General features: G+C 30.8%; 4 protein-coding genes across 5 annotated transcripts; 2 read left to right on the top strand and 2 right to left on the bottom strand.

Annotated features, from left to right (window-relative positions):
* The first annotated feature begins 12,156 nt into the window (after positions 1-12,156).
* Positions 12,157-14,299, top strand: LOC112275577 (E3 ubiquitin-protein ligase RGLG2). The gene is made up of 3 exons (XM_024506052.3): positions 12,157-12,980; positions 13,346-13,852; positions 13,993-14,299. The coding sequence occupies exons 1-3, from the start codon at positions 12,404-12,406 to the stop codon at positions 14,001-14,003; spliced, it is 1,095 nt and encodes a 364-aa protein (XP_024361820.1). The 5' UTR covers positions 12,157-12,403; the 3' UTR covers positions 14,004-14,299.
* A 1,282-nt stretch (positions 14,300-15,581) lies between these two features.
* LOC112275743 (uncharacterized) lies at positions 15,582-17,104 on the top strand. 2 transcript variants are annotated; one of them, XM_024506358.3, is made up of 2 exons: positions 15,582-15,686; positions 16,005-17,104. In XM_024506358.3, exon 2 carries the CDS (start codon positions 16,342-16,344, stop codon positions 16,831-16,833), a length of 492 nt encoding a protein of 163 aa, XP_024362126.1. In that variant the 5' UTR covers positions 15,582-15,686; positions 16,005-16,341; the 3' UTR covers positions 16,834-17,104. The 2 variants fall into 2 exon arrangements, with proteins under 2 accessions (XP_024362126.1, XP_024362127.1); XM_024506359.3 differs by having other exon boundaries at positions 15,616-15,749.
* Positions 17,105-21,331: 4,227 nt separating this feature from the next.
* Positions 21,332-23,228, bottom strand: LOC112275494 (uncharacterized). The gene is made up of 4 exons (XM_024505879.3): positions 23,033-23,228; positions 22,550-22,626; positions 22,290-22,401; positions 21,332-21,843 (listed from the first exon to the last, which is right to left on the bottom strand). The coding sequence occupies exons 1-4, from the start codon at positions 23,119-23,121 to the stop codon at positions 21,714-21,716; spliced, it is 408 nt and encodes a 135-aa protein (XP_024361647.1). The 5' UTR covers positions 23,122-23,228; the 3' UTR covers positions 21,332-21,713.
* Positions 23,229-24,513: 1,285 nt separating this feature from the next.
* LOC112275493 (uncharacterized) lies at positions 24,514-26,708 on the bottom strand. Its single transcript, XM_090246595.1, has 5 exons — positions 26,542-26,708; positions 25,891-25,927; positions 25,579-25,735; positions 25,263-25,409; positions 24,514-25,178 (listed from the first exon to the last, which is right to left on the bottom strand). Exons 3-5 carry the CDS (start codon positions 25,609-25,611, stop codon positions 24,999-25,001), a joined length of 360 nt encoding a protein of 119 aa, XP_090102721.1. The 5' UTR covers positions 25,612-25,735; positions 25,891-25,927; positions 26,542-26,708; the 3' UTR covers positions 24,514-24,998.
* Between the last annotated feature and the right edge of the window lie 34,240 nt (positions 26,709-60,948).

Raw genomic sequence — 60,948 nt, 5'->3', positions numbered from 1 at the left:
TTTATATAGATGTAGTAATAAATGGCTATAATAACTTAGTAATATTTAATATTATTAGATTTCTTTTTAATCTAATTATTTTATTTTTATCATGGCTAAAAAAGTATAATCTTTGAATAGACTAGGTTTCTTATAATCTCAATTTCTTCCAAAGCATAATCTAAGTTTTTATAAAATTTCATAAGTCTAATATAATCAAACTCTTATTGGTAGGTGCTAAAGTTTTTAAACATGTTGTAAAAAAAAATTACCATTTTTTGTTTATATTACATCCATTTTTAAATGTAAAAAGATTCCAAGTGATATTCTAAGTACTATATGGATTATTAAGATATTTGAAAAAAAATTACATATTATCTTCTAAAGCATTATTTTTATGATTACTCAATTAACCTTTAAGAAGAAACTTAGTAATTATTTGGATCAATTTATAGCTTATCTCAAAATAAGTTGGATATATTTAATAAATAAATTGATAGAAAATTGACTATAAAACTTCATATGCCATTCAATATTTCTAATATAAGATTTTATCTTATTTTTTAAAAACAAAATAGTAGATCATTACAAATGTATGTAGATTATTAGTAACTCAATATAATCACCATTAAGAATAAATGTCTTCTATCTTTGATATTAGGACTTCTTGATATATTCAATTATATAAATATCTATAATATAATAAATCCACAAGAAACAAACAAATTCGTATGCATTAAAAAACAAGATAAATAAAAGATTACATTTCAAACTAGATGTGGATATTTCAAATATTAGCCATGTCTTTTAGATTCACAAATATGGCTGCTTATTTATAACATCTAATGATGTTTTTTTGAAAATTTTAGATTATTTTATTATATATTGCTTAGATGACTTGTTAATCTATTCTAAAAATACAAAAAAGTATGAATTTTATATTTTTTGCATGTTACAAAAATTTAAGTATGTAGAACTATATGCCAAGCTAAAAAAGTGTGTAATTTACACAACTCAAGTTGACTTCTTAAGATACATTATTACAAATGATGGCCTGTCAGGGACAAGAACTCGATGAAAGCTAAAGAGTAAGTGAGACTTTTCTCAAAAAGAAATAGGACAAAATAGAAATATGTATATTAAGAAAGAAACTGGAATGGCTATTGCCAAAATACAAGAAAACTAGAGACCCTTGAAACTAGACTAGAAGCAAGAAAGGAGTTGACAAGAGTGAAGAGGGCTTCACTCTTGCCTCTATATATACTATCTAACTAGAAGCCACGTGGCGATGTTCTATAAGACCTCCAATATATGTTGACTTTCTAGGCCACATGCCTTTGCTTGCAAGGCAAGTTTTCTATGGATGGACCACGTAGTTAGCTTGTTCTTTAAGCTTCCAACATGCGTGGCACATGGCTAACTTGTTGACCAAGTTTCTAACCTAAAAGTCAACTATAGACTCCTATAAAGTCAAAGCAGCGTCTATGAAGCTTCTAAGAAGCTTCTCTAGAAGATATTACACAATTAACCTACTTTTACATACTTTTATCTATTCATATAGGTAATTATATGTATGTCCGTGACATTACCCCCCCTTCTAGGGACGAGTTCCACGAGGAGCGGTGATTATATATTGAGAAAATCTAATATGCGGCGAATTGTATTTGCTACATACTCTGATCTTTGTTCTCTTCGAAGATAGTTGATGGGTCCTCATAGCCATCAATAGTGTCCCATTCCAGGGCGAGAAGACCACCCTGTTATTTGATCACTATTGAGGCCTTCATAACTTCCTCAATCTTGTGTCTTTTATAAGAGAGGTTTTCATCTTGGTTTTGATGGATGTCGTTGATGAAAAACTTTGACTTTAGCTGATGCATTTGCTAGATTCCTGGATGGCTCCCATGTGCGCTCACTAATATCATATCCGCGCCAATGAACAAGATATTCCAGCTTATTTCGGCGCCGCCTTGAGTCTAATATCTCTTCCACCTCAAATTCTTCATTATTATCTACTTCTATAGGAGGCGGTGGCATTTGTCTTCTTCCTTGTATATCCACTGTCTTATATGGTTCAAGAAGAGACACGTGGAATACAGGATGGATCTTCATTGACTCCGGTAGATGTAACCGATATGCAACTGGGTTGATCTGTTCAGAAACAGAAAAGGGGCCAAGCCTACGATAGTCCAATTTGTCACAAGGTCGAGTGGTCTTGATATTGCGACGAAGTAGCCATACCTTATCACCCACGTTGAGTTGTGGTTGCTCTTTACGATATACATCTGCATTTATCTTTTGTCGTTCTTGAGCTTTCTTCAACTGCGCCTTCATTATTGCATGTAACTCTGACAACCGATTTGCCATATCTTCTGCTGCAGGATTATCAACTTTTGAAAAATCAAAAGTATCAAGTCGTGGATGATAGCCATAATTGGCAAAGAAAGGTGTTTGTTGCGTGGAGAAATGTACCGTATTATTATAAGCAAACTCTGCCAATGGCAGAAGGTTTGTCCAATCATCTTGTTGGTAGTTGATGGTACACCTTAAATATTGTTCCAAGACTTGGTTTACGCGCTCTGTTTGTCCATCAGTTTGAGGATGGAAAGCTGAAGATAGCTTTATGTCCACTTTTAAAATCTTGAAAAGAGTCCTCCAGAATCTCGACACAAATTGAGTTCCCCTATCCGATATGATATCTTTAGGTAATCCATGATAGCGATAGATATTATCAATGAAAAGCTTAGCTGTTTCTTCACCTGTGATAGATTTTGTACATGGCATAAAATGTGCCATCTTGGTGAAACGATCTACTATCACAAATATAGAATCATAAGATCTTGAGCTTGGAAGATCTATGATGAAATCCATAGAAACAGAAGACCATGGTTGTTCTGATATAGGTAATGGCTGAAGAAGTCCGTAAGGTCGATGTCGAGGAATTTTTGATCTTGAACAAATATCACATGATTGTACAAAGTCTTTGACTGACTTCCACATTTGTGGCCACCAAAAATCTCTTGATATGAGTTCCAGAGTCTTATTATATCCAAAGTGACCTGCTGCTGGAAAGTCATGACGTGCTTGAAGAACACGCAAACGTGCTTTTCCTTCTGGAACATATAGGCGTCCTTCAAAATATAATAGATTATTCTTGAACTCGAACTTAGAAGAATCATGAGACTTGGAAGAATTATTCTCGATATCATGAACAAGAGGGTCTAAGGACATACTGGACTGGATTTGCTTGAGAAAAGTTGAATCAACAGTCAGTGTTGATTTCACTGCTCGGAGATGAAATTGCTCCGGTTTCAAGAGGACCGTTCTTTGTTGCTCAAAAGCTGCATCTCCTTCTTTTGGTGCAAAATAAGAACGTCTAGACAGGGCATCGGACAAACCTTGTTGTTTTCCTAGCCGATAAGTGATAATGAAGTCGAATCTTGACAAAGACATACTCCAACGAGCTTGACGACGATTCAACACGCATGCTGACATGAAATACTCGAGGTTCTTGTGATCTGTATACACAGTGACTGGACTAGAAGCACCTTCTAGATAATGACGCCATTCTTGAAAGGAATCCACGATTGCAAGAAGTTCTTTATCGTGGATCTCATAATTGATCTCGGCTGCTGAGAATTTTCTTGAATGAAAAGCTATCGGATGAAGTTTGTCATCTGTTCCCATTTGTGATAAAACTGCACCCAAGGCAAAATCCGATGCGTCTGTTTCCATAAAAAATGCCTTGGAAAAATCAACACGATATAAGACTGGTGCAGAGACAAACGATGTCTTCAAGGCTTCAAATGCTGCTTCCGCTTCTTGATTCCATTGGAATTTATCTTTACTAGTCAAGCGTGTTAGTGGAGCTGCAACTCGTGAAAAGTCTTTGATGAAGATCCGATAGTAATTGGCAAATCCCAAGAAACATTGGACATCTCTCACAATCTTTGGAATCTTCCAATCCATGATTGTTTGGACTTTCTTAGAATCCATCATAAGACCATCATTTGAAATGATGTATTCTAAAAAGTCAACTTGAGTAGTGTGAAATACACACTTTTCCATCTTGGCGTACAATCCTGCATCTCTGAGTTTTTGTAATACTTGACGAACATGTATTTCATGTTCTTCAACATTCTTAGAATAAATCAGGATATCGTCTAGGTAGCAGATGACAAAATTGTTTAAGAATTCACGAAATACATCATTCATGAGATGTTGAAAAGCAGCTGGTGCATTCGTGAGTCCAAAAGGCATGACATTATATTCAAAATGCTCGTACCTGGTTCGAAACGCAGTCTTCCATTCATCTCCTTCTTTGATCCGTACTAGATTATATGCTCCTCTTAGATCTATTTTTGTATAGATCTTAGCTTGATTTAACTGGTCAAGGAGTCCTGATATCAAAGGTAATGGATACCTGTTCTTGATGGTGATCTTGTTGAGTCCTCGATAGTCAATACACATTCGTAAAGATCCATCTTTTTTCTTTACGAATAAAATTGGAGCTCCTGCTGGAGATTTTGAATGGCGTATGAAATTCTTCGCTAAATTCTCGTCAATATATGTCTTGAGTTCAGCCAACTCATCTTGTGATAAACTGTAAATTGGTCCAAATGGTGGCTGAGTTCCTTCCTTGAGATCGATTGAACAATCGTATGGGCGATGCTCAGGAAGAATATCTGCATTCTTTTTCTCAAAAACGTCTTGATAATCTTGATATTGACTTGGAATGCCACTTGAAGTCTTTACGCTTTCAGAAATAGGTGCAGCATAAATAGCAAAAGTTGATCCTTCTTTTGCTGCATGTATAAATGCTTTTGCACCTATAGGTGTGAGTTTTACTATACTAGACTCATGGTTTTTTACTTGGTTAATAGAACTGTTACTAATGCTCTGAGGAAAATCAAGTTTACGAGAAATCCAATCTATTCGAGGATTATACTTTTCTAACCATGATAAGCCTAAAATTACTGGATTAGAGGGAGATCTAATTATATTAAAAATTACGCAACTACTATGACCATTTATTACTACATCTACAGGAAGTGTTTCGTGAGTTACATCTCCAGAAGACAACGGACGACCATCTATGACTTCTACGTGTACAGGTTTAGTTTTTTGTATTAATGATATTCTATGACATCTAGCAAATTCTTCATCTAAAAAACAAGATGAGGCTCCTGAATCTACCAAGGCAGAGGCTTTGTAATTATTAGGTCCTAAACGCACATCTATTATAAAACAAGGAGATGGTTTTGAGGAGAGGATAGGACCTTTATTAGAAGTTGTACAAGATTCCAGCCGCACGGTCCCTATTGTAGCTGGACGTACTCGTTTTCCGACATACTGTCTTCTTTGACAGCCGTACTCCTCATTTTGTAGTTACGTCGCTTCTTTGGACAATGTTGAGCAGTGTGCTTAGGTTCTCCACAATATAAGCACAATCCTTCTTGTCGACGACGAGACTTTTCTTGCTCAGTAAGAGGTTTGAAACGTACCGCATCAATTTGCATATCCTCTACTTTCGAAGGTATGTGTTGAGGAGACGTCGGTGTCGCCATTGAATTGTAGTAACGTTGAGGCCCACTTGTGCGACTCTCGGATCGAAATTCAAAAAGTCGATTGTCGCACTTCACAACAAAGTCAATTGCTTGACTCAATGTTTGAGGATCAGGTAAATTAAGCATCAATTTCTTTACCTCATATTGTAATCCGTAGAGAAATTGACTCACAAGTGCGGCATCATCCCACTTGATATCAGTTGCAAGTTGTCGAAATTGCGAAGCATATAATGTTACTGATCGATTGCCTTGTCGCAAAATACGGATCTTGTTGGTTGCAACACGAATTGCATCATGTTCTCCAAACATGGATCGAAACTCCGCCAAAAAAGCCTCCAGATTATCCAATATTGGATCTCGTCGTTCAAAAAAAGATGAAAACCATGACAATGCTGAACCTGAAAGAAGTGTACCAATGAATCTTACTTGTGACCCTGGAGTTGGATAGCTTTGGGGTTGAAGTTCAATCACTAGTTGGACCTGATTGATGAATCCTCGAAACTTGGATCTGGTACCATCAAACTTCTCGGGTAAGGCAACTCTCGGTTCTCTAACACTCGAAGGGTGTTCCATTCTGGGAGAAGGGACATGGTTTGGTGCAGATGTTGAAGCAGCCCCAATCATCTCTATATCTTCACTTCCTACCATTCTTGTTGCTCCTTGTGGTGGTAAATTGAGTTGATGCATCGCAAGCATTAACTCCCTCAATTGTTCTTGCATCTGTGCCATTGCACTCTTCATTTCAACAAGCTCTGCCATAGTAGCACTTAGAAAAGAGAAGATGTCTAACAACGCTCAAAACAAATAGAAGAGAGGAATTGATAACAAAGAAAATACTAAGAACAATATCAGTTTAAAAGAGGGTAATCCGCAACTTCTAATGCGCTTATGTCTTATCAAGAAAAAAGGGTAATCCACTCTTAATCAAGAAAAGACAAAGCTCTGATATTGTAAGTGTACTCTTGTCAATCTGTCAGGGACAAGAACTCGATGAAAGCTAAAGAGTAAGTGAGACTTTTCTCAAAAAGAAATAGGACAAAATAGAAATATGTATATTAAGAAAGAAACTGGAATGGCTATTGCCAAAATACAAGAAAACTAGAGACCCTTGAAACTAGACTAGAAGCAAGAAAGGAGTTGACAAGAGTGAAGAGGACTTCACTCTTGCCTCTATATATACTATCTAACTAGAAGCCACGTGGCGATGTTCTATAAGACCTCCAATATATGTTGACTTTCTAGGCCACATGCCTTTGCTTGCAAGGCAAGTTTTCTATGGATGGACCACGTAGTTAGCTTGTTCTTTAAGCTTCCAACATGCGTGGCACATGGCTAACTTGTTGACCAAGTTTCTAACCTAAAAGTCAACTATAGACTCCTATAAAGTCAAAGCAGCGTCTATGAAGCTTCTAAGAAGCTTCTCTAGAAGATATTACACAATTAACCTACTTTTACATACTTTTATCTATTCATATAGGTAATTATATGTATGTCCGTGACATGGCCTTGTGATAGATCCTAAAAAATTTTAAACTATTGTAGATTTGAAGATTTTAAAAATAATAAAAGATGTATAGTATTTTTTAAAATTTGATAATTATTATTAAATATTTATTTAAAAAAATTATTAAGTTACAAATCAACTTATATATTTGATCTGTAAAAAAAAAAAAAAAAAAAAAAAAAAAAAAACTTAAGTGGAATAAAGAAATTGAAGCAATAATTAAAGCTTTGAAGATAGCTTTTACTTGTGCATTAATTTTGTATTTTCTTGATTTTTTTGAAGAATTTCTTTTATGAAAATAGATGCATCAAACTTTAGTTTAAGTGTAGTATTGTCATAAATGAGAGAAAATGACAAAATCCATTGTGTAGCTCTTCATTTTAGAAAATTTGAAGAGCTAAGGTCAACTATGAAATCTACAATAAAAAAACTTTTTACAATTATAAATTCATTTCAAGAATAAAACTATTATCTAAAAGATACTTCTAACCGAGTGATGGTTTATATAGATCATAAGAACTTCAAGTATTTTATGTCAGCATTTATTTTATATTATTGCAAAGTTAGTTAGATCATGTCTTTGGCAAGATTTGTATTTAATATTACATATCATCCAAGAAAATAATGAGATTTATCAAATATCTTTTTAGATATTTTTGACTTACAAAAAAAAATCAAATAAAATTTTTAATCAACAACAAATAATTCATTTGAATCCAAAATAAATTAATATTTAAACAATGAAATAAACATTGACTATTAATTTAATTTTTTAATAAAATTGAATAAATTATATATTTAAATTTTCTTATTTATAATATAAAAAATGATAATTTTAAATTTTATTTTATTTCTAAGTTTAAATTTAAAAATAATCTTCTTAATTTTGAAAGATACTTATATATTCCAAAAAATAAAGTATTGTCAATTATTAATTGAATCAAGTTTTTCACAATTTTCCAACAACAAAAATTTTTGGATACAATAAGACTTTGAAATTAATATTTAAATATTTTTTGTGGCCCTAAATGTAAAAGATAATTTAAAAATTTATATACTCATGTGATGTAAGTTTAAGAACAAAAATTCCTTGTTATTGACATTATGGACATTTTTAGCCATTATCCATATCTAAACAACCATGGTCTTTTATTTCTATAGATTATATCAGAAATCTTTCAATCTTAAGTTTATATGAATTTATATTTGTGATAGTAGATTGCTTCATCAAGATGGATCATTTTATATTTTGTACAAAATTTATCATAAGTAAAAAAATAAATAAAAATAAAACTAAATTTTTTCTTTAAAATATTTATTGCTATTATGGATTTTTCAAGGATATTTTATCAAATATACAAATCTAATTTGTATTAAGGACTTGAAGTTTTTTTAAGATATTTAAAATAGATATAAATCATCTTTAATTTTTTATTTTCAAATTTATGGACAAAAAAAAACAAATAAATTAAGTTTTTAAGCAATATTTGAGATGTATCATCAATTACTATTAAAATGATTGGAAAATTCTTTTATCATCAATAAAAAAATTCTATATTAATATAATATATTTTTCTATTTAATAAACATATTTTATATTAATTATGATTATTATCTATAATTTGATATTTTTACTTTCAAAACTTAATAATCTTGCAGTAAAAGATTTGTCAAATAATTTATCAAAGTCACATGCAATAATAAAGAAAAAATTATAAAAAGCTCAAGAATAATTAAAGACCAATATAAATAGTAATTATAAGGAACAACCTCAATTCTACTTTGGAGATATAGTATGAATATTTTGTAGTAATATCAAGATTATTTGTCCTTGCGACATTTTGGATTATTGTAGATTGTGACCATTTTTTATTTGTAAATAAATCAATCTAGTTGCATATCAATCATACTTACCAAATTGTATAAAGATCTATCTTTTTTTTCGTGTATATCTTCTTGAGTCATATAAAATAATGGATATACAAATGTATATATATATATATATATATATATATATAATATTTTTTCTATAAAAGTAGATAATAATCAAGAATTTGAGGTAGAAGAAGTTTTAGACTTAAAGAAGTATCAAAATAAGTAAGAATATCTTGTACATTAGTATGGAGTTATATTATGTGAAGTCTTACTTGAAAATGCACCTTGCACTTAGTTATGGAAGGTAAATTAGAAATTATAATAACAAGGTCCTAGCAACTTTAATAGAAATTTAAATAAATCCAACTAATGCTTAAAAATCATAATAAAATCCAAAAGAAGTCTTAAAAAACTTATAAAAGAAACATAATAAAATCCTTTAAAATTTCTAAAAAGACCATAAAAAACCATAGAAAAATCTTCATAAAATATCAAAAATAAAAATCTTAAGTAAATTCTAATCAAATCCTAATGTAATGATAATAAAATTCTAATAAAATTCTAATGAAATCCTAAACAAATCATAATAAAATCTTATATGAATTTTAACGAAATCCTTTAAAAAATCTAATAATATCTTAAATCCTCAATCAAATCCTAATCAAATCTTAAATCTTAAATAAATCCTTAACTTCAACAACTTAATAATATTATTATATATTTTGATTCAAAATTTGTGGACTTTTCAATTACTTAATTGAAATCATATACGAAAAATTTGAAGAAGATCAAATTTACTAAATAGAAGATAAATTCCATAATCCACTTGGATGTTGGTCGGTATCCTTTTCTAATCTTACTACCAATTTTCTAGCATCAATATCTCTTAAAAATCCTATCTTATGGCTCTTAAATTTTTTATTATTTTTAAAAATTAAGTCTAATATTATTTTAAAAAAATAAATCAATCCAACTAAAAAATTGATATAAGACTTAAAAATCCTCACTCATCCTTTAAACTTCAATTTCTAAGATCCCAACTTTTTTAAAATTTTGTAACCTTAAAATGTAGCACTTGATTAAGCTTAAACTTACAATATACATTTAATACAATATTTTATATTTAATCACAAAATTTCACTTATAAAATATCTATCAATCTTATATAATTCTCTTAAGTATAAATTCTTTATATTTTTCAAAATCCAAAATCACCTCAAAACAACCCTCACTTTTCAAAGCCTTAATAAAGTCATTACAAATTTAAATCACTCAAATCTAATACTCAAAAAACCTCTCTTTATTTTGCTTCCAAATCTTATTTTTAATCAACCAATAAACATTTGAAATGCCATAGGTGTATAATTTTGTACTTTGGGATTTGATTTTCACTCTAGTGCACAACATGTCCTCTTTTAATATCAAATTTTGATTTTTTAAAGTAATTTATGCTCCAAATTATTCTCAACTCTTTCCTAGAGATGTTTATATTATTTATTTTTCTTATCTACTTTAATTTGTCTTATTTATGGCCTTGTAAAGTAAGTAGAAGTCAATTTTATAAACAAAAAATATTAACTACCTTCTTAAATACTATCTATACTTCTAAGTTAATTTGCTATAATATTTTTAATTGATCTATTTTATAATATTTTTTCACTGAATAGCCATGTCATAATACATTTGTAGATATGATATTAGTAAATGCATATAGAAGTTATTAAAGAATCTTACAAATGAAGCAAAATAAAGTTGATATTTTTTATTGAAAAAATCCATCAAAACAAAGATGAATAGTCAATCAATTTGTTGCATCTTGGATTTATTCAACACGTGAATATTGCTTATAGAATTTGTTTTTAATAGAGAGAATAATATCACAAATATAATCAATATTATTATTTATTTAGGAAAGAAGAATCATATAGATATGGATTTAAATATCATATGGATTTAAATATGGAGCAGCTTCTTAAAAGCTTAACAAATACAATTTTGACTTTATACATGTTTATATATGATTATTAGGTTGAAATTTTGGCTAACAAATTGGCCACATATCACACATGTTGGCCACTTGTGGTACAAATTGGTCATGTAGAGTATACATATGAGACTTGCCATATAAGTTAAACATGTGTTTGAAGTCCTATAGAATGTTGCCACATAGCTTCTAGTTAGATAGTATATATAGAAGTAAAAATGAAATCTTTTTTATTTTTGTAAACTCATTTATAGCTTTTATTTTAATTTCAAGGTTCTTTTTGTTTTTGGCAATAGTCATATCAATTTTTTACTTAAATATACATACTTTCCTATTCCCTGTTTATAATATTTTTTTGAAACATATTTAATTAATTTATTTTTATTTTTCTTGTTCTAATCCTTGAAAATACTTTATATAATAAAAATATTATTTTTTTATAAGTATTTATTTTAAATTTAATATTAAATATTTAAAATAATTATATTATTTATTTCTAATATCAAAATTCATAATTTTAGTATATCTCTATTTTTTAGTTAATTTAATTTTAAACCACAAAAGAATAAAAAAAGATCAAAGAATAATTATAAAACAAGATATATTAAGTTGTATGAATTCACAATTTTATGAGGTTCTTTGATACCATGATATTAAATATTAAGACTTCAAAAAAAAATTAAAACTATATGTATATATATATATATATGTATGTATGTATGTATATATAATCTATGCCATTTATTGAAGTTTTTTAAATGCTAGTATCTATTAAAAACTAAAAATAGTTTTAGTTAATTTTTATACAAAACTGATCAAAGCACTACAGTCGTAAAACACGTTCACATCCATTTTTCCACCCAAAAATTACATAATCTAGAACGTACAAAAAACTGAATATCAACAGCAAGAGTTTGCAAATAAAAATACACATCAAAAAAGCAAAGCCAAACCAACATCAACACTAGCACAAAATTTTAGAACGAGAATGGATGGAAAACTTTTCCGTTGGTAATGCGCTTTTTGGAGCACACGAACTTTTTGGGCGGCCTCCCTGGAAATCATGAAAAATATGACACGTGGACTCACTCTCCGACCAACCCCTCCGACCTGAAACAACGCCTCCATGGGCTTAGGGGTGGAATCCACGGTAAAAGACCGCGCTTACCGGTCCATCTCTCCGGGAGAGCCTATGCCCGTTCCCTCGTGTTTTTCGCTTGTTACCCAATGTGGCTCTGCTATCCACTGCGGTGCCCCTTCTTCCAATCCGCGAAGAATCCTTCGCTATTTTTTTTATAGCTTCGTAGCTTACCGCCTTTTGTCTGGTGAATTGATTCTTCTTCTTAAGTAGAGGAAGTGTTCATGAGCTGAGCGATTTCATTTCGAGGTGGTGGTACAAGATCTATGAATGTAGAGCTGATTGGATTGTAGAGAAAGGGCGTGTGTACAGCGTGGTCGTCGTTCTGTGTCGCATACGGTCGTGAGGAATTGTGAATGTGGCAGTTGTTGAAATCCGTTGCCATGGGCAGTAGCGAGACTACTCTGAGGCCGAAGGGGGACGCCAACCAGTCTGGTCATGGTGGCATCAGACAATCCACGCACTACAGAAAGATTAAGGATGATTATGAGTCTGTGGAGGAAGTGCAACAAGCTCTGCGTGATGCCGGGTTGGAATCGTCCAATCTTGTAGTTGGCATAGATTTTACGAAGAGTAATGAGTGGACAGGGAAGAATTCTTTTGGCGGAAGGAGCTTGCACGCCATCGGAGGAGATCTGAACCCTTACGAGAGAGCGCTCAGTATTGTCGGTAGAACGTTGTCTTCATTTGACGAGGATAATCTTATCCCCTGCTTTGGATTTGGTGATGCCACCACCCATGACACGGAAGCATTCAGCTTCTACGCCGATCATCGACCCTGCGATGGCTTTGAGGAGGCTCTGGCCCGGTACAGATCTATTGCGCCGCACATACGTCTCGCTGGACCGACTTCTTTTGCTCCTGTCATCAATGCCGCCGTTGACATCGTTGAAAAAACTGGGGGGCAGTACCACGTACTGGTCATTATTGCAGGTTAGTTTGTGATTGCGTCATCTCCGTTGCCTTTTTTTGTATCTTTTAGGGATTCTAGAGTGTTACTTGCGAAGGACATTTTTTATCATTTAAATTACGGAAATTCCGAGGCAGCTGCGGACGTGATATTCGTGTCATGCAAATGCCTTCCTCTGTTTCTTGAAGTAAAATCTTCAACTCCATTCCTCCATGAGTCCCGCAATCTAGGGATCGCCTTTGAATGATGATTACCTTCTGGTGTTTTATTTCGATCACTATTTACTGTATAATCTTGATGCATGATAGAAACTAGTGGTTGTTAAATTGATTTGTGCTAATCTGCTTGATTGTGTCCTCACATCGCCAAGCGTTGAGTAATGTCACAGATGGGCAGGTCACAAGAAGTGTTAATACTCAAGAAGGGCAGCTGAGTCCTCAAGAGCAGGCAACTGTAGACGCCATCGTCAATGCAAGCAAATACGCGCTGTCAATCGTGCTTGTAGGCGTGGGTGACGGACCCTGGGACACAATGCAAAGATTCGACGACGATTTACCACAACGAAATTTCGACAATTTCCAGTTCGTCAACTACACTGAGATCATGCTGCACAACTTACCTCCCATGGTAGCAGACGCCAAATTTGCTCTCCAGGCACTCATGGAGATTCCCCAGCAGTACAACGCGACCAAGGAGATTGAAATCCTGGGCACGCAAAGAGGGCATTCCCCTGGCATTGAACTCCTTCCCCCTCCACCCAAGGTCTTGCAGATGGATGAGCGTCCTAGTCCTATGCAAGACGCCTGTCCGACTCGGAGCCCTTCCGAGCGATTTTCTCGCGACAATGACGGCTCTCGACGTGGATCTGGATTCCGTTCACGTGTTACTGATGAAGGTGAGCACACTGACTGCGCTCTGTTTGTCTCAGCCTGAAAGAACATGGTCTTCAATTGTTGCCCCTCTGACCGTCTCTGCCGAAGCACATATTGCTGAAGCTAATGGTTTCGTGTAATTGATCCTTCGTTAATTGTACAGGTCCTTCGTAATGCAATGTACAATTGCTCACCTCTTCAACAAATGGGACAATCTCTGGCATTAGGTAAGGACGACTGTACTTGATAGTAAGTAATTGTAGGCTAGCACGAGCTTGATTCAATTCGAACTTAAGATTAATTTAAGGTCTGGATTTTTATGATCCTCATATGTATTTACGATTTTTTTTTACCACTTTCTTCAAAGCATTTAGTTTCAGGTTTTTTCTAAAAATGTGTGTTTGATGTAAGTTCAGACCGTCAATATGACAATGATAAACACGGAACCTGTAATGGTTTACATTCATGAATATTTATCCAAGTTTGATTGAGTTTGGAATCTTCAATATTAGAATAAATTATTCTTGATCCAAGTCGCAAATTTTTCATAACAATCTGTATTCTCAAATAAAATATTACGACGGTTTTAGTGAATGTATCTAAAAATAATTATGTGCATCTTTTTCGCTTAATTGAAAAAATGTGACTAAGTAGACCTTTACAATCATCCTACAACTTAGCTTAGTAGTTCGATTTAAGAACGAATAAGAATCGTTAATAATGTGTTGTGTTGAAACAAAGGAATCTATCTTCTGTAGTTGACCATGTCTTTTTTCATAAAAATATAAATGTAAAAAAGGTTATGAAAATTCTAAACTAACCTGGATCACTGTAGTCTATCAATGTCATTTATAAGATACTTAAATAAGCAGCAATGTTTAACAAGCAACTATGCTTAATCAGCAAGTGGAACAATGTTTTTCAACCCAGCAACGTATTCACCTGTCGATATCTGAGGATTAACCATGTTCTACCAGGAAGTAGAACTGAGATCGTGGTGCGCGAAATGCGAGGGCTAAAATCGCCCACCACATTCTCAACAATCTCCTGCGCAAGAATGACTTGCTCTGTTACCGTGAACATCGACATTTCAACGATGAGCAAGAAACTGCTGAGATGAAGAAAACAGAAAAGGGTGGATCCATTAACAGGGGCTATCACGGAATAGAGTTGTGTGTCGATGTGCATGTTAGAAGACGCTACGCAGATCTCGAAGCTTTCAGTGCCATGCTCACGTCAAACCACAACCTCAAGCACTATCAACCTACAATTAAGTACATGAGATAGACCACTATCATTCTCATTTGGCATTAAAGGTATGATAAAAGTACATGTTTTGGGACCACCATGTTTATCATCCATCCACCCATTTCATGTATAAATCAGTCCTGTTTCCTTCATCTACCCCTTGCCGGTGAGTGGCGTTAGTGACCTTTCCTTTGAGTGTGTCTTGCTGGTCACTCCAGAGGCTCACCCCAGACTACACACCCCATCGGTATATCACCCACCCACAAAATAATCTCATTTCATTCATCAATCCTTGGTGACTCGTGTCAGTCCAGAGACAATCCCTGGCTACCATCCATCCATTTGTAAACTTATCATTCTTCATTCATCTATCCTTGGCTGGTGAGTGAGTTGGTTTCGTCACCTAGTTCGATCGATTTCCTTGGGTATCACTCCAAAAAGCACCCCATGCAAAAAAATTCAGGCTCATCGTTCGCTCCGCCCGTTTTCTGCATAAAACCAACCATTCCATTCATTCTCCATCACCTTGGCTATTGGGAAGGAATTGCTGGCTGATGTCAAAGAATAGCCGTGTCTGATATTACACCGCTCTGCTTGCGATCTCAAGTGGTCTCTGTCTCTCATTTCGCTTGTCTTGTGCTATCTGCTCTTGCTGTGGTCCTGCAACTACAGGTTGATGACTAAACGGTAGATTTGTAGGGAGGACGCGAGGATGGAGTTGATCCTTTCGTGCCTCTCACGTAATGTGCTTGTTGATTTGTTTCAGCTTTGTTAGTGGGGGTCCGTGAATGGGAGAATGGTATACTCAGCCGCTAGTATATTATCTAGAATTTTGCGTTGTTCTGAGTTTTACAATTGAAACTTTTGAGCATTCCAGATCATACGAACCGAGCATCTGATCTTCTCAACATGCTTTTTGGAGTGCAGATTGCGACTGCTGCTGTCTAGGTGGGCGTCGCCCCAATTTCCGGACATGTTGTAGCAAGCATGGGAGACCCAACCTGCAAGAACGGCTTTAATTCTAACACGGCTGAGAAAACGGGTAAGGGGGAATCACGAATTCAGGGTGAGACTGCTGGGCAAGGTGGTAGTGCGGGGAGAGCAGCGAGGGTGAATGAACTGATTTCAGAGCGACGACGGTAAGCAGTGCCAAGAAATCAGTGAGCGGGTGAAGCAGCAGGGAGCCGAGGAAAGTCACAAGATTGAAATTTATAGATTGCATGAGTAGCAATATCTGGGTGCAGACTACATTGCGGAGGATTACATGCAGGGCAGCAACTCTGTCCCTAGCGAGGGACAGCTGGAGCCAGAGAGGAGTGCTGCTTACAACCATTATAACTCGGAAGCCGCGGAGGCACGGCACTCCTTCCTACAGAGTGCTCTCCCAACCTACACATACACGAAGACGGGTGCCTTTGACGTAGCCATAACCCAGGAGGTGTTCGTGGAGGTGGATTCGGGCCACTCCATCCGTTCGTATCTGCGCAGAGTGCAAGTGGAGCAGGATTTGGCATTCTACAAGCAAGCGTGCGAGAGCGACCCCGCGAATCGGTTTGCACCCTTCATGGACCAGCAGTGGTTCCTCGTCCACAAGACAAATTGGCAGCAGCGACTGCACGCTGACTTAACAGCTGGCCTGCCGAGAGAAAACCCTAAACTACCTGACTATGACCCTAAGATCACCGCGCATTGTATTATAATAATGATACAAGATGTGCATGCTGCTGCTCTGGATGCACTCCATGAAGCTGGCTAGGGATATTCTGTCGAATCATAACTACTGCTCAGATTCAAGCTTGGCCGCTGATCCAAAATTTGGGAACGGAAGGAGGGAACAGAGGGGAACCAGCGGGGCGGGGAGGAGTGATGTGTTTCCTCTGAGGGAAAAGGGGACTGGTCCAGATGCATAAAATTAACTGAGCAATTTCTACAAACATATTGTATATATGTATGTATATATATATATATATATATATATGATAAATTCTTCATGGATTTATCAATTCCACATTTAGTGGTATAATCAATGACTCACATTTGTGTGGAAAGGAATTTTGTTTGTCTACAAGGTTTAGAAATTGAATCTGGGTTTTTTGGAAATGATTTTGTGTTAAGGAATCCCAATTTTATATATTGTTTAGACTCGAATATTTATTCTTGGTGATATGGTCGATTATTAAAAATTTTGTAATTGTTACACTTTGCCATTATAAGAACTGCTTTACAATTGTAGTTACATTCCAATGAGAGTATCCAAAATAACAATGATCAAAATTCTTGTATTTTTATTGAAGACCCTTTTAATAATTTTAAAAATAAAATAAAAATTTTGTCTTTTATTTTTGATTTTTAAATTTAGTATTATTATAAATAAGAAAAATTATACAAATTACTAGATTTTCCTCTTTCTCATTCATGGTTATCTTTCAATAATCAAAACTACTTATAAGAATTTTTATGGCTATTTTCAACTTAAGTTTAAAATTTTGCAAATAAGTCTAGACACACATTCAAAGCATCTTAATAAAGTAGTTTTTGTACTAAATCAGTAAATTTTATAGAAATGCAAAATATATCAATTAATGATGATTTTTGGTATTTTACAATTACATAAATCACATAATATTTAGATTATAATATACTAAATATATTTTGAGAGTCATTCAAAATAAATTTGTAAACTAGGCATATTAGAGGATGATTTAAAAAAAAAAAAAAAAAAAAAAAAAAAGTGTTGATCCGAACAAAAAAATTGACAAAGGTTAAGCAATTTTTAAAAAAAAAATTTTAATTTTATTTCACTTTATTGTGTATGGATTTAGAGCTAAGAGTGTAGCCCACAAGCCAAATGAACATGAAAAGATTGTCTATTGTTCTACAAAGCATAGTCTAAAGATAGATTGAATTATTGAAATAGTAAGAGGCTTCAAACATGACACTTTTGCAAAACCAAATAACTAGGATTCAACACCTCATATTTCTAGGATCACTCAAAATATCAAATCCAAAATATCATCATTCAAACTTTATTACCTCCTGATTCAAACTTATTTACCTCCTTGATATGGAGTCAAAGACGGAAGGAAGCCGAGTCAAGCGAAGCAATTTTTGATATTTGACCCCCCCCCCTCTTTTGATATTTCAATTTCAAAATCACCCACCTTGCAAGGTGAAGTATCAATTGATATTTCAAAAATATCCCAAGTGAAATATCACCCAAAAAGACCATGTTTGAAACCCCCTAATGAAGCTATATGAATTTTAGAGAAGTGGGTTATTAAAGGGATGCTCATTTCATTCTCTTGCTGAATGATGCTAGCTTCATTGTTGTAGGAATAAAAGAGTGCATCCAGATGTCCTTGCAGATGTGATTTTTTTACCAAGTTAGACGCAACTGGTTAGTCCTTGAGAGTGGAGTGGAATCAATTCACCGCCTGTTGAGACAAGTTTTGATCACAGTTATTGCAATTTTTCTAACGAGCAACAAGGATGAGGAATTTAATGAGATACATGAACGCTTTAGTTGAGAGATATTTGCTTGCTGGAGACCAGTATCCAGCTTTCAGTGTAAACCTGCATTTTGCTTTCCGAGCTCCGGATGTTTCAACCTCTGCCTTCTGAAATAGTGGGTTTATACTATAGCCATTTTATGTTAATCTTGTAAAGGATTTTGTTAAATCCTTGTTGGAGTTGGTCAAAGCGTGTGTGTTCATCCTTCTGTTCAGGAAAACCGAGACTTTTGTAAAAATAAAAATAAAAAGCATGCAAGCTGGTGTCGAATTTGATGAGAGCCGCTCCGGACCATTAACTGTAACACTTCCAATTAGCGGACGGCTTTTTGAGTCGGCAACTTCTGAGCCGGCATCGAAGTTAAACAATAAACTGGACACGCCTCAGCTTATGGTGCATACTTTAGGGTTTTATAGAATAACAACAGGTGAAGCATTCTTCTGTGCCTGATATTACACCGCTGTGCTTGCGATCCTCAAGTCGTCTCTGTCTCTCATTTCCAATTATTATGTTATTAGTTTATTTAATTACTAAAAAATACTAGCATTAGATCCTTTTTTGGATTTCATCCACACAATCATGCTTCAAAACAAACCTTAGCAAACACTTATTTTGATAATCTGACTCTTAATTTCTTCCCCAATATTTAACTACATATAACTTGCACCCTGTTGGTACCTGGAAGGGCCTAGTCAACTTCTTTTTTTCTTTTTTTTTTCTTTTCTTTTTATTTTTGTCATTGTGATAAGTTGTGGTACCTGAATTCCCAAATCCAAATTTGTGTCTGTTCCTGTTGCATCAATGCTTTGAGCTTTTTGACATTATTATCCCTAAATTTAATGGCAAAAATAGCAAAAATACTTTCTCCGGCTGTGGCTGTGACCTTCATTGTGTTGGTTCCAACCAAACCGTAAACATCATTGATGTTTTAGTTGTTGACATCAAAAAATTGATTTTGCCGCACAGTGTGAGAGGACCAGCCTCAAGCCCACACTGAAATCAAGCAGCTATTCCGCAATTTGGCATAACTACATCGCAAATTGGATCCAAGTCACATTGAAGAAAGGGAGAACGGAATTCAATACTTGAAATTCTGGAAGGGATGCAAGCGAAGAACTGTAAAGAAACTTTTTGATTGAATTACAGCAGAAAGACAACCACACCAAGCTGTCAACGTTCAATTTGTTGTTGCACAAGGCTCCCAATTGCACACAGTCTCCCTTAATATATTATACATAATCCAGCATTCAGGAACCATGGCTAGATTGATCCCACAAGAAATTCCCTTCATCAGATGAGTTGTCACAGGAGCGTAGAAGGAAATTCAAACTTACGCAGTTAGGGTCAACAAAGGAAAAAAAGACACTCAAATTCTCACCCAACTGTTCAGTTTTGACCAACCAAAGTTTCTGTAGCAAGATGATTAGATTGTTTGTTTATTTGTTTGTTTGTAGTTTATTTTATTATATTTTCTTGTTCGTTTGTTTGTTTGTTTATTTTTTTTCACCCACACCCAAGCTCTCCAAGGTTAGAGAAGTTGCAGTCAAGCCAAGTTTTATGTAAAAAAAATACATTTAAAATCAACTAATAAAAAGATTAACTTTTACCGACACTGGGAAAACTTACTTTTCTGTTATGGTTGTCGGTTTGTTCACCTACTTTGGAAGTCGTGCAGGGTCGTTAGCGGTTGGGTTTCCCAGTCCAGCGGAGATGCTATCGTTGTCTGAGGCCTACTGTCAAGCCTGATACAGCGCACGATTTCTAGCTTCCTCTTCTAATAGTGTGTGAACACCGTCATTTTGGAGACTATTAATGGGTAACTGTGCCTTCATTTAGACCATTCCTCTTCACCCATTACTCCTCATCCTGTTTCAGACTCCGGTGCGGAACCCTCCATGTCATCCACGAATCCTTCGATCCTTCGATGACAATGCTAAAACTGCATGTGTACTAGTTCTTCATGTCGATTTCTACAAAACTCTACACATCTAAGAATTGCCCACTACCAGGCCCTTGTTTCAAATCTGGACAGCACTCAACCAGTAAGAGTTTTGCCCTTTGACTCGTGCAATGGGACCGACAGAGGTCGCTGATAAGTCTGTTGCGCGTTCAAGGATTCGGCTGTCTTCTCACCTCTGAAGTCGTACATTGACAAGTCGAAACTGGGCTTCATAGCAAAAGCCTTCAGCGGTACATGTGTGTACTTTTGTATCATGTCATGTACTAAGCGATGCGAAGGAATTTACTTGTCTAATTATAGATATCCAGTGAAGAAAATCACTCCCCATTTTTCGTCAACGACCCACTGCACAAGCTTTTCTTTGGCTTTGGTTGTAATCTCCGTGCTAATGATGAAAGAGGCGACTGAAAAGAAGTCACACGGCGCAGCTCGAAAGTGGCAACACCACATGGAGGGATGAACTTCACATGAAAGTGTAGTCCACGCTGTGATCAGCAGCCATCAAACTACAGGAATTAGAACTGCATTGTGAAACCATGATTAACTTGAACAGCAGATGATTAGTGAGTTGCGGAGCAAAGAATGATGTTTTAATAACATAACTAAACAAAGACAGACTGATGTTTTTCCAAGTACTATGGCAAACATTGGCCAATAAGTGACTTGCTTTAATCGTCCAATCTCTTGTTGGTCTAGAATACCGCACACAAAACTAATATTCTATCACTCTTTTTTTATGTGATACAATCTCATCCAAGTGTAACACTCAACAATAAATGACATGTGGTGGTAACGGAGTGGCGAAGGCCAGGTATTGAGGTGCGCCTGATATGTTCCATGATCATACAGAAAAGGTTGATACTTGTAACACAATGTGTCTCAAAACGACCTCTAAGTGGCACCCATAGAACAATGCCACAAAGATGTTTTTATCTACTTTCAATCAAACAATGAGCCTATAGGATCGTGAATTCAGAGGTTTTAAGCTGATGATTCACTAGTATGAAGGTCATCATTTCAAAACTAAAATACACTATGCACCGAAGTTAAAATCTTGAAAACATCAGGCTAGTGAAGACAACGATTATTAGAAGCCTTAAATAAAATGAACTATAGTATGGTGCATTCAGTAACGGTTTTCTCTAGCAGTTGTGACCACATCCACTTTAGTACCCAACGTACACAGCTGCGTTAACCAAATAACAATCGTCATTCTTGTCTCCCATAGCCTCCAAAGCTACACCACTTGAACAAATGAGCCCTCCGTCCACAACCTCCACTTCCAGGATCTCGCCGCTACAAAAGGATTCCAGATAGTGTTCAGCAATCTTCACATCATAAGCATGTTAATTCCAAAAAATGAAGTGCAGACTCTATGAACTTGCTCTGCAACGACAGAAATTTCGGGTTCCTTGTCTGATTAATAACAGCCCCAGAAATATGGCAAACTACCCAACTTGAAACATTCTTAAAGAGCTCCATAATATTTCTAGTGAAGAATGTGGAGAGCAAAGACAACACTAGCAATTAACAACCTAGATACACTTTAAGTGTCTGCGGCATGATGACGAGCACTGATGCCTTGTACAGCTGATTGCTGAACACGATGATTCGCATCAGAAGCTTATTGACTTGATATGCAACCCTTTTCATCACAGAATAAAGCAGATGCTATCAAACAACAGTAGCGGAACCAAAAGTGGCACAGAAAACCACGCGAATCAGAGATATATCTGACTTACTACGGGAAAACAGCCTTCACTTTTTCAACATCCAGCTCTTTCTGCACAGAGCGAGGAACTCCAAGCTTTACCCTCAATTTCATTTGCTGATAAGAAACTCCGGGTAATGCACCTGCCCCACAAATTAATGAACATATGATGCAACAGAGCAACTACAAATCTTAGAGACATAGCATGTATGAAGCTGGTCAGCAAAATGCTGGTATGCAATCTAGCCAAATTGAACTCCCAAAAATTTACATTCAAAGTTATGGAGGTACCAGTTCGAAACGCAGGGATGGAGTTCGAGCTAATCGCATCTTTGCAAGCTCTTACAGCAGCTGAAGTGACATCCTGTCTGCACATTCCTACCATTAGTCAACGACACTGATGTAATAATCTTCCCAAAGTAATAATCTTTTTATAAAATTCATAACTACCGCGATGCATCAGCTCAGTAAAGGTCCCTTGAGACAGCATAGCTATGGCAATAAAACGCGTCATTTCTTAGAAAACTAACAAACAACGAACATTTTCCAAGAGCATGCCCAAATGCCGAGACGACGATAAGAATTCAAACAGAATTGCGGTCTTCCGAGGGAAAAAATAACTAGGAGAGTCGTAAACTGAGCCGATGAGCAAACTACCGGCGAATGATGCTGGTCGGATACACCAACAGTGATTTGCGAAAGAACCCACAACTGTAACCATGATATGTGAACTACAAACACAGCGAGGAAAACTGCGAAAGCCAGAAAACATACCCATGTTGATCGTATCCCGTCCCCATCTCCACAAACAGCAAACGAAAATTGCTCAAACCAGACGCTGCAGTTGATGTCGAACTTTCCATAATCTCAACCTTCGATACCTCTTGGCAAACGGCTCAATTCAATTCCACAAACCTCCTTTGCCTGCGAAGGCGAAAAAGACTTCGGTGAGGGCTTTGGAAGAGTGGCCGAAATGAGAAACGAGGGCAACGGTGATTCTGGGACGCTATGAGGTGTATTTTCTTACTGTTGAAACTACAAAAGTAGAAGCCCTAATTTTTCTTAATTGAGTCGCTATAGAAATTTTTAATCTATATTTATTTATTATTATTTTTTTTCGGAAGATCATTTATACCCACTCTGTAATGAACTTATGAGAATGACCACTGTTCAAATGGACTGCAAACTTGAACTTTATGGGAAAAAAAATTTTGAATTTTTAACTTTTGAATTCATAAACTAAAACCCCTAAACCCATGTGTATGTTCCTATTTTTACTTTTTGCTTTTGCAATGACCAACTATCTCTATTGAAAAATTTCGGACTCATTCTTATTGTTATTCATTATAGTTGATGACATGGATTTTACACTCAATTTTTTGAATCGTTTGAAAAATTAAATGTAACTAAAACTTTTGAAACACTAAGAATCATATATTTTTAGAGCTCATTAATGTAACAGAGTTAAACAAGAGGTATATACAGATAGTTGGATTGATCTATAGCAAACTAGTGGGAACATACGAAACTGGAAAAGTATTAAAAATAATTTTTAAAATAGTGATTTTGTATTAGAGTAATGCAAGCATATATTCAAATTTTTAGAGTTTGAGATAATTAAGCTTGCAAACATTTTTTGCTGCAAATTGTCTTTTGAGCTGGTATGACAGCATTTACATATAATAGATATAAAGAAACTTACAACAATTTTCATGCATTCTTCATGTTACAAAACACAAAACATATCAATTTAAATCAAGGTTAAAAAAAATACCACAAAAAGAATTACAAAACAGACAGGTAGCTTGTTTCAGATTTCTGATATTCCAAGCTCCAAACATCAAGCCAAAAATCCTCGTATCAAATTGGATGTACCCCAGGAATGGAGCCAAATGCCATCACATTTCAATGCCAAAATTTCAATCGTCAAAATGGGAACTTCTGGATCAAAATTTTCAACATCTAGGAATGAAAGCTATCTTTTCAAAAGAAGGTTTACTTTCAGCAAAACTTGTAAAAATAGACTTGTGCACTACACCATTTCATGTTTTAAATACATGAGATAATATATTCTATGTCAGTCTTTGATATTTCATTTATTTATTTGCTACACAATGAGTTGATGTGGTGGAGGTATATGACATGTAAATAAAACTATATCAATCATCAGTAAGAAAACAGCTGTTGTCGATGCTATGACGTTTAAAGGGCGACACACCAATGTCCGTCTTACTCATCAATACAAATTATCGGTGTGACCTGATCAACCATGAATGGAATTTATTCAATACAAACACTTCATTTTTCTACCCTACTGCTTTTACAAAGCTTAGACTAAACCATGAAATGAATACCTCTGAATCCATCCTCTGCCAGATTCTTCACGGGCTTACATAGCTTCGCAGGATGTTACACTTGAATATTGCCACTACTGCACACTATACAACCAAATTTTCCAGCCTGCATGCAGATGCTTCAATTTAAAAGCTTGCCGAGAGTGCATTCAAGACATGCTGTGGTTCATCATTCTTACCTGCAGTATGCTGCTCACCTTGTCGATTGAACTAAGGAGCAATGATAGATATGACCGATCCGCTGCAACAACTGCTCTCGGTGTGGGCAGACTTCGACCATGACCATGTAATCGATCCTGACACAGCATCCATCATGTGGCTGAGAGGGTCAATTGTTTGTTCCATCGATCTCCACGACAAGCATGTCTTATCCAACACTGGAGTAATCAAACGCGACTGTGTGAGCGGTTGGTGATCTGCTGGAGCTTGATGAGGACTCCCATGTTATCCTTGGGTTGCAGGAACAATTCAGACTTGTATCTTGCTCCTATGTTTGGAGTGTCGATGGGAAGGCTTCCTTCGCCTGCTTCGCCTATGTAGCCTGCTGCTGAGTTTATGTTGTCGACCTGAGACACAGATTTGCGATAAATTAGACGTATGAATCACTGAGGGTGAGCAGTTGTACAAATAAGGATGGTTAAAAACCATACCGCAAATGAGACGTGATGGATTCCACCGTTGGGATTCTTCTTGAGAAATTCGGCAACTGGACCATCCTGTCCCATAGGATGCATAAGTTCAATGCACACGTTTGGTAACTGAACAAAAACTTTGGTCATCTTGAGATCGGCGTGATGCTGCACACATACCACGGATAAGTTCCTTAACTACAATTGTACCAATTTAGGTTCCCAATCGAAATTCAACCTGAAGATTGTCATACATCGGCTAAATTCGGCATTGTAGGCATAGCTACCGACAACATGAAGTCACGTGCAGGAAATGCCAAGAGTTAGATATACATACCACAGGGTCACTGACTTGGGCGCCGAATACCATGCGGTAATGCTCGGCAGCAACTGGAAGGTCCAGAACAACAATGGCAATGTGTTGCAACCCCTTCACAACAAATGGAATGTCCTGAGGTGGGCTTCGGACAGCCCAACCGCCAACACGACCTCCGCTGCCAGCCCCAACATGTGCATTCATTGCTTGAGTTGCGCGAAAAGCTACTGGATGCGAGATTTCGGATAAAATCAGTCTACCTGCAGGAGCAATCACTCGTCGGAGAGCTCCAGCCATGATTGAAGAACCGATAGTCGAAATGAGAGCAACTACCTTTGTTTTATTAAATCGTATGATGAATTCTTACAACCTGTCACATAGAAATCAAAGTTTCAATAGCGTTAGTAGAATGCACCATCTAAACATGTGATCCAGAACGAATCAGCCATATCCGCTAATAGTCGTCCACTAGGTCCTACCAATCCAACTTACAAAGTCTAGGCAGATTCTTTACAACTTGAAATATAGGAGAAGTAATTTGTAAACGAAGGTGAAGTAAAACTTGAAGTTGGAAGTTCAACCAATCTAATGCTCTACGAGGAGACCAGGCAGATATGGCAGAGCAGCATGTCGAGATCAACCGTGGGGGTAGTAAGACTGAGCCAGATGCTCTAAACTCCATGTCTAAGGTTGTTTACGCTCACATTGACAAATTAGACCTGACGAAGAGGTTACTCGAACGCAAAGATAGAAGATAAACTTGCTGAGATTCTCGATCGTAGAGGCGTTTCTCAACTTCTAACCCAAACGATGACACACACGACAGTTTAACTGGGAAGAAACAGAGTATCAGAGAGACGGGCAACAACAACAAGGCATAGGAATACTCACAGCACAAGCAAGTTCTAAAGTGTTTCCGAGAAACCCACAAGCCCAAAACACAACAGCCACTGCAAAAAAGCATGGGAAACCAATAAATCCAACCCGAAGCTGCCAAAACACAGCACCTTCGCCAACTGGAACAGATTCCGACGGTTCTGCACTCAAATTGGAGCACGAAAGAAGGCGGCGCTGCTGTGTCCGTTGCGAAATTCAAAGTAGCGATGGATTCTCGGGTGCTGACAGAAAAGATGATGATCAGATGCTCTACAAATCAGTTGTCGAAATCGAACGCAATTGCTCGCCGGCACTGACGCCTTGCGGGCTCTGGCCTCGATTCTTATAACAGAGAAACTCAAGCACACAGTCACCAAAAAGTAGTTGCAAGCTTTTCAGGGTCAAAGTAAGGGCCAAACAATTGCTGAGCTCGAACCCCCGAATGACAGATAACGTAAAAGTTTCTCTACGCTTTTTCGTGTCAGAGTTGGGGCCAAACACCCCTTGAACTCGTACCACGGATGATATGACAACCATATTAGCAATACTGTTATTATTGGTTTTGCTTTACTCTTTTAAATCTCGTTATTTAATGTAAATTTCAAGGAAACTTAAAATGTGAATTTTATTTTTAATCTTTTCCTTTTTAAAATATAAATAATTAAAGTAACTTTTTATTTTGTACCTACAAAAGTACTCTAATTCTGAAGATTTAAGTGATTTAAAATTAGTAACATGACACACCCAATTTTATGTGTTGTTGAAATTTAATTGACATTCTATACTTTTAAAATGATAATTTTCTAACAATGTTTTTGTTTTTGTGACTCATTTGATTTAATTCTAATAAGTTTATTTGAAGTTGTATTATCAATTTGATATTTAATATACTTGATGTTTGACAGAAATTTGCAAAAACGATTCAAGGGATAAATTTTTTTAACAATTTTTTTTTTTTTTTTTTTTTTTTTTTAAATTTGAAGTTACATATGTAAAATATTCTGTAAATATAAAACTAGAAAAAATTGTCATGCCAGAAGTTGTGGGTTCAAATAATAGTATAATAGTTGATTGACACAACACATCATGTTGAGATCATCCAAGAGTGTTGTTAGTGCAATGGGGCCAAATAAAAGTTATTAATTTAGATGGATTGGCCACAATATGTTACTGAGGTTGCACCATTCTATACAACATCAGAATCTTCTCTTTTTTCAAATCAAATTAGGCTTGATTTTAAGTCAAAATGCTTTTAGCAATGTTGATATTGAAACATGACATTAACCAATATGTGAGTGGCATTTGTATGTTATTGCAGGTTCTTTATAGGTTTTTTGAAGTGCTAGAGCAAGGATTGTGACATTCCCGAGTAGACATTACAATAATTGAGTAATATTCACAAAAAATTGACATTTTAGAATGTAGAAGATTTTGTATGTTGTGAATTATTATTATTATTATTATTATTTTATTCTATTAGAGGAAAAAATGTGCCAATAGGACACAGAGTCCCCAAATGCTCCACCAACAAAGCACTTCTTTGTAACCTTTGTAACACTCTCCAGTCAAATTAACTATACTTCACAACACAACAACAATTGCACCACATGTAATCACGAAATGGGACCTCACCCCACCTCACCCCACCTCACCCCACCTCCCAAGAATCTTCCGCTGCTCCTCGAATTGGGCTGGATTTGCGTCCTGGAATTCCATAATCGTGTCTGCGTGAAGATCTGAGACGCAAAAGCAAGCCCTCCTATTCGGAACCTGGCCCATATCTCACTGTAGCCCTATGGTGGCTGGATCACTAAGTGTCCTCTCAGCCTGAAACGCTCGCGGAAGTGGAGGAACTGGATATTTGGACATGGAGCTCTCCAAAGTATGGGTGTTCCATGTCCAGCACCTGCGACTTTGTGGTTCTCTCCACATTCAAATGACACGAAATACACCGTCATCGATGTCCGAAATTCTGGATCCCAGAGAAAGAGTGATCTCCCTTGTAGAACGGCGATGTGAAAGTTTCTACAGGAAACGATCGGACTCCTGGAAATCCTTCTGCTAGGTCTTCCTACACCAGATCGAGGCACTGATCTGAGTGCATAAGACTTTAAATGATAATAATATACATTGGCATTATATTGTATCTGATTAATACATGTTTCCCTTCCTTACTTGTGTGTGAAGGTATATCAAAGAGGGTTCGGTATGCTATTGACTATGTACTAGTAGGCAACTCATAGACACGTATGATGTGTATTTGACCCTCCCATTAGTGTGTTAGTTCATCTAATTGACGAAAGTCATCTAATATGTGATTTTTGTCTCCTCCAAGATTAACGTTGTAGTAGTTAAGGAATATATCTCATTTTGTACCTTCCATTTTTGAGCTTTCACACAACAACAAAGTCGTGCAATTGTTTGCTTATGACATTGATTGTATTTTGTTGTTTGTGGTGTTTGTAATATTGTCAACATGGCCAATTTATTAACATTTTTCGGATTAAGTAAACACATATTTTTAGCAATCTAAAAAAATATGATGTATTCCAATTTCTCTCTTCATTTCTTTGTAACTTTTATTAAAAATTTCTATTGAAGTTAGTTTATTATCCAAAATATTGGAAAAAATATATTTAGAAGATTATCTAAGATATATTTACATTACTTGTGATGTTTAATGTAGAACTTGTAAGTAGTTAATTTTTTAATATTAAAACTTTGTAAAATAATTGAAATGTAACACAAGTATTATAATTAAATTATAAACTTGGTTAATTTTTAAAGCTCTTTTAAAACCAAAACGACTTTTGGTTATTTTGGACATTCTATATAAAATATTATACTTTGATATTTTTATCTACTTTTTTTTTAGACTAAAAAATCTTTTGAAGTTTATATCCTACTAATGGTTTTTAGAAAAATATTTTTTTAAAATTAGTTATGGTGCTTTTTAGATTTGGACACTAATTGGAATAATTTTGACATAAAAATTATTGTATAATGTGAATTCTTGCTTGAGAATGCACTAGGCACCTAGTTGTAGAAGGTAAATAGTAAATGCAACCAGAAGATCCTACCAAGTCTAATAGAATCTAAAATAAACTCTAAATAATTCTTATCAATCTTAATCAAAATTTAGCCAATTCAAAAGAAATTTAAAAGAAATTACAAAAGAAACATAAAGAATTCATAAATTAACTTCAAAAATAATAATAAAGAAATCCTAAAGAAATATGAAAATAAAAACCTTAAAGATATAATAATAATCTTGAAGAAATATTGAAAATAGAAATCTTTAAAGAAATAATAAAAATTTCTAAATAAATATTAAAAATAGAAATTATAATTAAATCTTAATTAAATTCTAATCAAATTTTAATATAATTCCAAATAAATCCTAATGAAATTCTAACAATCCTAATCAAGTCTTAAAATAGTCTTAAATAAATTCTAATGAAATTCTAATTATCTTAAATAATCTTAATAAAATCTTAAACAAATTCTAAAAAAATCTCAACCAAATTCTAAATTGTGAACTAAACTCTTATAAAATCCTAACAAAATCCTAATTAAATCTTAATAAAATCCTATGAGGATTAATTTTCCCCTTACTCAAAATTATAAGATGGCTTCAATTAAGAGTTTCTTGTAATTTGTGGTGTGAAGTAGAAGTAGCAATAAAGAAGAACAAAAGAAGAACAACACAAGACAAGTGAAACAAATACAATCAAGCAATTGTACACTACAAAACTAGTCATAGTTTGTTCATTGGATTTTCACCCAAAAAAATATAAAAGTAAAAAGTAAAAAATATATTTTTAGATAGATAATCTTTTTACCTTTTCAATGGTATAAAATTCATATAATTTCAAATTACTATGAGTAATTTGAGATTAAAGATAGAATGTAAATAATAGAAAAGTTAAGTGAATAATTTTTACCTCAAGGATAACTTGCTTAAGAAATTAGGAGCTCGAGCCTCCCCAAGGCTAATAAGTAGTGTACATTGGTCGTCCAAAGAGGCCTTGAGGCCTTAGTCTTATCTTCCTACCTATACCCAAGGTGCTACAACCCATATGGGAATTGTGCACCTCTCTTCCTACAAGGACTACAATAGCTGCTTGTCCTCGTATTTTCTACTAGTAAAACTATTTTTTTTGCATTTTTGACTTCAACATGGTAATCATAAATACCCAATTAGCCTAGAAACCTTGTATAGTTTTCAAATCTTGTTTCATTTCTTCATAGTGGCTCTCAAGGTGATAAAACTCAATTTTACCAAGATCTTGAAATTTTCTCTAAAAATTCATAAAAAATCATAAATAAATTCTAAATAAATTTTAAAAAATATTATAATATTTCTATGATACTAATATCCATAAAAATCTGTATTTTTATATTTTAGTGATTTTTTTATAGTAATAAAATTAATTTAAATCTAATAAAAATCTTATTTTCTACATATATAACTTAAAAGACATGAAGTTCTTTTTCATGCTTCTTTTAACTATTAACTAATCATTAATAGGATTTTTTTAAGTAATACATGTAGATATGATGCCAATATAGAAATTGGTCTCAATTACTAATCATTAATACTCAATAATGAGTGAAAATAAAAAACCAACTAAGATAATTGCTTCTAAGACTTACTAAGACTCTATTTTTATAAATTTTCTTCTAATAAGACTTTTGTAACTTATAAATATTTCTAAATTATAATAAATACTTGAATAGTCAAAAAGATTTTCTATTCTTAATATTTGTATAATTGAATGACTTAAAACTATGTTTTTAACTGATCCACCAATTAAGATCAGATTGTGGGACTCACAAATTCTAAATTTTAACCAAATATTAATCAAATCTTAAATAATTCCAAAAAAATCTTAATTAATATTAATCAATTATAATATCTATTTCAAAACCTCAATAAATATTAATTAAACTATTGTTCTTGACTCAAATTTCACTCAAATTTCAATCCATATACAATTAACAAAGACAAAAAATTTGAGTAGAATTAAATCCATTGATTGAAAAAAAAAACTCACAAAGCCTTTTGGATGTTGGTCGTCCTCCTTTTTCAATTCGAATGTTGATCTTCCAACATCAATTTCTCTTTGTTGAACAATTTAATTTCTTTAAAATTTTATTTGTATATATATTTCTAAGTCTAAATTGATTTTACTATTTTTTGCTTCAATCAAATTGGAAAATATTATATAATCACAAAAACCCTCGATGATCCTAAATTTCAATTATTTTAGACCATAATCCACAAAAACTCTCACAACCTTCAATCTAAGTGCTTGAATAATATCAAACTTTTCAAATATATTTAAAATAAGTATTGTGACAAATTAAATAATATATATTTATAAATATGCTACAATTTTCAAAAAATCATCAAATTTCTAAACTTACTTTTACTTCTCAAAATCTAAACCCAATGAGTACATCTTTCACTTTGAAAAGCCCTCATAATCTCAATACACCTTCAAATCACATAAAATCATATCTCATAAATCCTCTCACAAGTATTTTTCCAAATCTCACTCTTTAATCAACCAAAGAATCCTAGAATCACCATAGGTATATGGTTTTGTGCCTTAGGATCTGATTTCAACCTTTATTCACAATTGGTCCTCTCCAAGTATCAATTCTTCATATTTTGAGGTGGTTTTGCTAAAACCTATTTTTAATCCCATCTTAAAAATATCCATATTAATTATTTATCTTATTTATTTTTGATTTGGCTCACTTAAGTTCCTACAAAGTAAATAGAAGTTTCTTCTTTAAAAAGGTTGTATTAACATTTATTAATTTTTGTTACCTTCTTATCTATTGTCTATATTTTAAAGATAATTTTCTAAATTATTTTTATTTAAGTTCTTTTATAATATAATCTTTCCTTTCTTCTTTTAGTATATAGTTGTATTATGACATAACAATGTGCACCAATCACTTAACAACTTTAATCGTGAATAATTTTGGAGGTTGCATGACAATCATATTATAAGAAAATATATCTATTATTAGATTTTTAGAATTTTTTCTATTTTTTTAGGATAAGTCAATATCATAGTTATGTTTTGATAATTTTTTTTTTATTAATTTTCATATAAAATAGGATGATTGGCAGTTAGGTCAATTATAAGGATTTGATTGCTCTATAGGCAAGATCCTAATTAAAGATTGATCTCAACTATTGTCAATTATAAGAAATAAGGATGTTTGTTTTGTTGACAAGAGACATCTTGTATCATAGAATTACATAATATATTTTAGAACTAATGGTCATGTAAAATCTTTTTAAATCTATATAGATTTAGTTTGTAATATTTTAATATTTATATAATTTTTTTCCTTCTAAAACATATAAAAGTACTTTTATCTATTATTTAGTTTTTGAGTAACTATTTTTTGAAAACAATAAGATTTTTTAAGTATTTTTTTGTTACTAATTTTTTAACCACCTACTAAAAAATAATTTAATTGAATATGTTATACTTGTCTCTTTGCTCTAAGATATTGTATATATATTCTTAACTTGAAAATATCTTTAATAGAAAATTATTCTAATATTTTTGGAGTCACAAGTTGAAATTGTGCTTAGTATAAGTGTCATTGTGTCTTTTAGACAATACCAAAAAAAAACTTTTTTTTTCAACTTTGAATATTATGATCTAAAGCAATATTAGATAAATTCTTTTTTATTTTTTTTTATCATTTTTGAGCTTATTAAAATAAAGAATGGAATGGCACAAATGTAAGAGAAAATAAGAAAATTAATGCTTAAAATGCATCAATTTAATTCACCACCACAAGGAGTAACAAGATTGGCTAGAATTGAAAATATAGAGATATTGAAGCTACTTCAATATGTACAATAAATCAGATTATTATTATTATTATTATTATTATTATTATTTTATTATGAAATATCATTTAAGCATTAGAGAACCAAAATTTACTTTAATTAAAAAATTTTATGGTATAAGATCAATATTTTGAGGATTTATCAATGAAGTGCAATTGATAATTGAATTTTAGCTTCAAAGTTATGAAGCTCTAGGATTATTAATCAAATTAATTGGAATACTACTTTCAGGTTATTTTTTATTATGTTTATTTATTTATTTTGAATAATATGATTTAATATTAGATAATTTAGAGGTTTTTTGATAGAATTTCAATTCATATATAGAAAAAATAATTTAATTTATTTTATAACCAATAAGATTTTATTTTTTAAAATATAATTAATTAATAATATTATAAATTTTATAATTTAAATAAATTACAATTAATATCAAGTGGAATGATGTTGCATTCATCAATGTATTTTTTTTAGATATTAATATGAGATAAAAAAAACTAATGGTGAATTTATTTAAACTTCAAATATTGAATCAAGTAATTGACTTTGTTATAAAGTATAACAATCAATTTTTTGAATTTTGATCTAAAAGCCACACAAGTCAACTTTAATATTTTTAGAATTTAATAATAATACTAACATCTATTCAATACATATATTAAAAAGTGAAAGATATGCAAATTGATGTGATGTATTTTATATCTCTTATTGAGTAAAAAAAGAATTATTGCTATTAAAAAGGATTGTATTTATATTGTTGATAATCTAAGTATACTACTCAACATTATCTAAAAAAATAATGTAACCACAAAATGAGGAGCATGGCTATTAAAGAAGGCAATTAGTTAGAAAAAAATTATCCACTTAAAATAGGAACCATGTAATTAGAATCTTGTACAATACCTAATGAAGGTTCTATTTCTTCTTAAAATCCTTTCTTTGTTTTACATTAGATGTTTATTTAGGACCTAAAAATCACAAAGCCTTAGCCTTATTAGATTCAAAAGCATCAACTTTTTTTTAAAATTAAGACTTTGTTAAAATACATAAAATATTTTTTATATTTTTTTTAGATATTTACATGTAGAAATCATTGATGATTTTTTGTTACCTTCTAAACCTATTATTCGTAAAACCATTCTTATAGATGTAGCAAAAAATAGTCATAATATCTTAGTGATATTTAATATTATTAGATCTAACTCTAATTGAATAATATTGGGTTTATTTTGACTAAAAAATAAATAAATCTTTGAATAGATTAGATTTCTTTTAGTCTTGATATTTTTCTATAATATAACTATGAATTTTATTAACCAATTAAAAAGTTATAAATCTAATACAATCAAGTCTTTATTTATAGATATAAGAGTTTTTATGCATACTGCAAAAAAATGCTCACTTTTTATTTATTTATGCTACACCTATTTTTAATAATGAAAAGACTTCAAATAATATTTTAAGTCATTTTTATGATTATCAAAAAAAAATTTGAAAGAAAAAATAAAAAATTCTTAGTATTGTCTTTATGATTGCTCAATTGATCTTCAAAACGGATTTCAATCTTTGTTTACATAATTATATAAATTATCACAAAATAATTAAGCTCAACTCAAAAATTACCTTTATTTTCATATTATTGTATTTTTGTATTATTAATTATTACTCAATATATATACTCAAAAATACTTCACATATATAACTATATCTCATGAAATCAAACTATGGAAATAGGTCATGCTAATTTTCTTTCTTTTTAAAATGATTATATTTATCATCTCAAATTAATTATTTAGCCCTTTTTTATTTTTTTTTTCTTTTTAAATAATACATCCATCTTCATTTCAATAATGTTTATATAACACATCTAATAAGTAATATGTTAGTGAGAATAATATAAGAATGAATACAAATTGTAACATTGAAATTTTCTAATAATTTTGGTAACAATATTCATGACAAGTGTTGAAATAAAATATATAAGGCTCTTATAGTTTTTGTTAATTGTGTGAAAATTAATATTATTTGGTAACTTATAGAACCACTTTTGAAATGAATCTATAATAAAAAGTTCTTTGTTGTAGATCTTATAATAAATATAGATTGTTTAAAAAAATTTGAATAAAAATGAATAAGATAAAACATATGTTTTATATAAATTTACAATGAAATCGTATATAATAGAAGTTTAAATGGGTAGTTTGACAAAGAAAAGATCTTATAAAATTTGAACAATAGAAACAATAACTTTTATAGAATTTATTTTCAAACATTAAAATAATGCTTTTTCAACTTTATTCTGTTGTAATTATCTTTGCAAGTTAATTTTATGAAGAAAAAAAATTAGAAGAAATTCTTAATAAATATTCTATAGTAGTTTGTTGGAGTTGGTAGATGATTATAACTTAATTAATTTTTTTATTATTTAATATTTTTAATTTTTATACATATTATATTATTTTAAAATATAAAATTCTAATTTTAAGCTAATTTTATTATTTTATAATAGTACATAAAATAATATAGTTTTATAATAAAAATTCAAATATTTAATTTTTATTAGTATTATTCTTATTTTTATTCTTTTTAGATAATTTTATTTTTATAAAATTGATTTAATTTAATTATGTATTGAGAAGTATATTTTTTAAATAGGTTAGAAATTATAACTTATAGATATTCATTATAACTTAGATTTTATTTTAGGACAATATATTAATTTTAATGCCATAAATTTTGTATAGAATAGAATTATTAATTATATCTAAAAATAAAAAATAAATGAAATATTTTTTTTGTAAAAATCTTCAAAACTTTGATCTTTTTTTATTTAAATTCTTTGACATATTAATTATCATAGATACATTATACAAAAGACCAAAAAAGAAGTTGAACATAAGAATTTCAACAAAAAAGCTAGTATGAATTTGATTAAATCAAATAAATACAAAATTAACATCAAGAGAAGTAAACTAGAGCTTTAAGAGATGTCTTGTCAAGGTTGAGGATTCCTTCAATCTCCACTTCAATATATACTAGGTATTAGGAAGTTTCTTGAGAAGTTTCTATATTGCTTGGAGATAAAGCAATTTTAGAATCTTTCTTAAATAACTTCTCTAATCTTCCTAGAATTTTCTAAAATCTATTAGAATATTTTAAGAATATTTTAGAATCTTTTAAAATATTATAGAAATATATTTTTAGAATCTTCTATTGAAATATTTAAAAAAAAAATTAAAATCTTTTATTGAAATATTTTGAAAATCTTTTAAAATATTTTAGAACTTAATAGAATATTTTAAGAATATTTCTAGAATCTTCTTATTGGATGTTTATAATACTAATCTTTATTTCCTTTATACTTGTAGTAGCACGTCTTTTTGAATTCAATTGTAAGATTGATCTGCTTGCTTCTTTTAATTGTATAATTTCTTAGAATAGACATTAAATCTCATTGTTGACTTCTTCCATAGGTATAGAAATAATACCTCTATAATTGACATTGATAATATATGAAAGTTTTGTTCTAAAAGTATTGTCAAGCTTATATAGATTTGCAATAGTTGTTAATTTATTCTCATTTTTGCCAAGTATGTCATTCATAATTTTTCCTTCTATCTCTAGAATAAAAAACTTTAATAAATCTACAAGTCAAATTGAAAGAAGATAATTTTTAATCTATAATATTAAATTAAAATTTTTATAAAAAATAATAGTCTGCCATCTTTAAAAAAAGAATCAATGTTAGAAAATAAAAATTATTAGTTTAAAGGTGAGTACTCAACAATCTTTAAAGCATCTCAAGAAAAGTGAGATAATTAACTTATTTCTAATACAAAACAAAAAATTATAATGAATTAATACTCTTATCAAACTATGAAGGACATGAATCATAAATAATAAAAATATCAATATATTCTTGTGCCACTCAAAGAGAATAGACATTTATTCAAAGATAGTATAATATTAAAACTAAAATGGCTATTTTTGAAGATCAAAGGATTAAAGACTCTTAAAACTAGATTAAGAACAAAAAAAGGCATTGACAAGTATAAAAGAGGTTTCATTCTTATTTCAATATATACTATCTAATTGAAAGCTACATAACAACATTGTATAGGACATCCAACATATACTTAATTTGCAAGACATATTTCTAACTTGCAAGATAAGTTTCACATGTATGCCACATGACAAACTTCTACCACAAATGGTAAATTACTTCACCATATTTTTAACTTACAAATCACACATAAAGCCAAATTACTTCACCATGTTTTTAACTTACAAATCACATATAAAGCCAAATTAGAATCTATAAAGTTTCTCCATAAGATATCATAAAATTTACTTCTATTTATTTTTACATAGATACTCTAAATATAGATAAATAAATATGTCTATGATAGATAGTAGATTATTTTATTTAAATTTTATATTTTATATTATATATAAAATCTAATATATGTAAAAAAATAACTAATGTTTTTTTTTGAAAATATCTCTTGCTATAATAGATTATCAAAGAATATTATATGAAATATAAGAACTCAATTTGTAATAAAATTTTGGAGAATTCTATTTAAAAAATTGAAAGTGGATATAATAAAAATAACTTGAGAATAAGTTTTTATATTATTAGATTAATATTTAAGAAATCTAAATTTTAAAAGAATAGCATCTAACTTTATAGAATAATATTTTTTTTATATTTTAATTTATCTTTGTAAAATAATAAATATAAGAAATAATAGCATAGAATTGATTTTTTTTGTATGAATATTTCAAAATAGATAATGATTTTTTAAAATTTCTAAATATTATGTATAATTATTAAAATTATCAAATCAATAATATTTTTTATTTTCTTCTAAATATTTTTTTTACCTTCATAAAAAATTATATATCTCAAAAAATCTACTTAATTTTTTTAATTTTTAATTTTAATAGTAATTTTTTTTTATCTTACAAAAACATTTTGCATCTCCAATTTAATGACATGTTAAATTTTTTTAGATTTAGAATAGTTAAAAATAACTTTTAGAATTGCTAAAACTGATTTTTAAAGTAAAGAGTGGCTAAAAGTAATTTTAAAGGTTGCTAAAAATATTTAGAATTTAAATTGGCTAAATTTGAGTTTTAAGATTTCTAAAATTATTTTAAAAATTTAGAGTAGTTGAAATACAAGTATAGGATTAATATCTTTTTTTCAATTTTTTTGAAAGATAAAAATATAACTACTTTTTTTTTATGATACTACTTATTAAAATCACTCATTTTTGTGTAGAAATTCAAAATGTTGAAGAACAATCTACCAACACTCTAAGATGTCTCTTCTCTCATTCTTTCATGAAGAGTCATGTAGATGCTCGTTTAGTTCAATTTCTCCTACTTTTTGGACCATATACTAACTTAAATGAAAATCATGAACTCAATAATCTATAATTTAAAATCTAGAAGCTATTTCTTTATGATATTGACTATTGATTTTCCAAATTTATTTGGTTTAATTTTTGGTCTAGCCAATCAAAAGATTAAGATCAAAGAAATGAAAGTATTCCACAATTGGTTTCATGTCAATTTAGAACCTATAGTTGTCAAAGTTTTTACTAGGAATAACCATGATAAGAAAAAAAACTTTAAAAATTAAGTTGTAAAGATATTTCAAATAATCTCTGGCATAATAATGATGATTAATTCTAATAGTTTCACGTTGTATAGAAATCAAGCTGATATTCTTATTTTTGTTATGTCAAAGGCAAATCATCACTTAGATATAAAATTGTATCAAATTCAAATTTTTAATATAAAATAGAAGCTTCTTATTTTAGAGAATAAAATAGATTTTTTCATAGAATATTATTGTGGAAAAATAAACCTTCCTATTCTTCTAACTAAAAATATTTTTAGCTACAATTGTTTTTTTTTAAAAAAAAAAAACAGTATTTATCTTTTCAGATGATGCTCTATTAAAAAATGACAGATTTGTAGAAGATAAAATATATGAAATGTGCAATGTGCAAGAATATGACTCATTGTCTTTTGAGCCAAAGGTAGACAATCTTATAATGAAAATCAAAATCTATCAACAATTGTATCATGTAATATTATGCTATCATACAAAAATAAATCTAAATAATAAGTCTATACCAACTTGCATAATATGCATTAGACTAAAATAAATATAAGACATATTAGTAATATAAGAAAGAATATTAAAACGTATATATATATATATATATATATATATATATAGATTTAAAAATTATTAGACTAAAAAAATTATATTAAAAAAGTTGATGGAAATAAACTTTGTAATAATCTTGACATTTTTTGATTTGGAGGCATTAAAAGAGCATTAAAAGTTTTTTTGACTATTAAGAAGAATCTATAAAAATATTTATTAGAACATGTCATATTATATAAAACAAATTGGCAAACAAGATTCATGGAAGAAATTCATATGTACCTTCTATTTATATGAGAAGTGCATTAATTTTTTTCTTGAAAAGCAATAGAATGGAATAACAAGTATTTGAAGCATAAACTTCAATAAATAAGAATGTAGAAAAGTATTGGAGTATTTCAATAAGATTTAGTAAAAAAATACCAATTTTTCTATGATGATTGGATAGAAAATAATTTAAGTAATTATCACCTCATCATTGATTTTTTTTTTAAATGTATATTAATTTTTTTATAATAAGATGGTACTTAAAAGTATAAATAAAGAAATATTAAAAAAGACTAATAATATATATTAAAAAAAAGAAAGAATATATAAAAATTGTATTAGAAAAACTTGCCACCTCATTTTAAAGTATGGTGTAAATAGCCATAGCCATATTCAATCTATTGTATAGACTTAGAGTATAGGTGATTATCAAGGATATGAATCACAAATAACCAAAAAGATCAATACATCCTTGTATTATAAAAAAAGTGTAGAAAATCATCCAAAAATAATATAATATCAAAACTAGAATGACTGTTGCTAAAGATAAGAAGACTAGATATTTTCAAAATAAGGATAAAAATAATAAAGGCATTGAAAAGAGTAAAGAAGATTTCACTCTTTCATCTATATATACTATCTAACTAGCAGCTATATAGCAACATTCAATAAAATTTCAATATGTGTCAAACTTGCAAGATAAGTTTTTACATGTATGCTACATGGTATTAGGGACATGAATTTCAAAGAAAGAGAATCTTTGATACACTCTTATATCATTGAAGAGAAGTAAAAAATCATTGAAAAGACAATGTAATATTAACAACAATGGCTATTGCAAAAAATAAGAAGATTAGAAAGTCTTGAAATAAGACTTAAGACTAAAACGACATTGACAAGTGTGAAGAAGGATTCACTCTTGCCTCCCTATATATTCTTAATGAGGAGCTACGTGGCGATGTCTTATAGAACCTCCAAAACATATTAACTTTACTAGCCACATGTCTTAACTTACAAGGCAAGTTATCTATATATGTGCCACATAGTTAGCTTGTTCTATAAGCTATTATGGAGAATTAACTTCTTCTACAAGCTACCAATACGTGGTTAACTTGTTGGCCAAGTTTCTAACCTATAAATACATCTAAAGTCAAAACCACATCTATGAAGCTTCTAAGAAGCTTTACTAAAAGATTTTATGAAATTAATTTATATTTACCTACTTCTACTTAATCATATAAGTAATTATTGAAGTAAATATATATATATATATATATATATATATATATATATATCCATGACATTATCCCTCCTTCTAGGGATGAGTTCCAAGAGGAGTGGTCTTCATATGTTAAAAGAGTCCAAGATGCGACAAAATGTATTTTTTACATATTCCAATCTTTGCTCTCTTTGAAGATGGTTGATAGGCCCTCTCAGCCATCAATAGTGTCCCATACTAAGGCAAAAAGACTACCCTATAGTTTAGTCGTTTTTGAGGCTTTTGTAACTTCTTTTAAATAAAATATTTAGATTACTATCAAGAGTTGTTCCTACCTCTAATTTAATCACCAAACGACGAGAGTCTCTTCTAAAGTGATAATATCAAATATGTTGTATCTCACCATCTATTTGAGGAAAGACATGTCATTCTTGAAGATCTTCATCTTAATTTTGTCGTCTTGAAGGTTGTGACAATCATAATATTTTATTTGGTAAGTCCGCAAATAAAAGCTCTTGAATTGAATCTGCTGGTTGTTGGTTTTCTATCTCTTTAGCATCATAAATACATACAAGCTACAAAAAAAGATAGAAGGTAAAATATTATCTTCTTTTGATTTTGTTTCTTTTATAGCAAAGATTTGCTATTCTTCATCTTGATTTTGATGGATTTCGTTGATGAAAAGCTTCAACTTTCTTTACTGCATTTACAAGATTTTTTGATGGCTTTTATGTGCATTTATTAATATCATATCCCTGCCAATGAACAAAATATTCTAACTTATTTTGGCACCACCTTGAGTCTAAGACTTCTTCCACTTCAAACTCTTCATTATTATCTACTTCTATAGGAAGAGGTGGCAATTATCTTCTTCCCAAAATGTTCATTGTCTTATACAACTCAAAAAGAGACATCTAAAATATAAGATGGATCTTCATCAACTCCGATAGATATAATCGATAAGCAACAAGATTGATTTATTCACAAATAAAAAAAGATCTCAACCTATAATAGTCTAACTTATCATAAGGATGAGTTGCCTTGATATTGCAATGAAATAACTATACCTTATCACCTATGTTGAATTATGGTTGCTCCTTGCTATAGGTATCTGTCTTGGTCTTTTGCCGTCCTTGAGCTTCTTTTAATTGTATCTTCATTGTTGCATGTAGTTCTGACCAATGATTTGCTAAATCTTCCACTGCAAGATTATCAACTTTTGAAAAGTCAAAAGTATGAAGTCATGGATGATAACCATAATTAATAAAAAAAAAGATATTTATTGAGTACAAGAATGTATTGAATTATTATATACAAACTCTACAAATGACGAAAGAGTTGTCTAATCATCTTGATAATAGTTGATAGTATACCTCAAATACTATTCCAAAATTTGATTCATCTATTCTGTTTGCTCATCAGTTTGAGGATGAAAAGCTTAAGAAAGCTTTATATCTATCTTTAGAATCTTGAATAAGTTTTTCTAAAATCTTGATAAAAATTAAATCCTCCTATCTAATATAATATTGTTTGGCAATCCATGATAGCAATAGATATTGTCAATAAAAAGCTTAGTTGTTTCTTCACTTGAAATAGATTTTGTACATGGTCCAAAATGTGCCATTTTGGTGAAGTGATCTACAATTACAAATATGCAATCATATAAACCTAAGATTAGGAGATCCATGATAAAATCCATAGAAATAGAAAACAAAAATTATTCTGAAATAAATAATGGTTGAAGTAGTTGATAAGATCAATGGCAAGGAATTTTGGATCTTGAACATTTATTGCATGATTGTACAAAGTCTTTGACTGTCTTCTATATTTGAGACCACCAAAAATCTCTTGATATTAATTCCAAAGTCTTATTGTATCCAAAATGTCTGATTCTTGAAAAATCATGATGAGCTTGAAGGATACGTAATCGTGCCTCGCCTTCTGGAATATATAGGTGATCTTTGAAATATAGTAGGTTTTTTTTAAACTCAAAATTTGAAGTGTCATAGGACTTAGAAGAAGTATTCTTGATATCATGAACAAGAGGATCAAAAGACATACTTGATTGAATTTGCTTGATAAAGATTGAATTAATAGTCAATGTTGATTTTATTACTTGAAGATGAAAATACTCGAGCTTCAAGAGAATCGTTCTTTGTTGATCAAAAGTTACATCACTTTCTTTTTATGCAAGATAAGAATGTCTAGAAAGGGCATCTGATAGATCTTATTATTTTTTGGGTCAATAAGTAAACTTGAAATTGAATTTGGATAAAGACATGCTCCAATGAGCTTGAAAATGATTCAAAATACATGCTAACATGAAGTACTCGAGGTTCTTATAATCCATATATATGGTGACTGGACTTGAAGCGCCTTCTAGATAATGATGCCATTCTTAAAATGAATCCACGATTGCAAAGAGCTCTTTTTTATGGATCTCATAATTAACCTTGGCTGCTGAAAGTTTTTTGGAATGAAAACCTACTAGGTGGAGTTTGTCATTTGTTCTTATTTGTAACAATACAACACCCATAGCAAAGTTTGACATGTTTGTTTCTACAAAAAATGCCTTGGAGAAGTCAACTGTCAAGGACAAGAACTCGATGAAAGCTAAAGAGTAAGTGAGACTTTTCTCAAAAGAAATAGGACAAAATAGAAATATGTATATTAAGAAAGAAACTGGAATGGCTATTGCCAAAATACAAGAAAACTAGAGACCCTTGAAACTTAGACTAGAAGCAAGAAAGGAGTTGACAAGAGTGAAGAGGGCTTCACTCTTGCCTCTATATATACTATCTAACTAGAAGCCACGTGGCGATGTTCTATAAGACCTCCAATATATGTTGACTTTCTAGGCCACATGCCTTTGCTTGCAAGGCAAGTTTTCTATGGATGGACCACGTAGTTAGCTTGTTCTTTAAGCTTCCAACATGTGTGGCACATGGCTAACTTGTTGACCAAGTTTCTAACCTAAAAGTCAACTATAGACTCCTATAAAGTCAAAGCAGCGTCTATGAAGCTTCTAAGAAGCTTCTCTAGAAGATATTACACAATTAACCTACTTTTATCTACTTTTACATACTTTTATCTATTCATATAGGTAATTATATGTATGTCCGTGACATCAACTCAATATAAGATTGATATAGAATTAAATTTCTTCTATAAAAAAACAAATGATACTTTTGTTTCTTTATTCCACTCAAATTTGTCTTTACAAGTCAAACATATAAGTGAAGCTGCAACTTAAAAAAAATTCTTGATGAAGATTTGATAGTAATTAATAAAGCTTAAAAAACATTGCATATCTCGTACTGTTCTTGGATTCTTTCAATCTATAATAGTTTGGACTTTCTTGGGACCCATCATAAGGTCTTCATTGGAAATGATATACTCTAAAAAGTCAACTTGAGTAATATGAAATACACACTTTTTTAACTTGACATATAATTTTACATTTCTAAGTTTCTATAATATATGAAAAATATAAAATTTATATTCTTTTATATTTTTAGAATAGATTAAAATGTCATTTAAATAGCAAAAGATAAAATCATCTAGAAACTCACAAAAAACATCATTCATAAGATGTTGAAAAGTGGTCGGAACATTCGTGAATCCAAAAGGCATGACAATATATTTAAAATATCCATACTTAGTTTGAAAAGAAATCTTCTATTAATCTCTTGCTTTGATACAAACTAAATTGTATGCTCCTTGTAGATCTATTTTTGATATAGATCTTTGCTTAATTGAGTTGATCAAGAAGTCTTGAAATCAAAGGCAAAATATATCTATTATTTATAGAGAATTTATTGAGTCCTCGATAATCTACAGACATCCATAGAGATCTGTCTTTCTTCTTTGCAAATAAAATAGGAGCTCCAACTAGAGATTTAGAATGGCATATAAAGTTCTTTGTCAAGTTTTCATCAATGTATTCCTTTAATGCATCCAACTCATTCTGCAATAAGTTATAGATTGGTTCAAATGGTGGTTGAGCTCCTTCTTGCAAATCAATTGAATAATCATAAGGTCAATGCTCTAGAAAAATATCTACATTCTTCTTTTCAAAAATGTCTTGAAATTTTCCATATTAGCTAAGAATATTATTTGACATTTTTTCACCATTAGAAATGGACATAACATAAATAGCAAAAGATGAATCTTTGTTTGTAGCATGCATGAAAGCTCTTACACCTACTAGTAAAGGTTTAGAAATACTAGACTTTTATACTTCTACTTTGCTAACTCGATCTTGGATTATAGTACCAGAAAAGTTAAAGTTACAAGAAATCCAATCTATTTGAGGGTTATATTTTTCTAGCCTCAATAATCCTAAAATAACCAAATTAGAGGGAGATCTTATTATATTAAATACTACTACTCTGTTATGATCTTTAATTATTACATCTAAAAGAACAGTCTCATGAATAACGTTTCTAAAAGACAATGAATGATTATCTATGACTTCTATATGTTTCCTTCATTAAAGAAATTTTTTGATTTTTGACAAAATCTTCATCTATAAAATAGGCTGAGGTTACTGAATCTAATAAGGCAAGACTTTGTGATTTTTAGGTCCTAAATACACAACTATTATAAAATAAGGTGAAATATTTGAGGAGAAAATAGGACCTTTACTAGGTGTTGCACATGATTCCAGTCCACAATTTCTATTGTAGCTGGAAAAACTCATTTTTTGATACATTATCTTTGTTGTTAATTGTACTCTTTATTTTGTAATTGCATTACTTCTTTGGATAATGTTGAGTAGTGTGCTTAGCTTCTCTACAATATAAATATAAACCCTCTTAGCAATGTCAAGTCTTTTCTTATTCTATGAGAGTTTTAAAACCTATTTTATCAACTTACATTGGTTCTAGCTTTGATGAGTATATTTTTAAAAACTTGAAAGCTACTACCATTACTTGACTTGTCTCTCTCCAACCAAGTCTTTGTTCTTGACACCTTTCACATAATTGATTGTTGCATGCAATGGCTCAAGCAATAAATTATTTCAAAGATTCTACTTTCGGCATTGTTAATAACAAACCTTTGACACTCTCCTTTAATCCATATCAAAATTTATTGATGAGTGCTTTGTCATTCTAGTCCATATTGCAAGCAAGGTTTTAGAATTCAATAGCATATGTGGTAGTTGATTGTGATCCTTGTTGTAAAAATAAGAGTTTGGTCTTTGCTACTCATTCTTCATTATTTTCTCCAAATGTGACCATAAATACTTTTAGGAATGAATTCAAATTATAAAGGAGTCACAAATCTTTTTTCATTAAAAGTATAAATCAAGTAAAAGTACTTCATAGAAGTGTGCCTATAAATCCAACTTGAGTAAATCCATTAAGATATTAGAAAGATTGCAAACTTAGATAGAGCTTGACTTGTTGCAAAAATCTTCAAAATTTTGATCTTATTCCATCAAATTTATCAAGCATACTAATCCTTGTCCCTATTATACTTATAGAAGCAAAATTCTCTAGATTTGGTTGTGAGGTCGATCTACTTACTTCTTTCAATTGCACAACTTCTTATCATAGACTCTGAACTTCTTTCATAGGTATAGGCATAGTACCTCCATGATTTATATTAGAAATATGTGAGATTTCTACTCTAAGAGTGTTGACAAGCTCATGAAGATCTGCAATAGTTAGAAATCTATTTTTACTTTGACTAGGTATAGCGTCCATAATCTTTCCTTCTATAGGCAATTCAAATAAATCCCAAAAAGTTAAATTAGAGGAGGATAATCCTCAATCTCTAAAAAATAATTCCACAAAAAGGGGTAATTTATTATCTTTAAGAAAAGATCAATGTTAAAAAATAAGATTTTTTTATTTAAAAGGTGGATAGTCTGCAACCTTCAAAATACAACAATAGAAGTGAGATAATTGACTCTCTTCTAAAACAAGACAAAAATAATATATTAACACTCTTGTCAAACTGTTACGGACATGAATTTCAAAGAAAGAGAATCCTTAATATACTCTTGTGTCACTGAAGAGAACTAGAAAGTCACTCAAAAAATAATATAATATTAATAAAAATGGCTATTGTCAAAAACAAGAAGACTAGAAAGACTTAAAATAAGATTAAGAATTAGAACAACGTTGACAAGAGTGAAGAAGGCTTTACTCTTATCATTATATATACTCTTAACTAGGAACTACAAGGTGATGTCCTATAGAATCTCCAAAACATATTAACTTTGTTAGCCACATGTCTTAACTTGCAAGGCAAGTTATCTATCTATGCGCCACATGGTCAACTTGTTTCACAAGCTACTATGAGGAATTAACTTGTTCAACAAGCTATCAACATGTGATTAACTGTTTGCCAAATTTCCAACCTACAAACACATCTAAAGTCAAAACCGTATCTATGAAGCTTCTAAGAAGCTTCACTAAAAGACTTTATGAAATTAATCTATATTTACCTATTTCTACTTAATCATATAAGTAATTATTGAAGTAAATGTGTATGTTTGTGATACATGGTCAGCATGTACTATAAGTTGCCACTATATACAATACTTTATCAACTTGTTGAGAGAGTTTATAATCTATCAATCACCTATAAACACATACAAATTCAAATTTGTATCTATAAAGCTTCTAAGAAGCTTTTTTATATGATATTATAAAATCTATTTATATTTATCTTCTACTTAATACTTTTTATTTAAGTAATTATGTATGTCCTAATAATTCTATGATTTTAAGTCATTTATGTATATAATATATTTAAAAAATAATCTAAATATGATAATTTATAATTAATATATATAAAATAAAATAAAAAATATATATAGATTTATTATATATATATCTATAAATATAAGCTATAAATTTTTTTGTCATAATATAAATAAGTCTATGTGTATTTTTTATATTTATTTTTTTACATATTACATATAAGATTATTTGAAAATTTTTAAAACCTCATATCTCTCAAATTATAGATTTTAAAAAAAATTGAATAAATCAATGAAATCAAAAGTATTACAAATAAGAAGATTAATTAATTTAAAATTTCAAAAATACTAAGCAAAAAAAAGTCAACAAAAAGAAGTATTAAATCAAAATTCCTATATTTGAACATTAAAAAACTTGTAGAACATTTTATGTCTACTACTAGATTTATAGATCCTAAAAAAGAGAAATAGATCTAATCAAAACTTATAAAATTTTATATATTTGTAAAACCAACTTAAATTTTAAAATAATAAAATTCTCAAATTTAATCTTATCATAGGCTTTGGGATTGTAGGTGATTAATTTCAATTGTACTCTATACTTTGTGAAGAAATCATGTGCCTTTACTACATTAAGCTCACTCTGGTCTGCTCTCATTCTTCCAATGCTCCCATAGCAATATATAATATCCTCTAAAATAAACCAACATACCACCTTCATAGGCTTTGACCTCAATGTCTTTCTTTTTACATAATTGGAGGATTTTTTTTTTTACCAAAATTAAATACTTCATGCATCAAAGCCCCTTTGGTATGGCAACTAAATCAACCATCTAATAAAAAATAAATAGCAATTAGGTAGATAGTGCATAAGTCATCTCTATACCTTATCTTATATTATAATTAGAACTCTTTATAAGAGTTCATAAACTCTTTCACATCCTTATGTAAGTCCTTCTATGAATATCACTCCTTTATCTTGGTGTAGGTAGCCCTAACTTTTCTATGCCCTACCCATAATATACCACAAAAATCACATAATATCTTATATTTGATCCCCAAATCATCCACCACTTTTAATGATACATCATCTCTCTTCTTTAGCCTCTTCTACAAAAATCCATCACATAAAAGATAATTGTAGGATTGGTACCTAATATTCTTAAAGGTCTTATCCAACCAATTCTCTTGCCTCTCCATTGTGCTCAAATACAAGCCAATGTCTCTCAACCTCCCTTCATACAAATCAATTTTGAAGGATAGAACTTTATCATCTTGATTTCTTCTACTTGTGGCAAATGCAAATCCTTGTACTAAGTCTCCATCTTCTTCTTGAGCAAACATTTCATTCTCTCTTGAATACTTAATCTTAGACAACATATTTGCTATCAAGTAATTTTTTGTCCATGATGTATACCAAAATAAGATTTAAGGACTTAATAAAGTAATCCATCTAAGCATAGCAATATTTGGTATAGTACAATTAAAAAATATTCCAAGTAAAGGCAAGAAATTGGTCTCTAATATCACATAAGCACATATTAAATAATTTCTATTAGCCTTCAATATGGTAAGTATATTCTAAAGCTCTCTTTTTACTTATGGATAAGCTCTATGCCTCTCACTAAGAATCCTTGCTCAAAACATAATTACAAATCCATAACCTTTCATATCATTTTGTCTAATAGTCCAACCAATAATTATGAAACTTATATCAACTGTCATTATCACCAATCTTCCACAATTATAGTCCATTTACCTTAATATTAGTGGTAGTTTTAAAACCACTTGAAATATATCCATGGCCAATTCTTGCTCTTCTTCTTATACAAACTTCTTCTCTTTTCTCAATAATCAATACAAAAGCTCTACAATATGAGCATAATGGAAAATCTATATATAATATAATACACAAGCATCCAAAAAACTTTTTACCTTGGAGGTACTCTTATATGCCTTCATCCTTATTATATCATCTACTTTATCTGAGTTTGGTTTTTTTCCATAGCTTTGATATAAATGCTCAACAACCATAATTTTTTTGAATTCAAATGTGGACTTTTCAAGGAATAAAGTGAGATTTACTTCCTTAAGTCTTTTCAAAATGTACTTCACATCTTCAATATATTCCTTTACAAATGTATAACATCCATCTTCTTCCAAAGTCAAATTCTTAACTTCATCTTTGTAAGTTTTTATTGAAACATCATCTAAAAAAGATATGGTTTCTTTTAGCAAAAATTCTCTTAAAATTTAGTTTATCACATTTTACATATGAGCCATGGAATTAGTTGCATTTTGAAATAAGGTACATATATATATATTAGATTCAAAAGAGTCTTTATGGTGATTAAATCCCTACTCTCTTCTATTAATTTAAATTGATCATAATTCAAATATAAATCTCTATTAGAGTAAATGGCATGCTTCACAAAAGCTTCTTCTATTTTATCTACAACTAGTCTAGATTCCATATTCCTAATAGTCACCTTATTGGTTGATTGTATATTTTGAATGAACCTTAGTATGCTAGATTTTATTGGCATGGTGAACCATTGATTGGAATAAGAGGCAATAGATGGTTCAAAGATACCTATCTTGGCCTTTTCCTTCAATAAATCTACCAATTTAAAAAATGAAGCCTTTGGCACTAGAATAAGCTTCAAGTCCAAAGATACATGTGAAATGGTAAAAATAACCATAAGTGCTACTATGCTAAGATCCATACAACAAATTTCTTTGGATACAAAGGCTAAAGCCTTATCATGTTTCGAATGCATCTCTAGAAACTTTTTTTTCTCCACCTTCATAAAAAAATCATCCCCTTCAATCTTCAACTTATTTAAAGATTCTTTCATAAACTTAAGACTAATCTTTCTTAACTTTTTCAATTTCACCTCCATAATAGCTTATTTGATATACTCTTTGGTGTCCTGAGTCAATTAAATTGCCATGGGCTTTACCTTCTTGGCCATGATTTTACACTTACTCTGTACCATTGCCTCTTGCAATATCACATGACTATCAATTATTCCAAGCCTCTTAGAAAATTCTATAATCTCTTCATATATTTACCTTGAGTGAAGCTCCACAACAACATTAGCTCTACTTTTATCCATATGCAAAGCCAATTCTTCTAAAATCTTTACATAATCATCTTCAAATCTTTCTTCTTCAATAATACTCAAAATACATTCACTACTTGAAATCACATCCAAACTTTTTAAATTTTTTTCACATTTCTTCACTTAATCCTTATACATATGACTTAAATCTTTAACCTTTTGAAATCTCAAAACCTCCAATATTGTCAAATCCAAAAATCCACATTTAAAGTTATCTACATTAGAAAGTATATACAAGAAATTTATTAAGATTCACTTATATCTTTGTACTTCTATACCACAAGGTGCTCTTTAAAAATCCCAAAATTTCTTATTGGTCCTTAAAGGAGTTTCTTTCAATTGATCTCTATTTTGTTCATGATCCATTCTTATTGTGAGGATTTTTATTGACTTTTTTCCATCATAGTTCTTAAATCTTACATAATAAGAGCCATCATTTAAAATCTTAGTTTCTATCCTTATAGCCGTGATATAAGATTGCTCTAAAATAACAAGATAAGTAGTAGAGCTTTATACAAGAAATTTTATTCTACCTCCACATTCCCAATCCATGCACTAACTTCTGGACATGTACTATATAAATCACGTCACTCATTGTTAGTGATCCTCAATACCTATCTCTGGTTAACATCAATGAACCACTTGCTATCAAAGATATGAATCTCAAAAAAAGAAAATCCTCAATATACTCTTGTATCACTAAAAAGAACTAGAAAGTCACTTAAAGATATAATATTGAATTAGAATGGCTATTGCAAAAAAATAAGAAAACTAGAAAGTCTTGAAATAAGACTAAGGATTAAAAAGGCATTAACAAGAGTGAAGAAGGCTTCACTTTTTCCTCTATATATACTATTAATTAAGAGCTACATGACAATGTCTTATAGGACATCAAAAAATGTGTTGACTTTGCAAGACATGTATCTTAACTTACAAGGCAAGATTTTTATATATATTCTATATAATTAGCTTATTCTATAAGCTATTAATATATAATTAACTTATTGATTAAGTTTCTAACCTACCAATTAACTACAAATACATGTAAAAATAAAGCAATGTCTATAAAGCTTCTAAAAAGCTTTTTTAAAAGGACTTATGAAATTAATCTACTTTTATCTATTTATACCTATTACTACCTAATCATATATATATTTATTAGAGTACCTATATATATCCATGATATTTTCCTTCCTTCTAAGAACAAGTTCTACAAAGATCAATTTTTATATGTTGAATTAAAATCTAAGATGCGGTAAATTATATTTGTCACATACTCTCATCTTTGTTCTCTTTAAAGATGGTTGATAGGCTCTCTCAACTATCAGTAGTGCCCCATATTAAGAAAAAAAGACCACCCTATTATTTAGTTATTGTTGAGGCCTTTATAACTTCTTTCAAATAAAGTATTTGGAACACTGTCAAGAATTATTCCTACCTCGAATAAAATCACCAAACATCAAGAATCTCTTCTAAGATATTGATATCAAACACATTATATCTCGCCATCTATTCGAGGAAGGACATGTTGTTCTTGAAGATCTTCATTTTGATTTCGTCATCTTGAAGGTTGTGAAAATTATAATATCTCATCTAATAAGTCCGCAAATGAAAGCTTTTGAATTGAATCTGCTAGTTTTTGGTTGTCCATCTCGTTAAATACATAGAAGCTACAAAGAAAGATAGAAGGTAGAATATTATCTTCATTTGATCTTATTTCTTTTATAGCAAAGATTTGCTATTCTTCATCTTAATTTTGATCGATATTGTTGATAAAAAGCTTCAAATCTCTTTGCTATATTTGCAAGATTATTTTACTAGCTTCCATGTGCATTCATTAATATCATATTCACAACAATGAATAAGATATTCCAACCTATTTTTGAGCCACCTTAAATCTAAAACTTCTTCCATCTCTTAATTATTATCCACTTCTATAGGAAGAGGTGGCATTTTTCTTCTTCATGAAATATTCACTGTCTTATATAGTTCAAAAAAGAATACATGAAATATAGGGTGGATCTTCATAGACTTCAATAGATATAATTGATAAGCAAAAGAATTGATTTATTCACTAATAGGAAAATATCAAAGACTATAATAGTTCAATTTGTCACAAAAACGAATAATCTTCATATTGCAATAAAGTAACCATACCTTATTACCTATGTTGAATTGGTGTTATTCTTTATATTAATTTTTTGTCATTCTTTGAATTCCTTTTAACTATGTCTTTATTATTGTATGTAGCTTTAACAAACGATTTATCAAATCTTTTGCAATAGGATTATCAACTTTTAAAAATTCAAAAGTATTAAGTCAAGGATGATAACCATAGTTGGCAAAGAAAGGTGTTTATTGAATGGAAGAATGTACCAAATTATTATATGTAAACTCTATCAATAACAAAAGAATTGTCCAATCATCTTGATGATAGTTGATGGTACATCTCAAGTATTCTTCCAAAACTTAATTCATCCATCTGTTTGCCCATCAGTTTGAAGATGAAAAGTCAAAAGAAGCTTTATATCCAACTTTAAAATTTTAAAAATGATTCTTCAAAATCTTGATACGAATTGAATCTCCTTATTTAATAAAATGTCCCATCTTGGAAAAATGATCCACTACCACGAATATAGAATCATACAAACCTAAGACTGGAAGATCCATGATAAAATCCATAGAAATAGAAGACTATGGTTGTTTTGGAATAGATAATGGCTAAAAAAGTCCATAAGGTCGATGGTGAAGGATTTTGGATCTTGAATAAATATCACATGATTGTACAAAGTCTTTGATTGCCTTTCATATTTGAAGCCACTAGAAATCTCTTGTTATTAGCTCTAAAATCTTATTGTATCCAAAATGTTTGGTTGCTAGAAAGTCATAGTGAGTTTGAAAAATACATAATCATACTCCATCTTTTGGAATGTATAATCATCCCTTAAAATAAAGTAGATTGTTCTTAAACTCAAACTTAGAAGTATCATGAGACTTAGAAGAATTATTCTTGATATCATACACAAGAGGATCAAAAGACATACTTGATTGAATTTTCTTGACAAAGGTTGAATTAATAATTAATGTTGATTTTTTTGCTTAAAGGTGAAAATATTTTGGCTTCAAAAAAATCGTTCTTAGTTCATCAAAAGATACATTTCCTTCTTTTGGTACAAAATAAGAATGTCTAAAAAAGGGGTCCAATAAACCTTATTTTTTTCCAAGTTAATAAGTGATCTTAAAATCAAATCTTGATAAGGACATCCTCCAATAAGCTTCCAACAATTTAAAATACAATTTGACATAAAATACTTGAGGTTCTTGTAATCTGTATATATAGTGACTGGACTCAAGGTGTCTTCTAAATAGTGACACCATTCTTAAAATGAATCCACAATTGCAAAGAGATCTTTGTTGTGGATCTCATAATTAATCTTTGTTGCTGAAAATTTTTTGGAATAAAAAGCTATTAGATGGAATTTGTCATTTACTCCCATTTTTAATAATATTACACTCAAGGCAAAGTCTAATACATCTTTTTCCATAAAAAATGCATTGAAGAAGTCAACATGATAAAAAATTGGTATAAAAGTAAATTCTTTTTTTAAAGCATCAAATAATGCTTTGGCCTCTTTACTCCACTTAAGTTCGTCTTTACAAATCAAACGTGTAAGTAGAGTTGTAACTTCAAAAAAATTCTTAATAAAGATTTAATAGTATTTGACAAAGCTCAAAAAATATTGTACGTCCCTTATTATTCTTAAAATCTTCTAATTTGTAATACTCTAAACCTTCTTTGAATCTATTATTAACTTTTTATTCAAAATAATGTATCCTAAAAATTCAACTTGAACAGTGTAGAATACACACTTTTTTAACTTTGTATATAATCCTATATCTCTAAGTTTTTGTAACACATGACAAACATGAACTTCATGCTCTTTTATATTCTTAGAATAGATTAAGATGTCGTCTAAATAATAAATAAAAAAATCATCAGGAAACTTACATAAGACATCATTTATTAAATTTTTAAAAGTAGCTGGTATATTTATGAGTCCAAAAGGCATGACACTATATTCAAAATATCCATACTTGATTCAAAACATAGTTTTTTATTCATCTCCTTCTTTAATGCATATCAAATTATATGCTCCTTCTTGATCTATTTTTGTATAGATCTTTACTTGATATAATTGATCAAGAAGTCCTAAAATCAAAGATAGAGGATACCTATTCTTGATGGTGATCTTGTTGAATCCCTGATAGTCTACATACATCTGCAAAGATCCATCTTTTTTCCTCACAAATAAGATAAGTGCCTTAGTTGGAGATTTAGAATGATGTATGAAATTCTTAACCAAGTTTTTATCGATGTATATCTTAAGTGCAACCAACTCGTTTTGTGATAAGCTATAAATTGGTCCAAATGGTGGTTAAGCCCCTTTGTGAAGATCAACAGAACAATTTTAAGGACGATGTTTTGGAAGAATATCTATATTTTTTTTTCAAAAAAATCTTGAAAATCTTCATAATAGCTAGAAATACCACTTGATGTCTTCTCACCATCAAAAATAGGTATAACATATATAACAAAAGATAATCCTTCTTTTGTGGCATGCATAAAAGCTTTCATACCTACCAATAATGATTTGGATATATTAAACTTATATTTTTTTACTTGACTAATGGGATTTTGGATTAAACTATTAAAAAAATTAAGGTTATAAGAAATCCCATCTATTTAAAAAATTATAGTTTTTTAACCAAGATAATCTTAAAATAATCAAATTAAATGGAGATCTTATCACATTAAATATTACTATGCTACTATAAACTTTAATTGCTACATCTATAGAAATAGTCTCATGCATAACATCTCTAAAAAATAACAAACGACCATCTATGACTTCTACATGTACATGTTTAGTTTTTTTTGACTAAAGATATTTCTTATTTTTTGACAAAATCTTTGTCTATAAAACATGCTAAGGTTCTTGAATCTAACAAAGCTAAGACTTTGTGATTTTTTGGTCTTAAATAAACTTCTATTATAAAATAAGGTGAAGGATCTAAAAATAAAATAGAACCTTTACTAGGAGTTATATAAGATTCTAGCCGCATGGTTCCTATTGTAGCTAGAAAAACTTATTTTTTGAAATCTTGTCTTCTTTGCCAACCATGCTTCTCATTTTGTAATTGCATTGTTTCTTTGTATAATATGGAGCTGTGTATTTATCTTTTCCTCAATATAAGCATAAGTCCTTTTGATGTTGTCGACTCTTTTCCTACTTTGTGAGGAGTTTAAAATGTACGGTATCAATTTGGATTAGTTTTGGCCTTGATGAATAAGTATCTGAAAACTTAGAGGCTATTGTTATTATTTGATTTGTTCTCCTCCAATCAATTCTTTGTTCTTGACATCTTTCAAATAATCGATTATGACATGCAATAGCTTGAGTTATAAATTGTTCTAAAGATTTTGCCTTTGGCATTGTGAGTACCAAATCTTTGACATTATCCTTTAACCTATATCAAAATTCATTGATAAGGACTTTATCATTCTAGATTTTGAAATTCAATAGCATATATGATAGCTGATCATGATCTTTGCCATAAAGATAAGAACTTAGTCTCTACTACTTTTTTTCAATCATTTTCTTCAAATGTGGCTGTAATTACTTTTAAAAATGAATTTGAATGATAAAAGAGTTGCAAATCTTTTTTGTATAAAAGGTACAAATCAAGAGAAAACACTTCTTGATAAAAGTGCACCCATGAATCTGACTTGAATAAATCCATTGGGATATTAGAAAAGATACAATCTTAAAAGAACTTGATTTATTGCATAAAACCTCAAAATTTTGATCTTATTCCATGAAACTTCTCAAGCTTATTAATCCTTGTCCTTGTCATATTTGTAGAAATAAAACTCTCTGGATTTGGTTATAAGGATAATCTACTTGTTTCCTTCAATTGCACAACTTCTTGCTGCAGACTTTGAATTTCATCCATAGGCATTGGCATAGTACCTCTATAATTCACATTGAAAATACATGAAATTTCCACTCTTAAAGTATTGATAAGCTCATTAAGATCTACAATACTTGCAAATTTATTCTCATTTCTGCTGAGAGTAGCATCCATAATCTTTCTTTCCATAGTTTACTCAAAAAATTCAAAAAGTTAAATTAAAGGACGATAATCTGCAACTACTAATAAAAATTTCTGTAAAAAAGATCATTGTTTGAAAATAAGATTTTTTGTTTGAAGGTAGATAGTTTGCAACCTTCAAAATACAACAATAAGAGTAGAGTAATCTCTTCACTTCTAAAATAAGATATAAATAGTAAGTTAGTACTCTTATCAAATTATGAAGGACATAAATCTCAAAGAAAAAAAACCCTCAATACACTTTTATATTACTAAAAGGAACTAGAAAGTCACTCAAAGATATAATATTCGACTAAAATGGCTATTGCCAAAAATAAGAAGATTAGAAAGTCTTGAAATAAGACTAAAAAATAAAAAGGCATTGACAGAAGTAAAGAAGGCTTCATTCTTGCCTCGTTATATACTCTTAACAAAGAGCTATGTCGTGATGTCCTATAAGACATCAAAAAATAAGTTGACTTTGCAAGACATATATCTTAACTTGTAAGGCAAGTTTTTTATATGTTGGCCATATAATTAGCTTGTTCCATAAACTATCAACACGTAGTTAATCTGTTGACCAAGTTTCTAACCTATCAATCAACTATAAATACATACAAAGTCAAAGTAGTGTCTATAAAGCTTCTAGAAAGCTTTTTTAGAAGATCTTATGAAATTAACTTACTTTAATCTATTTTTATCTATTGCTACCTAATCATATATGTATTTATTAGAGTACCTATATATATATATGTGATACTTGTTGATTTCATAAATCTTCCTTGACATGATGTTGATCTCCGATCTATAATTAATAAGTGCTAAGATGTGCTCTTTGAGGTCTTTCAGTCACAATTGAGCCTCCATGGTAGCCCTAATTCAAAAAAGATGTGTAAATTGAGCACTTATCTTCTCACCCTCAAACCTTCTATGAAAAGTACAATTAAACATATTTACTTCACTTATGTCTACATCATGCTCCATCTCTATGCCGCTTCTTACTTCTCCTTAATTTTTGCTTCTATCATAGTCTTAAGTAGTCACCTCCTTCTTTTTAAGTGGCATCTCCTTAAACATAGGTACAAAAAGTTGGAAGAAGCTTTGTCCTATCTCTTGGTCATCTTCTTCCATCAAATAAGAATCCAATGTCTTTACCACAATCTTCTCCACCATCATTTGTTTCTTTTTCTTAATGTCATTAATGATAAGCTCATAGAAGTGCTTCTTTGTAATGCCAAGTATTTTCCTCAAGGTGAACTCAATTTTTGCATCAAGAATCTTCTCTTCTAGAATTTCTTTCATATCAATAGAGCTTTTAATGTCCAATTGAAGCTTATAAGAAGGACCTTTATCTTTAGGCTTGTCTAAACCTTCTTTTTTCTTATCTTTTGCTCTACTTTCTTGAGCTTCAACTCCATTATTTTGTAAATGAAGCCATTCCTTAAGCTTTTGGATAGGAAGATCCTTCTGCTCCTTGAGTAAACTTCCTAATCCTTCATAGCTTCCTCTTATTGAAAATTTTTTCCACTTCTTTAAAAAAATCTTTTTTTTTTTTTTTTTTTTTTTTTTTATTCCACAATAGCATCTTCATTCTCTAAATATTTATTACTACTTATAAAGACTTTGATGCTAATAGCATCAACTGCATCATATTAATCTATTGCCCTCAAAATAGCTTCTATTCTTCTAACCAAAGCCTCTCTCGGTGGTATTGAGGTAGCCATCATACCTTTGGTTTCTACCTCAATGAGATAAGACTCAGCCTTTTTCACATACAATCCACTTCCTCTTCCAACAAAGCCCACTATAAGCTTCTTCATACCTCTTCTTCTAAAAATTGAATTCCAAAGGTTGCTTCCATAGCAATGAACCTAACTCTACTTTTTTTGAAAAAAATAACTCCTTTTTTCAAGTCCTCATTATAATCAAAGAAAATTTTCTTTTTATACTTGAAACTATTACAATACATGCACCTCTTAATAAATCCCTTTAATTCCTGTAATACATGCAAAGAAATAGCCCTTTGGTTTTTTTCAACTCACTCATTTTCATTCTTAATTTTCTCATGTCTTTAACCAACTCCTGAAGGATATCTTCGAAAATAGACTTACAAGTCTCTTGGATTAGAGTAGATGTTACTAGATTTGATGGAATAATTTTTATCATAGATGGTAGAGCTTCTCGCCTTAAAGCTCTTTCTCTTGCCTTCATCCATTGTTGCTTGATCACTAATAACACCATATCCTCCACTTTCTTCTAATCATTACTTAAACCTCTATCGGTGGACTTATTAGCTAAGAGGACAAAAAATATATCCCCTAGTGCTTCATCCATTGCTTGCAAGAAGAGCTTGGTCTTCTTTGCATTCAATAAAAGTCTCTCTAAAGATGAGAGTTGAGAGAATTTTCTCTCAAACTCCCTAAGCAACTAATTCGAGGCTATAGACCTTCCTCATTGTTGCTCTTCATGACTCTCTCCAAATCCTCATCAAAAAAAATTATCTCTTAATCTCTTTTCAAAGTCACTCCACACTTCTAAATTATTTCCATGAAAATCTTTTATCTTCTTTCTAATTTCAAGAATGCATGCTAATTCAATACCAAGAATATAGTAAGACTCTAGGACTTGATGTACTTCTATCACTTCAACACATGCTTGAAGAAATTAATGATGTTCCTTTTATCAAACCTCCCATACTTGTTGACCATGCCTTGTAATACCTTAGTCATCTCTTTTTTACTTGATTGTACCTTTTGTTGTCTCTCAATGAACATATTCAAAGCCAAGAGCAAATCATTGGTACTTGCTCCCTCAGTTCTACTTGCACCAACTCCTCCAAAATCACCCATCATCTTTGAATATCAAAATTCTCTCACTTTCTTCCTTTTAACTCTTGAATTCTTCTTCATGCTCCAAGCTTGTATCTTAGCTCTATAACTCCATTGTACTCCACTTCTACTTCCAATTGCCTCTAGGATGCTGTCAATAGAAGCACCAAATTTTTGTCAAGAAGGTAAGCCTCCTCAAGAGAACATAGGATCCTTAATCATAAGTAGGTTACAAGAAGGCACAATGTTGTCTCAAATAAAATCAGATATAAAAGCCAGTCCAAAGACTAGATACAATTTATAGACTAATTTTGTTCTTTTCCCAGAATGCATCAAATTGTTAACTCTAATCTCAAATTTAAATTCCTTTTTATTAAAATATCTATAATTTATTTATTATTGAGTCAACCTAGGAAAAGTTTGTTCACTATGGATAAATAAATAAATAAATAAATAATCGAATAATTGGCATAAAAAATCTCAAATTAGTCTTAAAATTTGCTACCCAAAAATTCCAGCAATCCCTTCTTACAAATTTGCTTAAATCTCTCTTGTCACAATTCTATTTTTTATGTGATAAGGCTTATTAGAAAGTTCACAATCAAATCTAACTTTCTTTCAAATATCAATACAAATAGATAGAAATACAAGAAGTGGCATAGAAAATCTTGAACCAATGTTGAATCTCTTCTCTCAAAAACTTTAGCTTCTCCCTTCCTACAAATCTGCTTCAATCTTCCTCCTCTCAATTCCATTTCTTGTGTGCTATAGCTTATTGAAAAGCTGACAACTAGATCAAGCGATTATTCTAAATATCAAGATAAAAGATAAAAATATAAGAAGTAGCATAGAAAATCCCAAACCAATGTTGTATCTCCTCTCCCAAAAATTCTAGCATCTTCCTACCTACAACTGAAATTAATTATCCTCCAAATAACTTAAATGCACTTAAATTAAGTGCATCATGACAATGCTAATAGATGCCACCATTCAACATAGCTAGTACCACAAATCAATACTCAATAGAACTTGAATCAAAAGTAAAAGTAGAACTTTCAAATCCATAGTATGGAATATTCATCATTGCCTTTTGTTGAAGGAATGATATGATAAAAAGTTTAAAAATCTTTGATTG

This window comes from Physcomitrium patens, chromosome 23 (genome assembly GCF_059467195.1).
Source record: "Physcomitrium patens ecotype Gransden chromosome 23, ASM5946719v1, whole genome shotgun sequence".
Taxonomy (NCBI): Eukaryota; Viridiplantae; Streptophyta; class Bryopsida; order Funariales; family Funariaceae; genus Physcomitrium; species Physcomitrium patens.
Note: the sequence above shows the minus strand (reverse complement) of the source record. Positions and strands in the feature narration are given on the sequence as shown.

What these genes read in the sequence shown, in the direction of transcription:
- LOC112275577 (XM_024506052.3), top strand. Translation starts at nt 12,404, where the DNA reads ATGTGGCAGTTGTTGAAATCCGTTGCCATGGGCAGTAGCGAGACTACT. An exon ending in CGTACTGGTCATTATTGCAG is followed by an intron (nt 12,981 to 13,345) that starts GTTAGTTTGTGA and finishes GTAATGTCACAG; the next exon opens with ATGGGCAGGTCACAAGAAGT.
- LOC112275743 (XM_024506358.3), top strand. Translation starts at nt 16,342, where the DNA reads ATGCAGGGCAGCAACTCTGTCCCTAGCGAGGGACAGCTGGAGCCAGAG.
- LOC112275494 (XM_024505879.3), bottom strand. Translation starts at nt 23,121, where the DNA reads ATGGAAAGTTCGACATCAACTGCAGCGTCTGGTTTGAGCAATTTTCGT. An exon ending in ACGGGATACGATCAACATGG is followed by an intron (nt 22,627 to 23,032) that starts GTATGTTTTCTG and finishes AGGAATGTGCAG; the next exon opens with ACAGGATGTCACTTCAGCTG. An exon ending in CATCCCTGCGTTTCGAACTG is followed by an intron (nt 22,402 to 22,549) that starts GTACCTCCATAA and finishes TTTGTGGGGCAG; the next exon opens with GTGCATTACCCGGAGTTTCT.
- LOC112275493 (XM_090246595.1), bottom strand. Translation starts at nt 25,611, where the DNA reads ATGGTATTCGGCGCCCAAGTCAGTGACCCTGTG. An exon ending in CCCAAGTCAGTGACCCTGTG is followed by an intron (nt 25,410 to 25,578) that starts GTATGTATATCT and finishes GTATGTGTGCAG; the next exon opens with CATCACGCCGATCTCAAGAT. An exon ending in TCCATCACGTCTCATTTGCG is followed by an intron (nt 25,179 to 25,262) that starts GTATGGTTTTTA and finishes TCTGTGTCTCAG; the next exon opens with GTCGACAACATAAACTCAGC.